This window comes from Uloborus diversus, unplaced genomic scaffold (assembly GCF_026930045.1).
Source record: "Uloborus diversus isolate 005 unplaced genomic scaffold, Udiv.v.3.1 scaffold_226, whole genome shotgun sequence".
Taxonomy (NCBI): Eukaryota; Metazoa; Arthropoda; class Arachnida; order Araneae; family Uloboridae; genus Uloborus; species Uloborus diversus.
The window spans coordinates 875-72,963 of record NW_026558380.1 but is presented as its reverse complement, the minus strand read 5'-3'; the positions used below and the strand labels follow the sequence as shown (position 1 = coordinate 72,963).

The 72,089-nt window shown below is 41.5% G+C and overlaps 2 non-coding genes across 2 annotated transcripts; both read left to right on the top strand.

The window, feature by feature from the left end:
* Positions 1-51,656: 51,656 nt before the first annotated feature.
* Positions 51,657-51,729, top strand: Trnag-ucc (transfer RNA glycine (anticodon UCC)). The gene has a single exon. It is a non-coding gene; the product is annotated as a tRNA-Gly (tRNA).
* Positions 51,730-53,308: 1,579 nt separating this feature from the next.
* On the top strand, positions 53,309-53,381 carry Trnag-ucc (transfer RNA glycine (anticodon UCC)). Its single transcript has one exon. It is a non-coding gene; the product is annotated as a tRNA-Gly (tRNA).
* Positions 53,382-72,089: the final 18,708 nt, after the last annotated feature.

Here is a 72,089-nt window from a genome sequence, read left to right as displayed (position 1 = left end):
GAATTTTCTTCCGTACATAAATAATCCATATTTGCAAAAGAAAGAAATTGAAAAAAAAAGAATCTTCAAATTAGAAGAGAAATATATACATGGAAGATTTTCGTTCCGGCCGGGACTCGAACCCAGTACCACGCGCTTGGAACCCAACGGTCTAGCCATTAGGCTATCGGAGCTCTGTCGATGGAAGTCTTAAATATAATAAAAACAAAAAATGCACCTTGGTAATTATTGATTCAAACACTTTGAAATTTACAGGTCGAATAATTAAACTGACTCAGAATTTTTCTCCCTACATAAATAATCAATATTCCCAAAAGAGAAAAATTAAAAAAAAAGAAGAAGAAATTTCAAATTAGAAACTAAAAGTATACATTGAAGATTTTCGTTCAGGCTGGGACTCGAACCCAGGGCCACTCGCTTGGAAGCCTAACACTCTAGCCATTAGTCTATGGGAACTCTGTCGGTGGGAGTTTTAAATATAATAAAAACAAAAAATGCACCTTGGTAATTGTTTATTTAAACACTTTGAAATCTTTGTGTCGAAAAATTAAACTGACTCAGAATTTTCTTCCCTACATAAATAATCAATAATTGCAAAGGAAAGAAATTGAAAAAAAAAAGAATTTTCAAATTAGAAAAGAAATATATACATTGAAGATATTCGCTCCGGCTGGGACTCGAACCCAGTACCACGCGCTTGGAACCCAACGGTCTAGCCATTAGGCTATCGGAGTTCTGTCGAGCGGAGTCTTACTGCCTGACTGATACTGCCTGACTGACAGACTGACTCACTGACTGACTGATACTGATTGACTGACTGATACTGATTGACTGACTGACTCACTGATTGACCGAGACTGACTGACTGACCGAGACTGACTGACTGACTGCCTGACTGACTGAGACTGGACTGGACTGACTGACTGACTGACTGAGACTAAATGACTGACTGCTTGACTGAATGGCTGAATGACTAACTGACTGACTGAGACTGACTGACTGACTGCCTAACTGACTGAGTGACTGACTGATTGGACTGACTGACCTTCTGACTGAGACTGAATGACTGACTGCCCAACTGACTGAGTGACTGAATGACTAACTGACTGATTGACTGCTTAAGTGACTGACAGACTGACTGCTTGACTGACAGACTGGACTGGACTGACCGACTGACAGACTGACTGGCTGACAGAGACTGACTGATTGACTGTCGGACTGACTGACTGACTTCGCAAAAGGGAAAAATAAAAAAAAATTATCAAATTAGAAAAAAATACATGTATTTAAGATTTTCGTTCCGGCCGGGACTCGAACCCAGTACCACGCGCTTGGAACCCAACGGTCTAGCCATTAGGCTATCGGAGCTCTGTCGATGAAAGTCTTAAATATAATAAAAACAAAAAATGCACCTTGGTAATTATTGATTCAAACACTTTGAAATTTACAGGTCGAATAATTAAACTGACTCAGAATTTTTCTCCCTACATAAATAATCAATATTCGCAAAAGAAATTGAAAAAAAAAATAAAATTCGATAAGAAATATATACATTGAAGATATTCGTTCCGGCTGGGACTCGAACCCAGGGCCACTCGCTTGGAAACCCACCACTCTAGCCATTAGTCTAGCAGAGCTCTGACGGTCGGAGTTTTAAATATAATAAAATCAAAAAATGCACCTTGGTAATTATTTGTCTAAACACTTTGAATTCTGCGTTTCTAAAAATTAAACTGACTCAGAATTTTCTTCCCTACATAAATAATCAATATTTGCAAAAGAAAAAAATTGAAAAAAAAAGAGAATTTTCAAATTGGAAAAGAAATATATACATTGAAGATATTCGTTCCGGCTGGGACTCGAACCCAGGCCATTCGCTTGGAAGACCAACGGTCTAGCCATTAGCTATCGGAGTTCTGTCGGTCGGAGCCTTACTGCCTGACTGAGACTGCCTGACTGACAGACTGACTGACTGACTGACTGATACTGATTGACTGACTGATACTGATTGACTGACTGACTCACTGATTGACCGAGACTGACTGACTGACCGAGACTGACTGACTGACTGCCTGACTGACTGAGACTGGACTGGACTGACTGACTGACTGACTGAGACTAAATGACTGACTGCTTGACTGAATGGCTGAATGACTAACTGACTGACTGAGACTGACTGACTGACTGCCTAACTGACTGAGTGACTGACTGATTGGACTGACTGACCTTCTGACTGAGACTGAATGACTGACTGCCCAACTGACTGAGTGACTGAATGACTAACTGACTGATTGACTGCTTAAGTGACTGACAGACTGACTGCTTGACTGACAGACTGGACTGGACTGACCGACTGACAGACTGACTGGCTGACAGAGACTGACTGATTGACTGTCGGACTGACTGACTGACTTCGCAAAAGGGAAAAATAAAAAAAAATTATCAAATTAGAAAAAAATACATGTATTTAAGATTTTCGTTCCGGCCGGGACTCGAACCCAGTACCACGCGCTTGGAACCCAACGGTCTAGCCATTAGGCTATCGGAGCTCTGTCGATGAAAGTCTTAAATATAATAAAAACAAAAAATGCACCTTGGTAATTATTGATTCAAACACTTTGAAATTTACAGGTCGAATAATTAAACTGACTCAGAATTTTTCTCCCTACATAAATATTCAATATTCGCAAAAGAGAAAAATTAAAAAAAAAAGAAGAAGAAATTTCAAATTAGAAACTAAAAGTATACATTGAAGATTTTCGTTCAGGCTGGGACTCGAACCCAGGGCCACTCGCTTGGAAGCCTAACACTCTAGCCATTAGTCTATGGGAGCTCTGTCGGTGGGAGTTTTAAATATAATAAAAACAAAAAATGCACCTTGGTAATTGTTTATTTAAACACTTTGAAATCTTCGTGTCGAAAAATTAAACTGACTCAGAATTTTCTTCCCTACATAAATAATCAATAATTGCAAAGGAAAGAAATTGAAAAAAAAAGAATTTTCAAATTAGAAAAGAAATATATACATTGAAGATATTCGCTCCGGCTGGGACTCGAACCCAGGCCACTCGCTTGGAAGACCAGCGGTCTAGCCATTAGGCTATCGGAGTTCTGTCGAGCGGAATCCTACTGCCTGACTGACAGACTGACTCACTGACTGACTGATACTGACTGACTGACTCACTGACTGACCGAGACTGACTGACTAACTGCCTGACTGACTGAGACTGGACTGACTGACTGACTGACTGACTGACTGACTAACTGACTGACTGAGACTGACTGACTGACTGCTTGACTCTCTGACTGGCTATTTCACTGACTGACTGAATGACTAAATGACTGACTGACACTGACTGACTGACTGCTTGACTACCTGACTGACTGCTTGACTGACTAACTGACTGGACAGGACTGACCGACTGACTGACTGACAGACTGACTGAATAAGGATGACTGACAGACTGACTGAATAAGGCTGACTGAATGACTGACTGCCTGACTGACTGAATAAGGCTGACCGACTGACTGACTGCCTGACTGACTGACTGACTGAATGACTGACTGACTGACTGACTGACCGAGACTGACTGACTGACTGACTGACTGACTGACTGAGACTGACTGACTGCTTTAGTGACTAACTGACTGCACAGGACTGACCGACTGACTGACTGACTGACTGCCTGACTGACTGACTGACTAAATGACTGACTGACTGAGACTAAATGACTGACTGCTTGACTGACTGGCTGAAGGACTAACTGACTGACTGAGTGACTGAGTGACTGGACTGACTGACTGAGACTGAATGACTGAGTGCTTGACTGATTGACTGTCAGACTGACTGACTGACTTCGCAAAAGGGAAAAATAAAAAAAAAGAATTATAAAATTAGAAAAAAATATTTGCATTTAAGATTTCCTTTCCGGCTGGGATTTGAACCCAGGGCGACACTCATGGAAGCCCAACGCTCTCGCCAATATACTATCGGATCTCTGTTGATCGGTGTCTTAATTATAATAAAAACAAAAAATGCACCTTAGTAATTATTGATCTAAAATCTTTGAAATCTAAAGTTCGAATGATTAAACTGACTCAGAATTTTCTTCCGTACATAAATAATCCATATTTGCAAAAGAAAGAAATTGAAAAAAAAAAAAGAATCTTCAAATTAGAAGAGAAATATATACATGGAAGATTTTCGTTCCGGCCGGGACTCGAACCCAGGGCCACTCGCTTGGAAGCCTAACACTCTAGCCATTAGTCTATGGGAGCTCTGTCGGTGGGAGTTTTAAATATAATAAAAACAAAAAATGCACCTTGGTAATTGTTTATTTAAACACTTTGAAATCTTCGTGTCGAAAAATTAAACTGACTCAGAATTTTCTTCCCTACATAAATAATCAATAATTGCAAAGGAAAGAAATTGAAAAAAAAAAGAATTTTCAAATTAGGAAAGAAATATATACATTGAAGATATTCGCTCCGGCTGGGACTCGAACCCAGGCCACTCGCTTGGAAGACCAGCGGTCTAGCCATTAGGCTATCGGAGTTCTGTCGAGCGGAGTCTTACTGCCTGACTGATACTGCCTGACTGATACTGCCTGACTGACAGACTGACTCACTGACTGACTGATACTGACTGACTGACTCACTGACTGACCGAGACTGACTGACTAACTGCCTGACTGACTGAGACTGGACTGACTGACTGACTGACTGACTGACTGGCTAACTGACTGACTGAGACTGACTGACTGACTGCTTGACTCTCTGACTGGCTATTTCACTGACTGACTGAATGACTAAATGACTGACTGACAGTGACTGACTGACTGCTTGACTACCTGACTGACTGCTTGACTGACTAACTGACTGGACAGGACTGACCGACTGACTGACTGACAGACTGACTGAATAAGGATGACTGACAGACTGACTGAATAAGGCTGACTGACTGACTGACTGACAGACTGAATAAGGCTGACCGACTGACTGACTGCCTGACTGACTGACTGACTGAATGACTGACTGACTGACTGACCGAGACTGACTGACTGACTGACTGAGACTGGACTGGACTGACTGACTGACTGACTGACTGAGACTGACTGACTGCTTTAGTGACTAACTGACTGCACAGGACTGACCGACTGACTGACTGACTGACTGCCTGACTGACTGACTGACTGAATGACTGACTGACTGAGACTAAATGACTGACTGCTTGACTGACTGGCTGAAGGACTAACTGACTGACTGAGTGACTGACTGACTAGACTGACTGACTGAGACTGAATGACTGAGTGCTTGACTGATTGACTGTCAGACTGACTGACTGACTTCGCAAAAGGGAAAAATAAAAAAAAAAAGAATTTTAAAATTAGAAAAAAATATTTGCATTTAAGATTTCCTTTCCGGCCGGGACTCGAACCCAGTACCACGCGCTAGGAACCCAACGGTCTAGCCATTAGGCTATCGGAGCTCTGTCGATGGAAGTCTTAAATATAATAAAAACAAAAAATGCACCTTGGTAATTATTGATTCAAACACTTTGAAATTTACAGGTCGAATAATTAAACTGACTCAGAATTTTTCTCCCTACATAAATAATCAATATTCGCAAAAGAGAAAAATTAAAAAAAAGAAGAAGAAATTTCAAATTAGAAACTAAAGTATACATTGAAGATTTTCGTTCAGGCTGGGACTCGAACCCAGGGCCACTCGCTTGGAAGCCTAACACTCTAGCCATTAGTCTATGGGAGCTCTGTCGGTGGGAGTTTTAAATATAATAAAAACAAAAAATGCACCTTGGTAATTGTTTATTTAAACACTTTGAAATCTTTGTGTCGAAAAATTAAACTGACTCAGAATTTTCTTCCCTACATAAATAATCAATAATTGCAAAGGAAAGAAATTGAAAAAAAAAAGAATTTTCAAATTAGAAAAGAAATATATACATTGAAGATATTCGCTCCAGCTGGGACTCGAACCCAGGCCACTCGCTTGGAAGACCAGCGGTCTAGCCATTAGGCTATCGGAGTTCTGTCGAGCGGAGTCTTACTGCCTGACTGATACTGCCTGACTGACAGACTGACTCACTGACTGACTGATACTGACTGACTGACTCACTGACTGACCGAGACTGACTGACTAACTGCCTGACTGACTGAGACTGGACTGACTGACTGACTGACTGACTGACTGACTAACTGACTGACTGAGACTGACTGACTGACTGCTTGACTCTCTGACTGGCTATTTCACTGACTGACTGAATGACTAAATGACTGACTGACACTGACTGACTGACTGCTTGACTACCTGACTGACTGCTTGACTGACTAACTGACTGGACAGGACTGACCGACTGACTGACTGACAGACTGACTGAATAAGGATGACTGACAGACTGACTGAATAAGGCTGACTGACTGACTGACTGACAGACTGAATAAGGCTGACCGACTGACTGACTGCCTGACTGACTGACTGACTGAATGACTGACTGACTGACTGACCGAGACTGACTGACTGACTGACTGAGACTGGACTGGACTGACTGACTGACTGACTGACTGACTGAGACTGACTGACTGCTTTAGTGACTAACTGACTGCACAGGACTGACCGACTGACTGACTGACTGACTGCCTGACTGACTGACTGACTGAATGACTGACTGACTGAGACTAAATGACTGACTGCTTGACTGACTGGCTGAAGGACTAACTGACTGACTGAGTGACTGACTGACTGGACTGACTGACTGAGACTGAATGACTGAGTGCTTGACTGATTGACTATCAGACTGACTGACTGACTTCGCAAAAGGGAAAAATAAAAAAAAGAATTATAAAATTAGAAAAAAATATTTGCATTTAAGATTTCCTTTCCGGCCGGGACTCGAACCCAGTACCACGCGCTAGGAACCCAACGGTCTAGCCATTAGGCTATCGGAGCTCTGTCGATGGAAGTCTTAAATATAATAAAAACAAAAAATGCACCTTGGTAATTATTGATTCAAACACTTTGAAATTTACAGGTCGAATAATTAAACTGACTCAGAATTTTTCTCCCTACATAAATAATCAATATTCGCAAAAGAGAAAAATTAAAAAAAAAAGAAGAAGAAATTTCAAATTAGAAACTAAAAGTATACATTGAAGATTTTCGTTCAGCCTGGGACTCGAACCCAGGGCCACTCGCTTGGAAGCCTAACACTCTAGCCATTAGTCTATGGGAGCTCTGTCGGTGGGAGTTTTAAATATAATAAAAACAAAAAATGCACCTTGGTAATTGTTTATTTAAACACTTTGAAATCTTCGTGTCGAAAAATTAAACTGACTCAGAATTTTCTTCCCTACATAAATAATCAATAATTGCAAAGGAAAGAAATTGAAAAAAAAAAGAATTTTCAAATTAGGAAAGAAATATATACATTGAAGATATTCGCTCCGGCTGGGACTTGAACCCAGGCCACTCGCTTGGAAGACCAGCGGTCTAGCCATTAGGCTATCGGAGTTCTGTCGAGCGGAGTCTTACTGCCTGACTGATACTGCCTGACTGACAGACTGACTCACTGACTGACTGATACTGACTGTCTGACTCACTGACTTACCGAGACTGACTGACTAACTGCCTGACTGACTGAGACTGGACTGACTGACTGACTGACTGACTGACTGACTGACTAACTGACTGACTGAGACTGACTGACTGACTGCTTGACTCTCTGACTGGCTATTTCACTGACTGACTGAATGACTAAATGACTGACTGACACTGACTGACTGACTGCTTGACTACCTGACTGACTGCTTGACTGACTAACTGACTGGACAGGACTGACCGACTGACTGACTGACAGACTGACTGAATAAGGATGACTGACAGACTGACTGAATAAGGCTGACTGACTGACTGACTGACAGACTGACTGAATAAGGCTGACCGACTGACTGACTGCCTGACTGACTGACTGACTGAATGACTGACTGACTGACTGACCGAGACTGACTGACTGACTGACTGAGACTGGACTGGACTGACTGACTGACTGACTGACTGAGACTGACTGACTGCTTTAGTGACTAACTGACTGCACAGGACTGACCGACTGACTGACTGACTGACTGCCTGACTGACTGACTGACTGAATGACTGACTGACTGAGACTAAATGACTGACTGCTTGACTGACTGGCTGAAGGACTAACTGACTGACTGAGTGACTGACTGACTGGACTGACTGACTGAGACTGAATGACTGAGTGCTTGACTGATTGACTGTCAGACTGACTGACTGACTTCGCAAAAGGGAAAAATAAAAAAAAAAGAATTATAAAATTAGAAAAAAATATTTGCATTTAAGATTTCCTTTCCGGCCGGGACTCGAACCCAGTACCACGCGCTAGGAACCCAACGGTCTAGCCATTAGGCTATCGGAGCTCTGTCGATGGAAGTCTTAAATATAATAAAAACAAAAAATGCACCTTGGTAATTATTGATTCAAACACTTTGAAATTTACAGGTCGAATAATTAAACTGACTCAGAATTTTTCTCCCTACATAAATAATCAATATTCGCAAAAGAGAAAAATTTAAAAAAAAAAGAGGAAGAAATTTCAAATTAGAAACGAAAAGTATACATTGAAGATTTTCGTTCAGGCAGGGACTCGAACCCAGGGCCACTCGCTTGGAAGCCTAACACTCGAGCCATTAGTCTATGGGAGCTCTGTCGGTGGGAGTTTTAAATATAATAAAAACAAAAAATGCACCTTGGTAATTGTTTATTTAAACACTTTGAAATCTTCGTGTCGAAAAATTAAACTGACTCAGAATTTTCTTCCCTACATAAATAATCAATAATTGCAAAGGAAAGAAATTGAAAAAAAAAAGAATTTTCAAATTAGAAAAGAAATATATACATTGAAGATATTCGCTCCGGCTGGGACTCGAACCCAGGCCACTCGCTTGGAAGACCAGCGGTCTAGCCATTAGGCTGTCGGAGTTCTGTCGAGCGGAGTCTTACTGCCTGACTGATACTGCCTGACTGACAGACTGACTCACTGACTGACTGATACTGACTGACTGACTCACTGACTGACCGAGACTGACTGACTAACTGCCTGACTGACTGAGACTGGACTGACTGACTGACTGACTGACTGACTGACTAACTGACTGACTGAGACTGACTGACTGACTGCTTGACTCTCTGACTGGCTATTTCACTGACTGACTGAATGACTAAATGACTGACTGACACTGACTGACTGACTGCTTGAATACCTGACTGACTGCTTGACTGACTAACTGACTGGACAGGACTGACCGACTGACTGACTGACAGACTGACTGAATAAGGATGACTTACAGACTGACTGACTGACTGACTGACTGACTGACTGAATAAGGCTGACTGACTGACTGACTGCCTGACTGACTGACTGACTGAATGACTGACTGACTGACTGACCGAGACTGACTGACTGACTGACTGAGACTGGACTGGACTGACTGACTGACTGAGACTGACTCATTGCTTTAGTGACTAACTGACTGCACAGGACTGACCGACTGACTGACTGACTGCCTGACTGACTGACTGACTGAGACTAAATGACTGTCTGCTTGACTGACTGGCTGAAGGACTAACTGACTGACTGAGTGACTGACTGACTGGACTGACTGACTGAGACTGAATGACTGAGTGCTTGACTGATTGACTGTCAGACTGACTGACTGACTTCGCAAAAGGGAAAAATAAAAAAAAAAAGAATTATAAAATTTGAAAAAAATATTTGCATTTAAGATTTCCTTTCCGGCTGGGATTTGAACCCAGGGCGACACTCATGGAAGCCCAACGCTCTCGCCAATATACTATCGGATCTCTGTTGATCGGTGTCTTAATTATAATAAAAACAAAAAATGCACCTTGGTAATTATTGATCTAAAATCTTTGAAATCTAAAGGTCGAATGATTAAACTGACTCAGAATTTTCTTCCGTACATAAATAATCGATATTTGCAAAAGAAAGAAAATGAAAAAAAAAAGAATTTTCAAATTAGAAAAGGTATATATACATTGAAGATTTTCGTTCCGGCCGGGACTCGAACCCAGTACCACGCGCTAGGAACCCAACGGTCTAGCCATTAGGCTATCGGAGCTCTGTCGATGGAAGTCTTAAATATAATAAAAACAAAAAATGCACCTTGGTAATTATTGATTCAAACACTTTGAAATTTACAGGTCGAATAATTAAACTAACTCAGAATTTTTCTCCCTACATAAATAATCAATATTCGCAAAAGAGAAAAATTAAAAAAAAAAAGAGGAAGAAATTTCAAATTAGAAACGAAAAGTATACATTGAAGATTTTCGTTCAGGCTGGGACTCGAACCCAGGGCCACTCGCTTGGAAGCCTAACACTCTAGCCATTAGTCTATGGGAGCTCTGTCGGTGGGAGTTTTAAATATAATAAAAACAAAAAATGCACCTTGGTAATTGTTTATTTAAACACTTTGAAATCTTCGTGTCGAAAAATTAAACTGACTCAGAATTTTCTTCCCTACATAAATAATCAATAATTGCAAAGGAAAGAAATTGAAAAAAAAAAAGAATTTTCAAATTAGGAAAGAAATATATACATTGAAGATATTCGCTCCGGCTGGGACTTGAACCCAGGCCACTCGCTTGGAAGACCAGCGGTCTAGCCATTAGGCTATCGGAGTTCTGTCGAGCGGAGTCTTACTGCCTGACTGATACTGCCTGACTGACAGACTGACTCACTGACTGACTGATACTGACTGTCTGACTCACTGACTTACCGAGACTGACTGACTAACTGCCTGACTGACTGAGACTGGACTGACTGACTGACTGACTGACTGACTGACTAACTGACTGACTGAGACTGACTGACTGACTGCTTGACTCTCTGACTGGCTATTTCACTGACTGACTGAATGACTAAATGACTGACTGACACTGACTGACTGACTGCTTGACTACCTGACTGACTGCTTGACTGACTAACTGACTGGACAGGACTGACCGACTGACTGACTGACAGACTGACTGAATAAGGATGACTGACAGACTGACTGAATAAGGCTGACTGACTGACTGACTGACAGACTGACTGAATAAGGCTGACCGACTGACTGACTGCCTGACTGACTGACTGACTGAATGACTGACTGACTGACTGACCGAGACTGACTGACTGACTGACTGAGACTGGACTGGACTGACTGACTGACTGACTGACTGAGACTGACTGACTGCTTTAGTGACTAACTGACTGCACAGGACTGACCGACTGACTGACTGACTGACTGCCTGACTGACTGACTGACTGAATGACTGACTGACTGAGACTAAATGACTGACTGCTTGACTGACTGGCTGAAGGACTAACTGACTGACTGAGTGACTGACTGACTGGACTGACTGACTGAGACTGAATGACTGAGTGCTTGACTGATTGACTGTCAGACTGACTGACTGACTTCGCAAAAGGGAAAAATAAAAAAAAAAGAATTATAAAATTAGAAAAGAATATTTGCATTTAAGATTTCCTTTCCGGCCGGGACTCGAACCCAGTACCACGCGCTAGGAACCCAACGGTCTAGCCATTAGGCTATCGGAGCTCTGTCGATGGAAGTCTTAAATATAATAAAAACAAAAAATGCACCTTGGTAATTATTGATTCAAACACTTTGAAATTTACAGGTCGAATAATTAAACTGACTCAGAATTTTTCTCCCTACATAAATAATCAATATTCGCAAAAGAGAAAAATTAAAAAAAAAAAGAGGAAGAAATTTCAAATTAGAAACGAAAAGTATACATTGAAGATTTTCGTTCAGGCTGGGACTCGAACCCAGGGCCACTCGCTTGGAAGCCTAACACTCGAGCCATTAGTCTATGGGAGCTCTGTCGGTGGGAGTTTTAAATATAATAAAAACAAAAAATGCACCTTGGTAATTGTTTATTTAAACACTTTGAAATCTTCGTGTAGAAAAATTAAACTGACTCAGAATTTTCTTCCCTACATAAATAATCAATAATTGCAAAGGAAAGAAATTGAAAAAAAAAAGAATTTTCAAATTAGAAAAGAAATATATACATTGAAGATATTCGCTCCGGCTGGGACTCGAACCCAGGCCACTCGCTTGGAAGACCAGCGGTCTAGCCATTAGGCTGTCGGAGTTCTGTCGAGCGGAGTCTTACTGCCTGACTGATACTGCCTGACTGACAGACTGACTCACTGACTGACTGATACTGACTGACTGACTCACTGACTGACCGAGACTGACTGACTAACTGCCTGACTGACTGAGACTGGACTGACTGACTGACTGACTGACTGACTGACTAACTGACTGACTGAGACTGACTGACTGACTGCTTGACTCTCTGACTGGCTATTTCACTGACTGACTGAATGACTAAATGACTGACTGACACTGACTGACTGACTGCTTGAATACCTGACTGACTGCTTGACTGACTAACTGACTGGACAGGACTGACCGACTGACTGACTGACAGACTGACTGAATAAGGATGACTTACAGACTGACTGACTGACTGACTGACTGACTGACTGAATAAGGCTGACTGACTGACTGACTGCCTGACTGACTGACTGACTGAATGACTGACTGACTGACTGACCGAGACTGACTGACTGACTGACTGAGACTGGACTGGACTGACTGACTGACTGAGACTGACTCATTGCTTTAGTGACTAACTGACTGCACAGGACTGACCGACTGACTGACTGACTGCCTGACTGACTGACTGACTGAGACTAAATGACTGTCTGCTTGACTGACTGGCTGAAGGACTAACTGACTGACTGAGTGACTGACTGACTGGACTGACTGACTGAGACTGAATGACTGAGTGCTTGACTGATTGACTGTCAGACTGACTGACTGACTTCGCAAAAGGGAAAAATAAAAAAAAAAGAATTATAAAATTTGAAAAAAATATTTGCATTCAAGATTTCCTTTCCGGCTGGGATTTGAACCCAGGGCGACACTCATGGAAGCCCAACGCTCTCGCCAATATACTATCGGATCTCTGTTGATCGGTGTCTTAATTATAATAAAAACAAAAAATGCACCTTGGTAATTATTGATCTAAAATCTTTGAAATCTAAAGGTCGAATGATTAAACTGACTCAGAATTTTCTTCCGTACATAAATAATCGATATTTGCAAAAGAAAGAAAATGAAAAAAAAAAGAATTTTCAAATTAGAAAAGGTATATATACATTGAAGATTTTCGTTCCGGCCGGGACTCGAACCCAGTACCACGCGCTAGGAACCCAACGGTCTAGCCATTAGGCTATCGGAGCTCTGTCGATGGAAGTCTTAAATATAATAAAAACAAAAAATGCACCTTGGTAATTATTGATTCAAACACTTTGAAATTTACAGGTCGAATAATTAAACTAACTCAGAATTTTCTCCCTACATAAATAATCAATATTCGCAAAAGAGAAAAATTAAAAAAAAAAAGAGGAAGAAATTTCAAATTAGAAACGAAAAGTATACATTGAAGATTTTCGTTCAGGCTGGGACTCGAACCCAGGGCCACTCGCTTGGAAGCCTAACACTCTAGCCATTAGTCTATGGGAGCTCTGTCGGTGGGAGTTTTAAATATAATAAAAACAAAAAATGCACCTTGGTAATTGTTTATTTAAACACTTTGAAATCTTCGTGTCGAAAAATTAAACTGACTCAGAATTTTCTTCCCTACATAAATAATCAATAATTGCAAAGGAAAGAAATTGAAAAAAAAAAGAATTTTCAAATTAGAAAAGAAATATATACATTGAAGATATTCGCTCCGGCTGGGACTCGAACCCAGGCCGCTCGCTTGGAAGACCAGCGGTTTAGCCATTATGCTATCGGAGTTCTGTCGAGCGGAGTCTTACTGCCTGACTGATACTGCCTGACTGACAGACTGACTCACTGACTGACTGATACTGCCTGACTGACAGACTGACTCACTGACTGACTGATACTGACTGACTGACTCACTGACTGACCGAGACTGACTGACTAACTGCCTGACTGACTGAGACTGGACTGACTGACTGACTGACTGACTAACTGACTGACTGAGACTGACTGACTAACTGACTGACTGAGACTGAATGACTGACTGCTTGACTCTCCGACTGGCTATTTCACTGACTGACTGAATGACTAAATGACTGACTGACACTGACTGACTGACTGCTTGACTACCTGACTGACTGCTTGACTGACTAACCGACTGGACAGGACTGAATAAGGCTGACTGACTGACTGACTGACAGACTGACTGAATAAGGCTGACCGACTGACTGACTGCCTGACTGACTGACTGACTGAATGACTGACTGACTGACTGACCGAGACTGACTGACTGACTGACTGAGACTGGACTGGACTGACTGACTGACTGACTGACTGAGACTGACTGACTGCTTTAGTGACTAACTGACTGCACAGGACTGACCGACTGACTGACTGACTGACTGCCTGACTGACTGACTGACTGAATGACTGACTGACTGAGACTAAATGACTGACTGCTTGACTGACTGGCTGAAGGACTAACTGACTGACTGAGTGACTGACTGACTGGACTGACTGACTGAGACTGAATGACTGAGTGCTTGACTGATTGACTGTCAGACTGACTGACTGACTTCGCAAAAGGGAAAAATAAAAAAAAAGAATTATAAAATTAGAAAAAAATATTTGCATTTAAGATTTCCTTTCCGGCTGGGATTTGAACCCAGGGCGACACTCATGGAAGCCCAACGCTCTCGCCAATATACTATCGGATCTCTGTTGATCGGTGTCTTAATTATAATAAAAACAAAAAATGCACCTTGGTAATTATTGATCTAAAATCTTTGAAATCTAAAGGTCGAATGATTAAACTGACTCAGAATTTTCTTCCGTACATAAATAATCGATATTTGCAAAAGAAATAAAATGAAAAAAAAAAAGAATTTTCAAATTAGAAAAGGTATATATACATTGAAGATTTTCGTTCCGGCCGGGACTCGAACCCAGTACCACGCGCTAGGAACCCAACGGTCTAGCCATTAGGCTATCGGAGCTCTGTCGATGGAAGTCTTAAATATAATAAAAACAAAAAATGCACCTTGGTAATTATTGATTCAAACACTTTGAAATTTACAGGTCGAATAATTAAACTGACTCAGAATTTTTCTCCCTACATAAATAATCAATATTCGCAAAAGAGAAAAATTAAAAAAAAAAGAAGAAGAAATTTCAAATTAGAAACTAAAAGTATACATTGAAGATTTTCGTTCAGGCTGGGACTCGAACCCAGGGCCACTCGCTTGGAAGCCTAACACTCTAGCCATTAGTCTATGGGAGCTCTGTCGGTGGGAGTTTTAAATATAATAAAAACAAAAAATGCACCTTGGTAATTGTTTATTTAAACACTTTGAAATCTTCGTGTCGAAAAATTAAACTGACTCAGAATTTTCTTCCCTACATAAATAATCAATAATTGCAAAGGGAAGAAATTGAAAAAAAAAGAATTTTCAAATTAGAAAAGAAATATATACATTGAAGATATTCGCTCCGGCTGGGACTCGAACCCAGGCCACTCGCTTGGAAGACCAGCGGTCTAGCCATTAGGCTATCGGAGTTCTGTCGGGCGGAGTCTTACTGCCTGACTGATACTGCCTGACTGACAGACTGACTCACTGACTGACTGATACTGACTGACTGACTCACTGACTGACCGAGACTGACTGACTAACTGCCTGACTGACTGAGACTGGACTGACTGACTGACTGACTGACTGACTGACTAACTGACTGACTGAGACTGACTGACTGACTGCTTGACTCTCTGACTGACTGCTTGACTGACTAACTGACTGGACAGGACTGACCGACTGACTGACTGACAGACTGACTGAATAAGGATGACTGACAGACTGACTGAATAAGGCTGACTGACTGACTGACTGACAGACTGACTGAATAAGGCTGACCGACTGACTGACTGCCTGACTGACTGACTGACTGACTGACTGAATGACTGACTGACTGACTGACCGAGACTGACTGACTGACTGACTGAGACTGGACTGGACTGACTGACTGACTGACTGAGACTGACTGACTGCTTTAGTGACTAACTGACTGCACAGGACTGACCGACTGACTGACTGACTGACTGCCTGACTGACTGACTGACTGAATGACTGACTGACTGAGACTAAATGACTGACTGCTTGACTGACTGGCTGAAGGACTAACTGACTGACTGAGTGACTGACTGACTGGACTGACTGACTGAGACTGAATGACTGAGTGCTTGACTGATTGACTGTCAGACTGACTGACTGACTTCGCAAAAGGGAAAAATAAAATAAAAAGAATTATAAAATTAGAAAAAAAATTTGCATTTAAGATTTCCTTTCCGGCCGGGACTCGAACCCAGTACCACGCGCTAGGAACCCAACGGTCTAGCCATTAGGCTATCGGAGCTCTGTCGATGGAAGTCTTAAATATAATAAAAACAAAAAATGCACCTTGGTAATTATTGATTCAAACACTTTGAAATTTACAGGTCGAATAATTAAACTGACTCAGAATTTTTCTCCCTACATAAATAATCAATATTCGCAAAAGAGAAAAATTAAAAAAAAAGAAGAAGAAATTTCAAATTGGAAACTAAAAGTATACATTGAAGATTTTCGTTCAGGCTGGGACTCGAACCCAGGGCCACTCGCTTGGAAGCCTAACACTCTAGCCATCAGTCTATGGGAGCTCTGTCGGTGGGAATTTTAAATATAATAAAAACAAAAAATGCACCTTGGTAATTGTTTATTTAAACACTTTGAAATCTTCGTGTCGAAAAATTAAACTGACTCAGAATTTTCTTCCCTACATAAATAATCAATAATTGCAAAGGAAAGAAATTGAAAAAAAAAGAATTTTCAAATTAGAAAAGAAATATATACATTGAAGATATTCGCTCCGGCTGGGACTCGAACCCAGGCCACTCGCTTGGAAGACCAGCGGTCTAGCCATTAGGCTATCGGAGTTCTGTCGAGCGGAGTCTTACTGCCTGACTGATACTGCCTGACTGACAGACTGACTCACTGACTGACTGATACTGACTGACTGACTCACTGACTGACCGAGACTGACTGACTAACTGCCTGACTGACTGAGACTGGACTGACTGACTGACTGACTGACTGACTGACTAACTGACTGACTGAGACTGACTGACTGACTGCTTGACTCTCTGACTAGCTATTTCACTGACTGACTGAATGACTAAATGACTGACTGACACTGACTGACTGACTGCTTGAGTACCTGACTGACTGCTTGACTGACTAACTGACTGGACAGGACTGACCGACTGACTGACTGGCAGTCTGACTGAATAAGGATGACTGACAGACTGACTGAATAAGGCTGACTGACTGACTGACTGACAGACTGACTGAATAAGGCTGACCGACTGACTGAGTGCCTGACTGACTGACTGACTGAATGACTGACTGACTGACTGACCGAGACTGACTGACTGACTGACTGAGACTGGACTGGACTGACTGACTGACTGACTGACTGAGACGGACTGACTGCTTTAGTGACTAACTGACTGCACAGGACTGACCGACTGACTGACTGACTGACTGCCTGACTGACTGACTGACTGAATGACAGACTGACTGAGACTAAATGACTGACTGCTTGACTGACTGGCTGAAGGACTAACTGACTGACTGAGTGACTGACTGACTGGACTGACTGACTGAGACTGAATGACTGAGTGCTTGACTGATTGACTGTCAGACTGACTGACTGACTTCGCAAAAGGGAAAAATAAAAAAAAAGAATTATAAAATTAGAAAAAATATTTGCATTTAAGATTTCCTTTCCGGCTGGGATTTGAACCCAGGGCGACACTCATGGAAGCCCAACGCTCTCGCCAATATACTATCGGATCTCTGTTGATCGGTGTCTTAATTATAATAAAAAGAAAAAATGCACCTTAGTAATTATTGATCTAAAATCTTTGAAATCTAAAGGTCGAATGATTAAACTGACTCAGAATTTTCTTCCGTACATAAATAATCCATATTTGCAAAAGAAAGAAATTGAAAAAAAAAAGAATCTTCAAATTAGAAGAGAAATATATACATGGAAGATTTTCGTTCCGGCCGGGACTCGAACCCAGTACCACGCGCTTGGAACCCAACGGTCTAGCCATTAGGCTATCGGAGCTCTGTCGATGGAAGTCTTAAATATAATAAAAACAAAAAATGTATTGATTCAAACACTTTGAAATTTACAGGTCGAATAATTAAACTGACTCAGAAGTTTTCTCCCTACATAAATAATCAATATTCGCAAAAGAGAAAAATTAAAAAAAAAAGAAGAAGAAATTTCAAATTAGAAACTAAAAGTATACATTGAAGATTTTCGTTCAGGCTGGGACTCGAACCCAGGGCCACTCGCTTGGAAGCCTAACACTCTAGCCATTAGTCTATGGGAGCTCTGTCGGTGGGAGTTTTAAATATAATAAAAACAAAAAATGCACCTTGGTAATTGTTTATTTAAACACTTTGAAATCTTAGTGTCGAAAAATTAAACTGACTCAGAATTTTCTTCCCTACATAAATAATCAATATTCGCAAAAGAGAAAAATTAAAAAAAAAAGAAGAAGAATTTTCAAATTAGAAAAGAAATATATACATTGAAGATATTCGCTCCGGCTGGGACTCGAACCCAGGCCACTCGCTTGGAAGACCAGCGGTCTAGCCATTAGGCTATCGGAGTTCTGTTGAGCGGAGTCTTACTGCCTGACTGATACTGCCCGACTGACAGACTGACTCACTGACTGACTGATACTGACTGACTGACTCACTGACTGACCGAGACTGACTGACTAACTGCCTGACTGACTGAGACTGGACTGACTGACTGACTGACTGACTGACTGACTAACTGACTGACTGAGACTGACTGACTGACTGCTTGACTCTCTGACTGGCTATTTCACTGACTGACTGAATGACTAAATGACTGACTGACACTGACTGACTGACTGCTTGACTACCTGACTGACTGCTTGACTGACAAACTGACTGGACAGGACTGACCGACTGACTGACTGACAGACTGACTGAATAAGGATGACTGACAGACTGACTGAATAAGGCTGACTGACTGACTGACTGACAGACTGACTGAATAAGGCTGACCGACTGACTGACTGCCTGACTGACTGACTGACTGAATGACTGACTGACTGACTGACCGAGACTGACTGACTGACTGACTGAGACTGGACTGGACTGACTGACTGACTGACTGACTGAGACTGACTGACTGCTTTAGTAACTAACTGACTGCACAGGACTGACCGACTGACTGACTGACTGACTGCCTGACTGACTGACTGACTGAGACTAAATGACTGACTGCTTGACTGACTGGCTGAAGGACTAACTGACTGACTGAGTGACTGACTGACTGGACTGACTGACTGAGACTGAATGACTGAGTGCTTGACTGATTGACTGTCAGACTGACTGACTGACTTCGCAAAAGGGAAAAATAAAAAAAAAGAATTATAAAATTAGAAAAAAATATTTGCATTTAAGATTTCCTTTCCGGCCGGGACTCGAACCCAGTACCACGCGCTAGGAACCCAACGGTCTAGCCATTAGGCTATCGGAGCTCTGTCGATGGAAGTCTTAAATATAATAAAAACAAAAAATGCACCTTGGTAATTATTGATTCAAACACTTTGAAATTTACAGGTCGAATAATTAAACTGACTCAGAATTTTTCTCCCTACATAAATAATCAATATTCGCAAAAGAGAAAAATTAAAAAAAAAAGAAGAAGAAATTTCAAATTAGAAACTAAAAGTATACATTGAAGATTTTCGTTCAGGCTGGGACTCGAACCCAGGGCCACTCGCTTGGAAGCCTAACACTCTAGCCATTAGTCTATGGGAGCTCTGTCGATGGGAGTTTTAAATATAATAAAAACAAAAATGCACCTTGGTAATTGTTTATTTAAACACTTTGAAATCTTCGTGTCGAAAAATTAAACTGACTCAGAATTTTCTTCCCTACATAAATAATCAATAATTGCAAAGGAAAGAAATTGAAAAAAAAAAGAATTTTCAAATTAGAAAAGAAATATATACATTGAAGATATTCGCTCCGGCTGGGACTCGAACCGAGGCCACTCGCTTGGAAGACCAGCGGTCTAGCCATTAGGCTATCGGAGTTCTGTCGAGCGGAGTCTTACTGCCTGACTGATACTGCCTGACTGACAGACTGACTCACTGACTGACTGATACTGACTGACTGACTCACTGACTGACCGAGACTGACTGACTAACTGCCTGACTGACTAACTGCCTGACTGACTGACTGACTGACTGACTGACTGACTAACTGACTGACTGAGACTGACTGACTGACTGCTTGACTCTCTGACTGGCTATTTCACTGACTGACTGAATGACTAAATGACTGACTGACACTGACTGACTGACTGCTTGACTACCTGACTGACTGCTTGACTGACTAACTGACTGGACAGGACTGACCGACTGACTGACTGACAGACTGACTGAATAAGGATGACTGACAGACTGACTGAATAAGGCTGACTGGCTGACTGACTGACAGACTGACTGAATAAGGCTGACCGACTGACTGACTGCCTGACTGACTGACTGACTGAATGACTAACTGACTGACTGACCGAGACTGACTGACTGACTGACTGAGACTGGACTGGACTGACTGACTGACTGACTGACTGAGACTGACTGACTGCTTTAGTGACTAACTGACTGCACAGGGACTGACCGACTGACTGACTGACTGACTGCCTGACTGACTGACTGACTGAATGACTGACTGACTGAGACTAAATGACTGACTGCTTGACTGACTGGCTGAAGGACTAACTGACTGACTGACTGAGACTGAATGACTGAGTGCTTGACTGATTGACTGTGAGACTGACTGACTGACTTCGCAAAAGGGAAAAATAAAAAAAAAAGAATAATAAAATTAGAAAAAAATATTTGCATTTAAGATTTCCTTTCCGGCTGGGATTTGAACCCAGGGCGACACTCATGGAAGCCCAACGCTCTCGCCAATATACTATCGGATCTCTGTTGATCGGTGTCTTAATTATAATAAAAACAAAAAATGCACCTTAGTAATTATTGATCTAAAATCTTTGAAATCTAAAGGTCGAATGATTAAACTGACTCAGAATTTTCTTCCGTACATAAATAATCCATATTTGCAAAAGAAAGAAATTGAAAAAAAAAGAATCTTCAAATTAGAAGAGAAATATATACATGGAAGATTTTCGTTCCGGCCGGGACTCGAACCCAGTACCACGCGCTTGGAACCCAACGGTCAAGCCATTAGGCTATCGGAGCTCTCTTGATGGAAGTCTTAAATATAATAAAAACAAAAAATGCACCTTGGTAATTATTGATTCAAACACTTTGAAATTTACAGGTCGAATAATTAAACTGACTCAGAATTTTTCTCCCTACATAAATAATCAATATTCGCAAAAGAGAAAAATTAAAAAAAAAAAAGAAGAAGAAATTTCAAATTAGAAACTAAAAGTATACATTGAAGATTTTCGTTCAGGCTGGGACTCGAACCCAGGGCCACTCGCTTGGAAGCCTAACACTCTAGCCATTAGTCTATGGGAGCTCTGTCGGTGGGAGTTTTAAATATAATAAAAACAAAAAATGCACCTTGGTAATTGTTTATTTAAACACTTTGAAATCTTCGTGTCGAAAAATTAAACTGACTCAGAATTTTCTTCCCTACATAAATAATCAATAATTGCAAAGGAAAGAAATTGAAAAAAAAAGAATTTTCAAATTAGAAAAGAAATATATACATTGAAGATATTCGCTCCGGCTGGGACTCGAACCCAGGCCACTCGCTTGGAAGACCAGCGGTCTAGCCATTAGGCTATCGGAGTTCTGTCGAGCGGAGTCTTACTGCCTGACTGATACTGCCTGACTGACAGACTGACTCACTGACTGACTGATACTGCCTGACTGACTCACTGACTGACCGAGACTGACTGACTAACTGCCTGACTGACTGAGACTGGACTGACTGACTGACTGACTGACTGACTGACTAACTGACTGACTGAGACTGACTGACTGACTGCTTGACTCTCTGACTGGCTATTTCACTGACTGACTGAATGACTAAATGACTGACTGACACTGACTGACTGACTGCTTGACTACCTGACTGACTGCTTGACTGACAAACTGACTGGACAGGACTGACCGACTGACTGACTGACAGACTGTCTGAATAAGGATGACTGACAGACTGACTGAATAAGGCTGACTGACTGACTGACTGACAGACTGACTGAATAAGGCTGACCGACTGACTGACGGCCTGACTGACTGACTGACTGAATGACTGACTGACTGACTGACCGAGACTGACTGACTGACTGACTGAGACTGGACTGGACTGACTGACTGACTGAGACTGACTGACTGCTTTAGTGACTAACTGACTGCACAGGACTGACCGACTGACTGACTGACTGACTGCCTGACTGACTGACTGACTGACTGACTGACTGACTGACTGACTGACTGAATGACTGACTGACTGAGACTAAATGACTGACTGCTTGACTGACTGGCTGAAGGACTAACTGACTGACTGAGTGACTGACTGACTGGACTGACTGACTGAGAGTGAATGACTGAGTGCTTGACTAATTGACTGTCAGACTGACTGACTGACTTCGCAAAAGGGAAAAATAAAAAAAAAAGAATTATAAAATTAGAAAAAAATATTTGCATTTAAGATTTCCTTTCCGGCTGGGATTCGAACCCAGGGCGACACTCATGGAAGCCCAACGCTCTCGCCAATATACTATCGGATCTCTGTTGATCGGTGTCTTAATTATAATAAAAAAAAAAAAATGCACCTTAGTAATTATTGATCTAAAATCTTTGAAATCTAAAGGTCGAATGATTAAACTGACTCAGAATTTTCTTCCGTACATAAATAATCCATATTTGCAAAAGAAAGAAATTGAAAGAAAAAGAATCTTCAAATTAGAAGAGAAATATATACATGGAAGATTTTCCTTCCGGCCGGGACTCGAACCCAGTACCACGGGCTTGGAACCCAACGGTCTAGCCATTAGGCTATCGGAGCTCTGTCGATGGAAGTCTTAAATATAATAAAAACAAAAAATGCACCTTGGTAATTATTGATTCAAACACTTTGAAATTTACAGGTCGAATAATTAAACTGACTCAGAATTTTTCTCCCTACATAAATAATCAATATTCGCAAAAGAGAAAAATTAAAAAAAAAGAAGAAGAAATTTCAAATTAGAAACTAAAAGTATACATTGAAGATTTTCGTTCAGGCTGGGACTCGAACCCAGGGCCACTCGCTTGGAAGCCTAACACTCTAGCCATTAGTCTATGGGAGCTCTGTCGGTGGGAGTTTTAAATATAATAAAAACAAAAAATGCACCTTGGTAATTGTTTATTTAAACACTTTGAAATCTTCGTGTCGAAAAATTAAACTGACTCAGAATTTTCTTCCCTACATAAATAATCAATAATTGCAAAGGAAAGAAATTGAAAAAAAAAAGAATTTTCAAATTAGAAAAGAAATATATACATTGAAGATATTCGCTCCGGCTGGGAATCGAACCCAGGCCACTCGCTTGGAAGACCAGCGGTTTAGTCATTAGGCTATCGGAGTTCTGTCGAGCGGAGTCTTACTGCCTGACTGATACTGCCTGACTGACAGACTGACTCACTGACTGACTGACTCACTGACTGACCGAGACTGACTGACTAACTGCCTGACTGACTGAGACTGGACTGACTGACTGACTGACTGACTGACTGACTAACTGACTGACTGAGACTGACTGACTGACTGCTTGACTCTCTGACTGGCTATTTCACTGACTGACTGAATGACTAAATGACTGACTGACACTGACTGACTGACTGCTTGACTACCTGACTGACTGCTTGACTGACTAACTGACTGGACAGGACTGACCGACTGACTGACTGACAGACTGACTGAATAAGGATGACTGACAGACTGACTGAATAAGGCTGACTGACTGACTGACTGACAGACTGACTGAATAAGGCTGACCGACTGACTGACTGCCTGACTGACTGACTGACTGAATGACTGACTGACTGACTGACCGAGACTGACTGACTGATTGACTGAGACTGGACTGGACTGACTGACTGACTGACTGACTGAGACTGACTGACTGCTTTAGTGACTAACTGACTGCACAGGACTGACCGACTGACTGACTGACTGACTGCCAGACTGACTGCCTGACTGAATGACTGACTGACTGAGACTAAATGACTGACTGCTTGACTGACTGGCTGAAGGACTGACTGACTGGACTGACTGACTGAGACTGAATGACTGAGTGCTTGACTGATTGACTGTCAGACTGACTGACTGACTTCGCAAAAGGGAAAAATAAAAAAAAAAGAATTATAAAATTAGAAAAAAATATTTGCATTTAAGATGTCCTTTCCGGCCGGGACTCGAACCCAGTACCACGCGCTAGGAACCCAACGGTCTAGCCATTAGGCTATCGGAGCTCTGTCGATGGAAGTCTTAAATATAATAAAAACAAAAAATGCACCTTGGTAATTATTGATTCAAACACTTTGAAATTTACAGGTCGAATAATTAAACTGACTCAGAATTTTTCTCCCTACATAAATAATCAATATTCGCAAAAGAGAAAAATTAAAAAAAAAAGAAGAAGAAATTTCAAATTAGAAACTAAAAGTATACATTGAAGATTTTCGTTCAGGCTGGGACTCGAACCCAGGGCCACTCGCTTGGAAGCCTAACACTCTAGCCATTAGTCTATGGGAGCTCTGTCGGTGGGAGTTTTAAATATAATAAAAACAAAAAATGCACCTTGGTAATTGTTTATTTAAACACTTTGAAATCTTCGTGTCGAAAAATTAAACTGACTCAGAATTTTCTTCCCTACATAAATAATCAATAATTGCAAAGGAAAGAAATTGAAAAAAAAAGAATTTTCAAATTAGAAAAGAAATATATACATTGAAGATATTCGCTCCGGCTGGGACTCGAACCCAGGCCACTCGCTTGGAAGACCAGCGGTCTAGCCATTAGGCTATCGGAGTTCTGTCGAGCGGAGTCTTACTGCCTGACTGATACTGCCTGACTGACAGACTGACTCACTGACTGACTGATACTGACTGACTGACTCACTGACTGACCGAGACTGACTGACTAACTGCCTGACTGACTGAGACTGGACTGACTGACTGACTGACTGACTAACTGACTGACTGAGACTGACTGACTGACTGCTTGACTCTCTGACTGGCTATTTCACTGACTGACTGAATGACTAAATGACTGACTGACACTGACTGACTGACTGCTTGACTACCTGACTGACTGCTTGACTGACTAACTGACTGGACAGGACTGACCGACTGACAGACTGACAGACTGACTGAATAAGGATGACTGACAGACTGACTGAATAAGGCTGACTGACTGACTGACTGACAGACTGACTGAATAAGGCTGACCGACTGACTGACTGCCTGACTGACTGACTGACTGAATGACTGACTGACTGACCGAGACTGACTGACTGACTGACTGAGACTGGACTGGACTGACTGACTGACTGACTGACTGAGACTGACTGACTGCTTTAGTGACTAACTGACTGCACAGGACTGACCGACTGACTGACTGACTGACTGCCTGACTGACTGACTGACTGAATGACTGACTGACTGAGACTAAATGACTGACTGCTTGACTGACTGGCTGAAGGACTAACTGACTGACTGAGTGACTGACTGACTGAGACTGAATGACTGAGTGCTTGACTGATTGACTGTCAGACTGACTGACTGACTTCGCAAAAGGGAAAAATAAAAAAAAAAGAATTATAAAATTAGAAAAAAATATTTGCATTTAAGATTTCCTTTCCGGCCGGGACTCGAACCCAGTACCACGCGCTAGGAACCCAACGGTCTAGCCATTAGGCTATCGGAGCTCTGCCGATGGAAGTCTTAAATATAATAAAAACAAAAAATGCACCTTGGTAATTATTGATTCAAACACTTTGAAATTTACAGGTCGAATAATTAAACTGACTCAGAATTTTTCTCCCTACATAAAAAATCAATATTCGCAAAAGAGAAAAATTAAAAAAAAAAAAGAAGAAATTTCAAATTAGAAACTAAAAGTATACATTGAAGATTTTCGTTCAGGCTGGGACTCGAACCCAGGGCCACTCGCTTGGAAGCCTAACACTCTAGCCATTAGTCTATGGGAGCTCTGTCGGTGGGAGTTTTAAATATAATAAAAACAAAAACTGCACCTTGGTAATTGTTTATTTAAACACTTTGAAATCTTCGTGTCGAAAAATTAAACTGACTCAGAATTTTCTTCCCTACATAAATAATCAATAATTGCAAAGGAAAGAAATTGAAAAAAAAAAGAATTTCCAAATTAGAAAAGAAATATATACATTGAAGATATTCGCTCCGGCTGGGACTCGAACCCAGGCCACTCGCTTGGAAGACCAGCGGTCTAGCCATTAGGCTATCGGAGTTCTGTCGAGCGGAGTCTTACTGCCTGACTGATACTGCCTGACTGACAGACTGACTCACTGACTGACTGATACTGACTGACTGACTCACTGACTGACCGAGACTGACTGAGACTGGACTGACTGAGACTGGACTGACTGACTGACTGACTGACTGACTAACTGACTGACTGAGACTGACTGACTGACTGCTTGACTCTCTGACTGGCTATTTCACTGACTGACTGAATGACTAAATGACTGACTGACACTGACTGACTGACTGCTTGACTACCTGACTGACTGCTTGACTGACTAACTGACTGGACAGGACTGACCGACTGACAGACTGACTGAATAAGGATGACTGACAGACTGACTGAATAAGGCTGACTGACTGACTGACAGACTGACTGAATAAGGCTGACCGACTGACTGACTGCCTGACTGACTGACTGACTGAATGACTGACTGACTGACTGACCGAGACTGACTGACTGACTGACTGAGACTGGACTGGACTGGACTGACTGACTGACTGACTGACTGAGACTGACTGACTGCTTTAGTGACTAACTGACTGCACAGGACTGACCGACTGACTGACTGACTAACTGGTTGGTTAATTGGTTAGTCGGTTGGTTGGTTGGCTGGCTGTTTCTGGCTTGATGGTTGAGCGGGTGGTAGGATTTGGTTTGTTGGCTGCCTGGCAGGGTTGGTTGGCTGGCTGTCTAGTTGGTTGGTTGGTTTGTTGGATAATTGGTTGGCCGATAGGTTGGCTGGCTATCTGTTTCTGGCTTGGTGGCTGAGCGGGTGGTAGGGTTTGGTTCGTTGGCTGCCTGGCAGGGTTGGTTGGCTGGCTGTCTAGTTGGTTGGTTGGTTGGTTAATTGGTTGGCCGATAGGTTGGCTGGCTGGCTGTTTCTGGCTTGGTGGGCGAGCGGGTGGTAGGGTTTGGTTTGTTGGCTGCCTGCCAGAGTGGATTATCTGGCTGTCTAGTTGGTTGGTTGGTTGGTTGGTTGATTGGTTGGTTAATTGGTCGGTCGATAGGTTCGCTGGCTGGCTGTTTCTGGCTTGGAGGGTGAGTGGGTGGTAGGGTTTGGTTTGCTGGCTGCCTGGCAGGGTTGGTTGGCTGGCTGTCTAGTTAGTTCGTGGGTTGGTTTGTTAATTGTTTGGTCGATAGGTTGGCTGGCTGGCTGTTTCTGGCTTGGTGGGTGAGCGGGTGGTAGGGTTTGGTTTGTTGGCTGCCTGGCAGGGTTGGTTGGCTGGCTGTCTTGTTCGTTGGTTGGTTGGTTAATTGGTTGGTCGATAGGTTGGCTGGCTGGCTGTTTCTGGCTTGGTGGGTGAGCGGGTGGTAGGGTTTGGTTTGTTGGCTGCCTGGCAGGGTTGGTTGGCTGGCTGTCTAGTTCGTTGGTTGGTTGGTTAATTGGTTGGTTGATAGGTTGGCTGGCTGGCTGTTTCTGGCTTGGTGGGTGAGCGGATGGTAGGGTTTGGTTTGTTGGCTGCCTGGCAGTGTTGGTTGGCAGGCTGTCTAGTTGGTTGGTTGGTTGGTTAATTGGTTGGTTGGTTAATTGGTCGGTCGATAGGTTCGCTGGCTGGCTGTTTCGGGCTTGTTGGGTGAGCGGGTGTTAGGGTTTGGTTTGCTGGCTGCCTGGCAGGGTTGGTTGGCTGGCTAACTAGTTAGTTGGTTGGTTGGTTGGTTGGTTAATTGGTTGGTCGATAGGTTGGCTGGCTGGCTGTTTCTAGCTTGGTGGGTGAGCGGGTGGTAGGGTTTGGTTTGCTGGCTGCCTGGCAGGGTTGGTTGGCTGGCTGTCTAGTTGGTTGGTTGGTTGGTTGGTTAAATGGTTGGTCGATAGATTGGCTGGCTGGCTGTTTCCGGCTTGGTGGGTGAGCGGGTGGTTAGGTTTGGTTTGTTGGCTGCCTGACAGGGTTGGTTGGCTGGTTGTCTAGTTAGTTGGTCGGTTTGTTGGTTAATTGGTTGGTCGATTGGTTGGTTGGCTGGCTGTTTCTGGCTTGGTGGTTGAGCGGGTGGTAGGGTTTGGTTTGTTGGCTGCCTGGCAGGGTTGGTTGGCTGGCTGTCTAGTTGGTTGGTTGGTTTGTTGGATAATTGGTTGGCCGATAGGTTGGCTGGCTATCTGTTTCTGGCTTGGTGGGTGAGCGGGTGGTAGGGTTTGGTTCGTTGGCTGCCTGGCAGGGTTGGTTGGCTGGCTGTCTAGTTGGTTGGTTGGTTCGTTAATTGGTTGGCCGATAGGTTGGCTGGCTGGCTGTTTCTGGCTTGGTGGGCGAGTGGGTGGTAGGGTTTGGTTTGTTGGCTGCCTGCCAGAGTTTATTATCTGGCTGTCTAGTTGGTTGGTTTGTTGGTTGGTTGATTGGTTGGTTAATTGGTCGGTCGATAGGTTCGCTGGCTGGCTGTTTCTGGCTTGGAGGGTGTGTGGGTGGTAGGGTTTGGTTTGCTGGCTGCCTGGCAGGGTTGGTTGGCTGGCTGTCTAGTTAATTCGTGGGTTGGTTTGTTAATTGTTTGGTCGATAGGTTGGCTGGCTGGCTGTTTCTGGCTTGGTGGGTGAGCGGGTGGTAGGGTTTGGTTTGTTGGCTGCCTGGCAGGGTTGGTTGGCTGGCTGTCTTGTTCGTTGGTTGGTTGGTTAATTGGTTGGTTGATAGGTTGGCTGGCTGGCTGTTTCTGGCTTGGTGGGTGAGCGGATGGTAGGGTTTGTTTTGTTGGCTGCCTGGCAGGGTTGGTTTGCTGGCTGTCTAGTTCGTTGGTTGGTTGGTTAATTGGTTGGTCGATAGGTTGGCTGGCTGGCTGTTTCTGGCTTGGTGGGTGAGCGGGTGGTAGGGTTTGGTTTGTTGGCTGCCTGGCAGGGTTGGTTGGCTGGCTGTCTAATTCGTTGGTTGGTTGGTTAATTGGTTGGTTGATAGGTTGGCTGGCTGGCTGTTTCTGGCTTGGTGGGTGAGCGGATGGTAGGGTTTGGTTTGTTGGCTGCCTGGCAGTGTTGGTTGGCAGGCTGTCTAGTTGGTTGGTTGGTTGGTTAATTGGTTGGTTGGTTAATTGGTCGGTCGATAGGTTCGCTGGCTGGCTGTTTCTGGCTTGTTGGGTGAGCGGGTGTTAGGGTTTGGTTTGCTGGCTGCCTGGCAGGGTTGGTTGGCTGGCTAACTAGTTAGTTGGTTGGTTGGTTGGTTAATTGGTTGGTCGATAGGTTGGCTGGCTGGCTGTTTCTAGCTTGGTGGGTGAGCGGGTGGTAGGGTTTGGTTTGCAGGCTGCCTGGCAGGCTTGGTTGGCTGGCTGTCTAGTTAGTTGGTTGGTTGGTTGGTTAAATGGTTGGTCGATAGATTGGCTGGCTGGCTGTTTCCGGCTTGGTGGGTGAGCGGGTGGTTAGGTTTGGTTTGTTGGCTGCCTGACAGGGTTGGTTGGCTGGTTGTCTAGTTAGTTGGTCGGTTTGTTGGTTAATTGGTTGGTCGATTGGTTGGTTGGCTGGCTGTTTCTGGCTTGGTGGTTGAGCGGGTGGTAGGGTTTGGTTTGTTGGCTGCCTGGCAGGGTTGGTTGGCTGGCTGTCTAGTTGGTTGGTTGGTTTGTTGGATAATTGGTTGGCCGATAGGTTGGCTGGCTATCTGTTTCTGGCTTGGTGGGTGAGCGGGTGGTAGGGTTTGGTTCGTTGGCTGCCTGGCAGGGTTGGTTGGCTGGCTGTCTAGTTAGTTGGTTGGTTAAATGGTTGGCCGAGAGGTTGGCTGGCTGGCTGTTTCTGGCTTGGTGGGCTAGCGGGTGGTAGGGTTTGGTTTGTTGGCTGCCTGCCAGAGTGGGTTATCTGGCTGTCTAGTTGTTTGGTTGGTTGGTTGGTTGATTGGTTGGCTGGCTGGCTGGCTGGCTGTTTCTGGCTTGGTGGGTGAGCGGGTGTTAGGGTTTGGTTTGCTGGCTGCCTGGCAGGGTTGGTTGGCTGGCTGTCTATTTCGTTTTTTAGTTGGTTGGTTAATTGGTTGGTCGATAGGTTGGCTGGCTGGCTGTTTCTGGCTTCGTGGGTGAGCGGGTAGTAGGGTTTGGTTTGCTGGCTGCCTGGCAGGGTTGGTTGGCTGGCTGTCTATTTCGTTTTTTGGTTGGTTGGTTAATTGGTTGGTCGATAGGTTGGCTGGCTGTCTGTTTCTGGCTTCGTGGGTGAGTGGGTGGTAGGGTTTGGTTTGCTGGCTGCCTGGCAGTGTTGGTTGGCTGGCTGTCTAGTTAGTTGGTTGGTTGGTTTGTTAATTGTTTGGTCGATAGGTTGGCTGGCTGGCTGTTTCTGGCTTGGTGGGTGAGCGGGTGGTAGGGTTTGGTTTGTTGGCTGCCTGGCAGGGTAGGTTGGCTGGCTGTCTAGTTAGTTGGTTGGTTGGTTGGTTAATTGGTTGGTCGATAGGCTGGCTGACTGGCTGTTTCTGGTTTGGTGGGTGAGCGGGTGGTAGGGTTTGGTTTGTTGGCTGCCTGGCAGGGTTGGTTGACTGGCTGTCTATTTCGTTTTTTCGTTGGTTGGTTAATTGGTTGGTCGATAGGTTGGCTGGCTGGCTGTTTCTGGCTTCGTGGGTGAGCGGGTGGTAGGGTTTGGTTTGCTGGCTGCCTGGCAGGGTTGGTTGGCTGGCTGTCTAGTTAGTTGGTTGGTTGGTTTGTTAGTTGTTTGGTCGATAGGTTGGCTGGCTGGCTGTTTCTGGCTTGGTGGGTGAGCGGGTGGTAGGGTTTGGTTTGTTGGCTGCCTGGCAGGGTAGGTTGGCTGGCTGTCTAGTTCGTTGGTTGGTTGGTTAATTGGTTGGTTGATAGGTTGACTGGCTGGCTGTTTCTGGCTTGGTGGGTGAGCGGATGGTAGGGTTTGGTTTGTTGGATGCCTGGCAGGGTTGGTTGGCTGGCTGTCTAGTTAGTTGGTTGGTTGGTTGGTTAATTGGTTGGTCGATAGCCTGGCTGGCTGGCTGTTTCTGGTTTGGTGGGTGAGCGGGTGGTAGGGTTTGGTTTGTTGGCTGCCTGGCAGGGTTGGTTGGCTGGCAGTCTAGTTAGTTGGTTGGTTGGTTTGTTAATTGGTTGGTCGATAGGTTGGCTGGCTGGCTGTTTCTGGCTTGGTGGGTGAGCGGGTGGTAGGGATTGGTTTGCTGGCTGCCTGGCAGGTTTGGTTGGCTGGCTAACTAGTTAGTTGGTTGGTTGGTTGGTTAATTGGTTGGCCGATAGGTTGGCTGGCTATCTGTTTCTGGCTTGGTGGGTGAGCGGGTGGTAGGGTTTGGTTCAATGGCTGCCTGGCAGGGTTGGTTGGCTGGCTGGCTGTTTCTGGCTTGGTGGACGAGCGGGTGGTAGGGTTTGGTTTGTTGGCTGCCTGGCAGGGTTGGTTGGCTGGCTGTCTAGTTAGTTGGTTGGTTAATTGGTTGGTCGATAGGTTGGCTGGCTGGATGTTTCTGGCTTGGTGGGTGAGCGGGTGGTAAGGTTTGGTTTGTTGGCTGCCTGGTAGGGTTGGTTGGCTGGCTGTCTAGTTAGTTGGTTGGTTGCTTTGTTAATTTGTTGGTCGATAGGTTGGCTGGATGGCTGTTTCTGGCTTGGTGGGTGAGCGGGTGGTTAGGTTTGGATTGTTGGCTGCCTGGCAGGGTTGGTTGGCTGGCTGTCTAGTTGGTTGGTTGGTTAGTTGGTTGGTTGGTTGGTTGGTTGGTTAATTGGTGTTGTAGATAGGTTGGCTGGCTGGCTGTTTCTGGCTTGGTGGGTGAGCGGGTGTTAGGGTTTGGTTTGCTGGCTGCCTGGCAGGGTTGGTTGGCTGGCTAACTAGTTAGTTGGTTGGTTGGTTAATTGTTTGGTCGATAGGTTGGCTGGTTGGCTGTTTCTGACTTCGTGGGTGAGCGGGTGGTAGGGTTTGGTTTGCTGGCTGCCTGGCAGGATTGGTTGACCAGCTGTCTAGTTAGTTGGTTGGTTGGTTTGTTAATTTTTTGGTCGATAGGTGGGCTGGCTGGCTGTTTCTGTCTTGGTGGGTGAGCGGGTGGTAGGGTTTGGTTAGTTGGCTGCCTGGCAGGGTTGGTTTGCTGGCTGTCTAGTTCGTTGGTTGGTTGGTTAATTGGTTGGTCGATAGTTTGGCTGGCTGGCTGTTTCTGGCTTGGTGGGTGAGCGGGTGTTAGGGTTTGGTTTGCTGGCTGCCTGGCAGGGTTGGTTGGCGGGCTAACTAGTTAGTTGGTTGGTTGGTTGGTTAATTGGTTGGTCGATAGGTTGGCTGGCTGGCCGTTTCTGGCTTGGTGGGTGAGCGGGTGGTTAGGTTTGGTTTGTTGGCTGCCTGGCAGGGTTGGTTGGCTGGCTGTCTAGTTGGTTGGTTGGTTGGTTGGTTAATTGGTTGGTCGATAGGTTGGCTGGCTGGCTGTTTCTGGCTTGGTGGGTGAGCGGGTGTTAGGGTTTGGTTTGCGTGCTGCCTGGCAGGGTTGGTTGGCTGGCTAACTAGTTAGTTGGTTGGTTGGTTGGTTAATTGGTTGGTCGATAGGTTGGATAGCTGGCTGTTTCTGGCTTCTTGGGTGAGCTCTTGGTAGGGTTTGGTTTGCTGGCTGCCTGGCAGGGTTGGTTGGCTGGCTGTCTATTTAGTTGGTTGGTTGGTTTGTTAATTGTTTGGTCGATAGGTTGGCTGGCTGGCTGTTTCTGTCTTGGTGGGTGAGCGTGTGGTAGGGTTTGGTTTGTTGGCTGCCTGGCAGGGTTGGTTGGCTGGCTGTCTAGTTCGTTGGTTGGTTGGTTAATTGGTTGGTCGATAGGTTGGCTGGCTGGCTGTTTCTGGCTTGGTGGGTGAGCGGATGGTAGGGTTTGGTTTGTTCGATGCCTGGCAGGGTTGGTTGGCTGGCTGTCTAGTTAGTTGGTTGGTTGGTTAATTGGTTGGTCGATATACTGGCTGGCTGGCTGTTTCTGGTTTGGTGGGTGAGCGGGTAATAGGGTTTGGTTTGTTGGCTGCCTGGCAGGGTTGGTTGGCTGGCAGTCTAGTTAGTTGGTTGGTTGGTTTGTTAATTGGTTGGTCGATAGGTTGGCTGGCTGGCTGTTTTTGGCTTGTGGGGTGAGCGGGTGTTAGGGTTTGGTTTGCTTGCTGCCTGGCAGGTTGGTTGGCTGGCTGTCTAGTCGGTTGGTTGGTTTGTTGGTTAATTGGTTGGACGATAGGTTGGCTGGCTGGCTGTTTCTGGCTTGGTGGGTGAGCGGATGGTAGGGTTTGGTTTGTTGGATGCCTGGCAGTGTTGGTTGGCTGGTTGTCTAGTCAGTTGGTCGGTTTGTTGGTTAATTGGTTAGTCGGTTGGTTGGTTGGCTGGCTGTTTCTGGCTTGATGGTTGAACGGCTGGTAGGATTTGGTTTGTTGGCTGCCTGGCAGGGTTGGTTGGCTGGCTGTCTAGTTGGTTGGTTGGTTTGTTGGATAATTGGTTGGCCGATAGGTTGGCTGGCTATCTGTTTCTGGCTTGGTGGCTGAGCGGGTGGTAGGGTTTGGTTCGTTGGCTGCCTGGCAGTGTTGGTTGGCTGGCTGTCTAGTTGGTTGGTTGGTTGGTTAATTGGTTGGCCGATAGGTTGGCTGGCTGGCTGTCTCTGGCTTGGTGGGCGAGCGGGTGGTAGGGTTTGGTTTGTTGGCTGCCTGCCAGAGTGGATTATCTGGCTGTCTAGTTGGTTGGTTGGTTGGTTGGTTGATTGGTTGGTTAATTGGTCGGTCGATAGGTTCGCTGGCTGGCTGTTTCTGGCTTGGAGGGTGAGTGGGTGGTAGAGTTTGGTTTGCTGGCTGCCTGGCAGGGTTGGTTGGCTGGCTGTCTAGTTCGTGGGTTGGTTTGTTAATTGTTTGGTCGATAGGTTGGCTGGCTGGCTGTTTCTGGCTTGGTGGGTGAGCGGGTGGTAGGGTTTGGTTTGTTGGCTGCCTGGCAGGGTTGGTTGGCTGGCTGTCTTGTTCGTTGGTTGGTTGGTTAATTGGTTAGTCGATAGGTTGGCTGGCTGGCTGTTTCTGGCTTGGTGGGTGAGCGGTTGGTAGGGTTTGGTTTGTTGGCTGCCTGGCAGGGTTGGTTGGCTGGCTGTCTAGTTCGTTGGTTGGTTGGTTAATTGGTTGGTTGATAGGTTGGCTGGCTGGCTGTTTCTGGCTTGGTGGGTGAGCGGATGGTAGGGTTTGGTTTGTTGGCTGCCTGGCAGTGTTGGTTGGCAGGCTGTCTAGTTGGTTGGTTGGTTGGTTGGTTAATTGGTTGGTTGGTTAATTGGTCGGTCGATAGGTTCGCTGGCTGGCTGTTTCTGGCTTGTTGGGTGAGCGGGTGTTAGGGTTTGGTTTGCTGGCTGCCTGGCAGGGTTGGTTGGCTGGCTAACTAGTTAGTTGGTTGGTTGGTTGGTTGGTTGGTTAATTGGTTGGTCGATAGGTTGGCTGGCTGGCTGTTTCTAGCTTGGTGGGTGAGCGGGTGGTAGGGTTTGGTTTGCTGGCTGCCTGGCAGGGTTGGTTGGCTGGCTGTCTAGTTGGTTGGTTGGTTGGTTGGTTAAATGGTTGGTCGATAGATTGGCTGGCTGGCTGTTTCCGGCTTGGTGGGTGAGCGGGTGGTTAGGTTTGGTTTGTTGGCTGCCTGACAGGGTTGGTTGGCTGGTTGTCTAGTTAGTTGGTCGGTTTGTTGGTTAATTGGTTGGTCGATTGGTTGGTTGGCTGGCTGTTTCTGGCTTGGTGGTTGAGCGGGTGGTAGGGTTTGGTTTGTTGGCTGCCTGGCAGGGTTGGTTGGCTGGCTGTCTAGTTGGTTGGTTGGTTTGTTGGATAATTGGTTGGCCGATAGGTTGGCTGGCTATCTGTTTCTGGCTTGGTGGGTGAGCGGGTGGTAGGGTTTGGTTCGTTGGCTGAATGGCAGGGTTGGTTGGCTGGCTGTCTAGTTAGTTGGTTGGTTAAATGGTTTGCCGAGAGGTTGGCTGGCTGGCTGTTTCTGGCTTGGTGGGCTAGCGGGTGGTAGGGTTTGGTTTGTTGGCTGCCTGCCAGAGTGGGTTATCTGGCTGTCTAGTTGTTTGGTTGGTTGGTTGGTTGGTTGGTTAGTTGGTTGGTTGGTTGATTGGTTGGCTGGCTGGCTGTTTCTGGCTTGGTGGGTGAGCGGGTGTTAGGGTTTGGTTTGCTGGCTGCCTGGCAGGGTTGGTTGGCTGGCTATCTATTTCGTTTTTTGGTTGGTTGGTTAATTGGTTGGTCGATAGGTTGGCTGGCTGGCTGTTTCTGGCTTCGTGGGTGAGCGGGTGGTAGGATTTGGTTTGCTGGCTGCCTGGCAGGGTTGGTTGGCTGGCTGTCTATTTCGTTTTTTGGTTGGTTGGTTAATTGGTTGGTCGATAGGTTGGCTGGCTGGCTGTTTCTGGCTTCGTGGGTGAGTGGGTGGTAGGGTTTGGTTTGCTGGCTGCCTGGCAGGGTTGGTTGGCTGGCTGTCTAGTTAGTTGGTTGGTTGGTTTGTTAATTGGTTGGTCGATAGGTAAGCTGGCTGGATGTTTCTGGCTTGGTGGGTGAGCGGGTGGTAGGGTTTGGTTTGTTGGCTGCCTGGCAGGGTTGGTTGGCTGGCTGTCTATTTCGTTGGTTGGTTGGTTGGTTAATTGGTTGGTCGATAGGTTGGCTGGCTGGCTGTTTCTGGCTTGGTGGGTGAGCGGGTGGTAGGGTTTGGTTTGCTGGCTGCCTGGCAGGGTTGGTTGGCTGGCTGTCTAGTTAGTTGGTCGGTTTGTTGGTTAATTGGTTGGTCGATTGGTTGGTTGGCTGGCTGTTTCTGGCTTGGTGGTTGAGCGGGTGGTAGGGTTTGGTTTGTTGGCTGCCTGGCAGGGTTGGTTGGCTGGCTGTCTAGTTGGTTGGTTGGATTGTTGGATAATTGGTTGGCCGATAGGTTGGCTGGCTATCTGTTTCTGGCTGGGTGGGTGAGCGGGTGGTAGGGTTTGGTTCGTTGACTGCCTGTCAGGGTTGGTTGGCTGGTTGTCTAGTTGGTTGGCTGGTTGGTTAATTGGTTGGCCGATAGGTTGGCTGGCTTGCTGTTTCTGGCTTAGTGGGCGAGCGGGTGGTAGGGTTTGGTTTGTTGGCTGCCTGCCAGAGTGGGTTATCTGGCTGTCTAGTTGGTTGGTTGGTTGGTTGGTTGGTTGGTTGGTTGGTTGGTTGGTTGGTTGATTGATTGGTTGGTTAATTGGTCGGTCGATAGGTTGGCTGGCTATCTGTTTCTGGCTTGGTGGGTGAGCGGGTGGTAGGGTTTGGTTCGTTGGCTGCCTGGCAGGGTTGGTTGGCTGGCTGTCTAGTTAGTTGGTTGGTTGGTTTGTTAATTGTTTGGTCGATAGGTTGGCTGGCTGGCTGTTTCTGGCTTGGTGGGTGAGCGGGTGTTAGGGTTTGGTTTGCTGGCTGCCTGGCAGGGTTGGTTGGCTGGCTGTCTATTTCGTTTTTTGGTTGGTTGGTTAATTGGTTGGCCGATAGGTTGGCTGGCTGGCTGTTTCTGGCTTGGTGGGCGAGCGGGTGGTAGGGTTTGGTTTGTTGGCTGCCTGGCAGGGTTGGTTGGCTGGCTGTCTAGTTAGTTGGTTGGTTGGTTGGTTAATTGGTCGGTCGATAGGTTGGCTGGCTATCTGTTTCTGGCTTGGTGGGTGAGCGGGTGGTTGGGTTTTGTTCGTTGGCTGCCTGGCAGGGTTGGTTGGCTGGCTGTCTAGTTAGTTGGTTGGTTGGTTAATTGGTTGGCCGATAGGTTGGCTGGCTGGCTGTTTCTGGCTTGGTGGGCGAGCGGGTGGTAGGGTTTGGTTTGTTGGCTGCCTGCCAGAGTGGGTTATCTGGCTGTCTAGTTGATTGGTTGGTTGGTTGGTTGGTTGGTTGGTTGGTTGGTTGGTTGGTTGGTTGGTTAATTGGTTGGTCGATAGGTTGGCTGGCTGGATGTTTCTGGCTTGGTGGGCTAGCGGGTGGTAGGGTTTGGTTTGCTGGCTGCCCGGCAGGGTTGGTTGGCTGGCTGTCTAGTTAGTTGGTTGGTTGGTTTGTTAATTGTTTGGTCGATAGGTTGGCTGGCTGGCTGTTTCTGGCTTGGTGGGTGAGCGGGTGTTAGGGTTTGGTTTGCTGGCTGCCTGGCAGGGTTGGTTGGCTGGCTGTCTATTTCGTTTTTTGGTTGGTTGGTTAATTGGTTGGTCGATAGGTTGGCTGGCTGGCTGTTTCTGGCTTCGTGGGTGAGTGGGTGGTAGGGTTTGGTTTGCTGGCTGCCTGGCAGTGTTGGTTGGCTGGCTGTCTAGTTAGTTGGTTGGTTGGTTTGTTAATTGTTTGGTCGATAGGTTGGCTGGCTGGCTGTTTCTGGCTTGGTGGGTGAGCGGGTGGTAGGGTTTGGTTTGTTGGCTGCCTGGCAGGGTAGGTTGGCTGGCTGTCTAGTTCGTTGGTTGGTTGGTTAATTGGTTGGTTGATAGGTTGGCTGGCTGGCTGTTTCTGGCTTAGTGGGTGAGCGGATGGTAGGGTTTGGTTTGTTGGATGCCTGGCAGGGTTGGTTGGCTGGCTGTCTAGTTAGTTGGTTGGTTGGTTGGTTAATTGGTTGGTCGATAGGCTGGCTGACTGGCTGTTTCTGGTTTGGTGGGTGAGCGGGTGGTAGGGTTTGGTTTGTTGGCTGCCTGGCAGGGTTGGTTGGCTGGCTGTCTAGTTAGTTGGTTGGTTGGTTGGTTAATTGGTTGGTCGATAGGCTGGCTGGCTGGCTGTTTCTGGCTTGGTGGGTGAGCGGGTGGTTAGGTTTGGTTTGTTGGCTGCCTGACAGGGTTGGTTGGCTGGTTGTCTAGTTAGTTGGTCGGTTTGTTGGTTAATTGGTTGGTCGATTGGTTGGTTGCCTGGCTGTTTCTGGCTTGGTGGTTGAGCGGGTGGTAGGGTTTGGTTTGTTGGCTGCCTGGCAGGGTTGGTTGGCTGGCTGTCTAGTTCGTTGGTTGGTTGGTTTATTAGTTGGTTGATAGGTTGGCTAGCTGGCTGTTTCTGGCTTGGTGGGTGAGCGGATGGTAGGGTTTGGTTTGTTGGCTGCCTGGCAAGGTTGGTTGGCTTTCTGTCTAGTTAGTTGGTTGGTTGGTTTGTTAATTGGTTGGTCGATAATTTGGCTGGCTGGCTGTTTCTGGCTTGGTGGGTGAGCGGGTGGAAGGGTTTGGTTTGTTGGCTGCCTGGCAGGGTTGGTTGGCTGGCTGTCTTGTTAGTTGGTTGGTTGGTTGGTCGATAGGTTGGATGGCTGGCTGTTTCTGGCTTGGTGGGTGAGCGGGTGGTAGGGTTTGGTTTGTTGGCTGCCTGGCAGGGTTGGTTGGCTGGCTGTCTAGTTGGTTGGTTGGTTGGTTAATTGGTTGGCCGATAGGTTGGCTGGCTGGCTGTCTCTGGCTTGGTGGGCGAGCGGGTGGTAGGGTTTGGTTTGTTGGCTGCCTGCCAGAGTGGATTATCTGGCTGTCTAGTTGGTTGGTTGGTTGGTTGGTTGATTGGTTGGTTAATTGGTCGGTCGATAGGTTCGCTGGCTGGCTGTTTCTGGCTTGGAGGGTGAGTGGGTGGTAGGGTTTGGTTTGCTGGCTGCCTGGCAGGGTTGGTTGGCTGGCTGTCTAGTTAGTTCGTGGGTTGGTTTGTTAATTGTTTGGTCGATAGGTTGGCTGGCTGGCTGTTTCTGGCTTGGTGGGTGAGCGGGTGGTAGGGTTTGGTTTGTTGGCTGCCTGGCAGGGTTGGTTGGCTGGCTGTCTTGTTCGTTGGTTGGTTGGTTAATTGGTTAGTCGATAGGTTGGCTGGCTGGCTGTTTCTGGCTTGGTGGGTGAGCGGGTGGTAGGGTTTGGTTTGTTGGCTGCCTGGCAGGGTTGGTTGGCTGGCTGTCTAGTTCGTTGGTTGGTTGGTTAATTGGTTGGTTGATAGGTTGGCTGGCTGGCTGTTTCTGGCTTGGTGGGTGAGCGGATGGTAGGGTTTGGTTTGTTGGCTGCCTGGCAGTGTTGGTTGGCAGGCTGTCTAGTTGGTTGGTTGGTTGGTTAATTGGTTGGTTGGTTAATTGGTCGGTCGATAGGTTCGCTGGCTGGCTGTTTCTGGCTTGTTGGGTGAGCGGGTGTTAGGGTTTGGTTTGCTGGCTGCCTGGCAGGGTTGGTTGGCTGGCTAACTAGTTAGTTGGTTGGTTGGTCGGTTGGTTAATTGGTTGGTCGATAGGTTGGCTGGCTGGCTGTTTCTAGCTTGGTGGGTGAGCGGGTGGTAGGGTTTGGTTTGCTGGCTGCCTGGCAGGGTTGGTTGGCTGGCTGTCTAGTTGGTTGGTTGGTTGGTTGGTTAAATGGTTGGTCGATAGATTGGCTGGCTGGCTGTTTCCGGCTTGGTGGGTGAGCGGGTGGTTAGGTTTGGTTTGTTGGCTGCCTGACAGGGTTGGTTGGCTGGTTGTCTAGTTAGTTGGTCGGTTTGTTGGTTAATTGGTTGGTCGATTGGTTGGTTGGCTGGCTGTTTCTGGCTTGGTGGTTGAGCGGGTGGTAGGGTTTGGTTTGTTGGCTGCCTGGCAGGGTTGGTTGGCTGGCTGTCTAGTTGGTTGGTTGGTTTGTTGGATAATTGGTTGGCCGATAGGTTGGCTGGCTATCTGTTTCTGGCTTGGTGGGTGAGCGGGTGGTAGGGTTTGGTTCGTTGGCTGAATGGCAGGGTTGGTTGGCTGGCTGTCTAGTTAGTTGGTTGGTTAAATGGTTTGCCGAGAGGTTGGCTGGCTGGCTGTTTCTGGCTTGGTGAGCTAGCGGGTGGTAGGGTTTGGTTTGTTGGCTGCCTGCCAGAGTGGGTTATCTGGCTGTCCAGTTGTTTGGTTGGTTGGTTGGTTGGTTGGTTGGTTGGTTGGTTGGTTGGTTGGTTGGTTGGTTAGTTGGTTGGTTGGTTGATTGGTTGGCTGGCTGGCTGTTTCTGGCTTGGTGGGTGAGCGGGTGTTAGGGTTTGGTTTGCTGGCTGCCTGGCAGGGTTGGTTGGCTGGCTATCTATTTCGTTTTTTGGTTGGTTGGTTAATTGGTTGTTCGATAGGTTGGCTGGCTGGCTGTTTCTGGCTTGGTGGGTGAGCGGGTGGTAGGGTTTGGTTTGTTGGCTGCCTGGCAGGGTTGGTTGGCTGGCTGTCTAGTTCGTTGGTTGGTTGGTTAATTGGTTGGTTGATAGGTTGGCTGGCTGGCTGTTTCTGGCTTGGTGGGTGAGCGGATGGTAGGGTTTGGTTTGTTGTCTGCCTGGCAGGGTTGGTTGGCTGGCTGTCTAGTTCGTTGGTTGGTTGGTTAATTGGTTGGTCGATAGGTTGGCTGGCTGGCCGTTTCTGGCTTGGTGGGTGAGCGGGTGGTAGGGTTTGGTTTGTTGGCTGCCTGGCAGGGTTGGTTGGCTGGCTGTCTAGTTCGTTGGTTGGTTGGTTAATTGGTTGGTTGATAGGTTTGCTGGCTGGCTGTTTCTGGCTTGGTGGGTGAGCGGATGGTAGGGTTTGGTTTGTTGGCTGCCTGGCAGTGTTGGTTGGCTGGCTGTCTAGTTGGTTGGTTGGTTGGTTAATTGGTTGGCCGATAGGTTGGCTGGCTGGCTGTTTCTGGCTTGGTGGGCGAGCGGGTGGTAGGGTTTGGTTTGTTGGCTGCCTGCCAGAGTGGGTTATCTGGCTGTCTAGTTGGTTGGTTGGTTGATTGGTTGGTTAATTGGTCGGTCGATAGGTTTGCTGGCTGGCTGTTTCTGGCTTGGAGGGTGAGTGGGTGGTAGGGTTTGGTTTGTTGGCTGCCTGGCAGGGTTGGTTGGCTGGCTGTCTAGTTGGTTGGTTGGTTGGTTGGTTAATTGGTCGGTCGATAGGTTGGCTAGCTGTTTGTTTCTGGCTTGGCGGGTGAGCGGGTGGTAGGGTTTGGTTTGTTGGCTTTTTTTTTCTCTTTAAATTCCTTCCTAAATTAAATTCTATGTAAGTTTAATTATTCGACCCGTAGACTTCGTAGTGCTTAAATCAGATATAACCGAGGTGCATTTTTTGTTTTTACTATGCTTAACACTCCGACCGAGACAGCTCCTATAGCCCAATGGCTAGAGCGCTCGGCTTCCGTGCCAGTGGGCCTGGGTTCGATTCCCTTTCGGAACGGAAATCGTCGATGTGGTTTTTCGTTTTTCGAATTTTTCTTTCTCTTTAAATTCCTTCCTTTTGCGAACATGGATTATTTGCGTAGGGAAGAAAATACTATGTCAGTTTAATTATTCGACCCGTAGACTTCGAAGTATTTAAATCAGTTATAACCGAGGTGCATTTTTTGTTTTTATTATGCTTAAGACTCCGACCAAAAGAACACCGATAACCCCATGGCTAGAGCGCTCGTCTTCCGATCTAGTGGGCCTAGGTTCGAGTCCCTGTCGGAACGAAAATCGTCGATGTGTTTTTGATTTCTCGAATTCGAATTTTTTTTTTCTTTTTAAATTCCTTCCTTTTGCGAACATGGATTATTTGCGTAGGGAAGAAAATTCTTTGTCAGTTCAATTATTCGACCCGTAGAATTCGAAGTATTTAAATCAGTTATAACCGAGGTGCATTTTTTGTTTTTATTATGCTTAAGACTCCGTCCGACAGAGTTCCGATAGCCCAATGGCTAGAGTGCTCGGCTTCCGATCTAGTGGGCCTGGGCTCGAGTCCCTGTCGGAACGAAAATCGTCAAAGTGTTTTTGATTTCTCGAAACTGAAAATTCTTTTTTTTTCTTTTGAAATTGCTTCCTTTTGCGAACATGGATTATTTGCGTAGGGAATAAAATTCTATGTCAGTTTAATTATTCGACCCGTAGACTTCGAAGTATTTAAATCAGTTATAACCGAGGTGCATTTTTTGTTTTTATTATGCTTAAGACGCCGACCGATCGAACCCGGATAGCCCAATGGCTAGAGCGCTCGGCTTCCGATCTAGTGGGCTTGGGTTCGAGTCCCTGTCGGAACGAAAATCGCCGATGTGTTTTTGATTTTTCGAATTTTTTTTTTCTTTTTAAATTCCTTCCTTTTGCGAACATGGATTATTTGCACAAGGAAGAAAATTCTATGTCAGTTTAATTATTCGACCCGTAGACTTCGAAGTATTTAAATCAGTTATAACCGAGGTGCATTTTTTGTTTTTATTATGCTTAAGACTCCGACCGACACAGCTCTTATAGCCCAATGGCTAGAGCGCTCGGCTCCCGATCTAGTGGGCTTGGATTCGAGTCCCTGTCGGAACAAAAATCGTCGATACGTTTTTGATTTTACGAATTTTGTTTTTTCTTTTTAAATTTCTTCCTTTTGCGAACATGGTATATTTGCGTAGGGAAGAAAATTCTATGTCAGTTTAATTATTCGACCCGTAGACTTCGAAGTATTTAAATCAGTTATAACGGAGGTGCATTTTTTGTTTTTATTATGCTTAAGACTCCGACTCACACAGCTCCTATAGCCCAATGGATAGATCGCTCGGCTTCCGAGACAGTGGGCCTGGGGTCGAGTCCCTGTCGGAACGAAAATCGTCGCTGTGTTTTTGATTTTTCGAATTCGAATTTTTTTTTCTCTTTAAATTCCTTCCTTTTGCGAACATGGATTATTTGCGTAGGGAAGAAAATTCTATGTCAGCTTAATTATTCGACCCGTAGACTTCGAAGTATTTAAATCAGTTATAACCGAGGTGCATTTTTTGTTTTTATAATGCTTAAGACTCCGATCTGCACAGCTCCTATAGCCCAATGGCTAGAGCGCTGGACTTCCGAGCCAGTGGGCCTGGCTTCGAGTCCCTGTCGGAACGAAAATCGTAGATGTGTTTTTGATTTTTCGAATTTTTTTTCTCTTTAAATTCCTTCCTTTAGCGAACATGGATTATTTGCGTAGGGAAGAAAATTCTATGTCAGTTTAATTATTCGACCCGTAGACTTCAAAGCATTTAAATCAGTTATAACCGAGGTGAATTTTTTGTTTTTATTATGCTTAAGACTCCGACCGACACAGCTCCAATAGCCCAATGGCTAGAGCGCTCGACTTCCGATCTAGTGGGCTTGGGCTCGAGTCCCAGTCGGAACGAAAATCGTCGATGTGTTTTTGATTTCTCGAAACTGAAAATTCTTTTTTTTTCTTTTTAAATTCCTTCCTTTTTCGAACATGGATTATTTGCGTAGAAAAGAAAATTCTATGTCACTTTAATTATTCGACCCGTAGACTTCGAAGTATTTAAATCAGTTATAACCGAGGTGCATTTTTTGTTTTTGTTATGCTTAAGACTCCGACCGACAGAGCTCCGATAGCCAAATGGCAGGATCGCTCGGCTTCCGATCTAGTGGGCCTGAGTTCGAGTCCCAGTCGGAACGAAAAACGTCGAAGTGTTTTTGATTTCTCGAAACTGAAAATTCTTTTTTTTTCTTTTTGAATTCCTTCCTTTTGCGAACATGGATTATTTGCGTAGGGAAGAAAATTCTATGTCAGTTTAATTATTCGACCCGTAGACTTCGAAGTATTTAAATCAGTTATAACCGATGTGCATTTTTTGTTTTTATTATGCTTAAGATTCCGACCGACAGAACACCGATAGCCCAATGGCTAGAGCACTTGGTCCCAGGTCTAGTGGGCTTGGGTTCGAGTCTCTGTCGGAACGAAAATCGTCGATCTGTTTTTGAATTCTCGAAAGTGAAAATTCTTTTTTTTTTCTTTTTAAATTCCTTCCTTTTGCGAACATGGTATATTTGCGTGGGGAAGAAAATTCTATGTCAGATTAATTATTCGACCCGTAGACTTCGAAGTATTTAAATCAACTATAACGGAGGTGCATTTTTTGTTTTTATTATGCTTAAGACTCCGACCGACACAGTTACGATAGCCCAATGGCAAGAGCGCTCGGCTTCCGAGCCAGTGGGCTTCGGTTCGAGTCTCTGTCGGAACGAAAATCGTCGATGTGTTTTTGATTTCTTGAAACTGAAAATTCTTTTTTTTCTTTTTAAATTCCTTCCTTTTGCGAACATGGATTATTTGCATATGGAAGAAAATTCTATGTCAGTTTAATTATTCGACCCGTAGACTTCATAGTGCTTAAATCAGATATAACCGAGGTGCATTTTTTGCTTTTATTATGCTTAAGACTCCGATAGTCAGAGCTCCGATAGCCCAATGGCTAGATCGTTCGGCTTCCGATCTAGTGGGCCTCGGTTCGAGTCCCAGTCGGAACGAAAATCGTCGATGTGTTTTTGATTTTTCGAATTTTTTTTTCTTTTTAAATTCCTTTCTTTTGCGAACATGGATTATTTGCGTAGGGAAGAAAATTCTATGTCAGTTTAATTATTCGACCCGTAGACTTCGAAGTATTTAAATCAGTTATAACCGAGGTGCATTTTTTGTTTTTATTATGCTTAAGACTCCGACCGAAAGAACACCGATAACCCAATGGCTAGAGCGCTCGTCTTCCGATCTAGTGGGCTTGGGTTCGAGTCCCTGTCGGAACGAAAATCGTCGATGTGTTTTTGATTTCTCGAATTCGATTTTTTTTACTTTTTAAATTCCTTCCTTTTGCGAACATAGATTATTTGCGAAGGGAAGAAAATTCTATCTCAGTCTTCTTGGCTTTTTTTTTCTCTTTAAATTCCTTCCTAAATTAAATTCTATGTAAGTTTAATTATTCGACCCGTAGACTTCGTAGTGCTTAAATCAGTTATAACCGAGGTGCATTTTTTGTTTTTATTATGCTTAAGACTCCGACCGACAGGGCTCCGATAACCAAATGGCTAGAGCGCGCGGCTTGCGATCTAGTGGGCCTGGGTTCGAGTCTCTGTCGGAACGAAAATCGTCGATGTGTTTTTGATTTCTTGAAACTGAAAATTCTTTTTTTTCTTTTTAAATTCCTTCCTTTTGCGAACATGGATTATTTGCGTAGGGAAGAAAATTCTATGTCAGTTTAATTATTCGACCCGTAGACTTCGAAGTATTTAAATCAGTTATAACCGATGTGCATTTTTTGTTTTTATTATGCTTACGACTCCGACCGGCAGAGCTCATATAGCCCAGTGGCTAGAGCCCTCGGCTTCCGAACCAGTGTGCCTGGGTTCGAGTCCCAGTCGGAACGAAAAACGTCGATGTGTTTTTGATTTCTCGAAACTGAAAATTCTTTTTTTTTCTTTTTAAATTCCTTCCTTTTGCGAACATGGATTATTTGCGTAGGGAAGAAAATTCTATGTCAGTTTAATTATTCGACCCGTAGACTTCGAAGTATTTAAATCAGTTATAACCGAGGTGCATTTTTTGTTTTTATTATGCTTAAGACTCCGACCGACACAGCTCCTATAGCCCAATGGCTAGAGCGCTCGGCTCCCGATCTGGTGGGCTTAAGTTCGAGTCCCTGTCAGACCGAAGATCGTCGATGTGTTTTTGATTTCTCGAATTCGAATTTTTTTTTTCTCTTTAAATTCCTTCTTTTGCGAACATGGATTATTTGCGTAGGGAAGAAAATTCTATCTCAGTTTAATGTTTCAACTCGTAGACATTGAAGTATTTAAATCAGTTATAACCGAGGTGCATTTTTTGTTTTTATTATGCTTAAGACTCCGATCGACACAATTCCGAAAGCCCAATGGCTAGAGCGCTCGTCTTCCGAACCAGTGGGCCTGGGTTTGAGTCCCTGTCGGAACGAAAATCGTCGATGTGTTATTGATTTTTCGATTTTTTTTTCTTTTTAAATTCCTTACTTTTGCGAAAATGGATTATTTGCGTAGGGAACAAAATTCTATGTCAGTTTAATTATTCGACCCGTAGACTTCGAAGTGCTTAAATCAGATATAACCGAGGTGCATTTTTTTTATTAAGCTTAAGATTCCGGCTGACAGAGTTCCGATAGCCCAATGGCTAGAGCTCTCGGCTTCCGAGCCAGTGGGCTTGGGTTCGAGTCCCTGTCGGAACGAAAATCGTCGATGTGGTTTTGAATTCTCGAAACTGAAAATTCTTTTTTTTTCTTTTTAAATTCCTTCCTTTTGCGAACATGGATTATTTGCGTAGGGAAGAAAATTCTATGTCAGTTTAATTATTCGACCCGTAGACTTCGAAGTATTTAAATCAGTTATAACCGAGGTGCATTTTTTGTTTTTATTATGCTTAAGACTCCGACCGACACAGCTCCTATAGCCCAATGGCTAGAGCGCTCGGCTCCCGATCTGGTGGGCTTAAGTTCGAGTCCCTGTCAGACCGAAGATCGTCGATGTGTTTTTGATTTCTCGAATTCGAATTTTTTTTTTCTCTTTAAATTCCTTCTTTTGCGAACATGGATTATTTGCGTAGGGAAGAAAATTCTATCTCAGTTTAATGTTTCAACTCGTAGACATTGAAGTATTTAAATCAGTTATAACCGAGGTGCATTTTTTGTTTTTATTATGCTTAAGACTCCGACCGACACAATTCCGAAAGCCCAATGGCTAGAGCGCTCGTCTTCCGAACCAGTGGGCCTGGGTTTGAGTCCCTGTCGGAACGAAAATCGTCGATGTGTTATTGATTTTTCGATTTTTTTTTCTTTTTAAATTCCTTACTTTTGCGAAAATGGATTATTTGCGTAGGGAACAAAATTCTATGTCAGTTTAATTATTCGACCCGTAGACTTCGAAGTGCTTAAATCAGATATAACCGAGGTGCATTTTTTTTATTAAGCTTAAGATTCCGACCGACAGAGTTCCGATAGCCCAATGGCTAGAGCTCTCGGCTTCCGAGCCAGTGGGCTTGGGTTCGAGTCCCTGTCGGAACGAAAATCGTCGATGTGGTTTTGAATTCTCGAAACTGAAAATTCTTTTTTTTTCTTTTTAAATTCCTTCCTTTTGCGAACATGGTATATTTGCGTGGGGAAGAAAATTCTATGTCAGTTTAATTATTCGACCCGTAGACTTCGAAGTATTTAAATCAGTTATAACCGAGGTGCATTTTTCGTTTTATTATGCTTAAGACTCCGACCGACACAGCTCCTATACCTGAATGGCTAAATCGCTCGGCTTCAGAGCCAGTGGGCCTGGGTTCGAGTCCCTGTCGGAACGAAAATCTTCGATGTGTTTTTAATTTTTCGATTTTTTTTTTCTCTTTAAATTCCTTCCTTTTGCGAACATGGATTATTTGCGTAGGGAAGAAAATTCTATGTCAGTTTAATTATTCGACCCGTAGACTTCGAAGTGCTTAAATCAGATATAACCGAGGTGCATTTTTTGTTTTTATTATGCTTAAGATTCCGTCCGACAGAGTTCCGATAGCCCAATGGCTAGAGCGCTCGGCTTCCGAGCCAGTGGGCTTGGTTTCGAGTCCCTGTCGGAACGAAACGCGTCGGTGTGTTTTTGATTTCTCGAAACTGAAAATTCTTTTTTTTCTTTTTAAATTCTTTCCTTTTGCGAACATGGATTATTTGCGTAGGGAAGAAAATTCCATGTCAGTTTAATTATTCGACCCGTAGACTTCGAAGTATTTAAATCAGTTTTAACCGAGGTGCATTTTTTGTTTTTATTATGCTTAAGACTCCGACCGACAGAGCTCTGATAGCCCAATGGCTAGGTCGCTCGGCTTCCGATCTAGTGGGCCTGGGTTCGAGTCCCAGTCGGAACGAAAAACGTCGATGTGTTTTTGATTTCTCGAAACTGAAAATTCTTTTTTTTTCTTTTTAAATTCCTTCCTTTTGCGAACATGGATTATTTGCGTAGGGAAGAAAATTCTATGTCAGTTTAATTATTCGACCCGTAGACTTCGAAGTATATAAATCAGTTATAACCGAGGTGCATTTTTTGTTTTTATTATGCTTAAGATTCCGACCGACAGAACACCGATAGCCCAATGGCTAGAGCGCTCGGCCCCCGATCTAGTGGGCTTGGGTTCGAGTTCTTTGTCAGACCGAAAATCGTCGATGTGTTTTTGATTTCTCGAATTCGAATTTTTTTTTCTTTTTAAATTCCTTCCTTTTTCGAACATGGATTATCTGTGTAGGGAAGAAAATTCTATCTCAGTTTAATGTTTCGACTCGTAGATTTCGAAGTATTTAAATCAGTTATAACCGAGGTGCATTTTTTGTTTTTATTATGCTTAAGACTCCAGCCGACACAGTTCCGAAAGCCCAATGGCTAGAGCGCTCGGCTTCCGAACCAGTGGGCCTGGGTTCGAATCCCTGTCGGAACGAACATCGTCGATGTGTTTTTGATTTTACGAATTTTTTTTTTCTTTTTAAATTCCTTCCTTTTGCGAACATGGATTATTTGCGTAGTGAAGAAAATTCTATGTCAGTTTAATTATTCGACCCGTAGACTTCGAAGTATTTAAATCAGATATAACCGAGGTGCATTTTTTGTTTTTATTATGCTTAAGACTCCGACCGACACAGCTCCTATTGCCCAATGGCTAGATCGCTCGGCTTCAGAGCCAGTGGGCCTGGGTTCGAGTCCCTGTCGGAAAGAAAATCGTCAATGTGTTTTTAATTTTTCGAACTTTTTTTTCTCTTTAAATACCTTCCTTTTGCGAACATGGATTATTTGCGTAGGGAAGAAAATTCTATGTCAGTTTAATTATTCGACCCGTATACTTCGAAGTATTTAAATCAGTTATAACCGATGTGCATTTTTTGTTTTTATTATGCTTAAGACTCCGACTGACACAGCTCCGATTGCCCAATGGCTAGAGCGTTCGACTTCCGATCTAGTGGGCCTGGGTTCGAGTCCCAGTCGGAACGGAAAACATCGATGTGTTTTTTATTTTTCGAATTCGAAATTTTTTTTCTCTTTAAATTCCTTCCTTTTGCGAACATGGATTATTTGCGTAGGGAAGAAAATTCTATGTCAGTTTAATTATTCGACCCGTAGACTTCGAAGTATTTAAATCCGTTATAACCGAGGTGCATTTTTTGTTTTTTTTATGCTTAAGACCCCGACCGACACGGCTCCTATAGCCCGATGGCTAGAGCGCTCGGCTTCCGAACCAGTGGGCCTGGGTTCGATTCCCTGGCGGAAAGAAAATTGTCAATGTGTTTTTAATTTTTCGAATATTTTTTCTCTTTAAATTCCTTCCTTTTGCGAACATGGATTATTTGCGTAGGGAAGAAAATTCTATGTCAGTTTAATTATTCGACCCGTAGACTTCGAAGTATTTAAATCAGTTTTAACCGAGGTGCATTTTTTGTTTTTATTATGCTTAAGACTCCGACCGACACAGCTCCGCTAACCCAATGGCTAGAGCGCTCGGCATCCGAGCCAGTGGGCCTGGGTTCGAGTCCCTGCCGGAACGAAAATCGTCGAAGTGTTTTTAATTTTTCGATTTTTTTTTCTCTTTAAATTCCTTCCTTTTGCGAACATGGATTATTTGCGTAGGGAAGAAAATTCTATGTCAGTTTAATTATTCGACCCGTAGACTTCGAAGTATTTAAATCAGTTATAACCGAGGTGCATTTTTTGTTTTTATTATGCTTAAGACTCCGACCGACACAGCTCCTATAGCCCAATGGCTAGAGCGCTCCGCTTCCGATCCAGTAGGCCTGGGTTCGAATCCCTGTCGGAAAGAAAATCGTCGATGTGTTTTTGATTTTACGAACTTTTTTTTTCTCTTTAAATTCCTTCCTTTTGCGAACATGGATTATTTGCGTAGGGAAGAAAATTCTATGTCAGTTTAATTATTCGACCCGTAGACTTCGAAGTATTTAAATCAGTTATAACCGATGTGCATTTTTTGTTTTTATTATGCTTAAGACTCCGACCGACACAGCTCCGATAGCCCAATGGCTAGAGCGCTCGACTTCCGAACCAGAGGGCCTGGGTTCGAATCCCTGTCGGAACGAAAATCGTCGATGTGTTTTTGATTTTACGATTTTTTTTTTCTTTTTAAATTCCTTCCTTTTGCGAACATGGATTATTTGCGTAGGGAAGAAAATTCTATGTCAGTTTAATTATTCGACACGTAGACTTCGAAGTATTTAAATCAGTTATAACCGAGGTGCATTTTTTGTTTTTATTATGCTTAAGACTCCGACCGACACAGCTCCTATAGCCCAATGGCTAGATCGCTCGGCTTCAGAGCAAGTGGGCCTGGGTTCGAGTCCCTGTCGGAAAGAAAATCGTCGAAGTGTTTTTAATTTTTCGAACTTTTTTTTTCTCTTTAAATTCCTTCCTTTTGCGAACATGGATTATTTGCGTAGGGAAGAAAATTCTATGTCAGTTTAATTATTCGACCCGCAGACTTCGAAGTATTTAAATCAGTTATAACCGAGGTGCATTTTTTGTTTTTATTATGCTTAAGACTCCGACCGACACAGCTCCTATAGCCCAATGGCTAGAGCGCTCGGCTTCCGAACCAGTAGGCCTGGGTTCGAATCCCTGTCGGGAAGAAAATCGTCGATGTGTTTTTGATTTTACGATTTTTTTTTCTTTTTAAATTCCTTCCTTTGGGAACATGGATTATTTGCGTAGGGAACAAAATTCTATGTCAGTTTAATTATTCAACCCGTAGACTTCGAAGTGCTTAAATCAGATATAACCGAGGTGCATTTTTTGTTTTTATTATGCTTAAGATTCCTTCCGACAGAGTTCCGATAGCCCAATGGCTAGAGCGCTCGGCTTCCGAGCCAGTGGGCTTGGGTTCGAGTCCCTGTCGGAACGAAACGCGTCGGTGTGTTTTTGATTTCTCGAAACTGAAAATTCTTTTTTTTCCTTTTAAATTCCTTCCTTTTGCGAACATGGATTATTTGCATAGGGAAGAAAATTCTATGTCAGTTTAATTATTCGACCCGTAGACTTCGAAGTATTTAAATCAGTTATAACCGAGGTGCATTTTTTGTTTTTATTATGCTTAAGACTCCGACCGACACAGCTCCTATTGCCCAATGGCTAGATCGCTCGGCTTCAGAGCCAGTGGGCCTCGGTTCGAGTCCCTGTCGGAAAGAAAATCGTCGATGTGTTTTTAATTTTTCGAACTTTTTTTTTCTCTTTAAATACCTTCCTTTTGCGAACATGGATTATTTGCGTAGGGAAGAAAATCTATGTCAGTTTAATTATTCGACCCGTAGACTTCGAAGTATTTAAATCAGTTATAACCGATGTGCATTTTTTGTTTTTATTATGCTTAAGATTCCGACCGACACAGCTCCGATAGCCCAATGGCTAGAGCGCTCGACTTCCGATCTAGTGGGCCTGGGTTCGAGTCCCAGTCGGAACGGAAACGTCGATGTGTTTTTTATTTTTCGAATTTTTTTTTTCTCTTTAAATTCCTTCCTTTTGCGAACATGGATTATTTGCGTAGGGAAGAAAATTCTATGTCAGTTTAATTACTCGACCCGTAGACTTCGAAGTATTTAAATCCGTTATAACCGAGGTGCATTTTTTGTTTTTATTATGCTTAAGACTCCGACCGACACAGCTCCTATAGCCCTATGGCTAGAGCGCTCGGCATCCGAGCCAGTGGGCCTGGGTTCGAGTCCCTGCCGGAACGAAAATCGTCGATGTGTTTTTAATTTTTTCGAATTTTTTTTCTCTTTAAATTCCTTCCTTTTGCGAACATGGATTATTTGCGTAGGGAAGAAAATTCTATGTCAGTTTAATTATTCGACCCGTAGACTTCGAAGTATTTAAATCAGTTATAACCGAGTTGCATTTTTTGTTTTTATTATGCTTAAGACGCCGACCGACACAGCTCCTATAGCCCAATGGATAGAGCGCTCGGCTTCCGAACCAGTAGGCCTGGGTTCGAATCCCTGTCGGAAAGAAAATCGTCGATGTGTTTTTGATTTTACGAACTTTTTTTTTCTCTTTAAATTCCTTCCTTTTGCGAACATGGATTATTTGCGTAGGGAAGAAAATTCTATGTCAGTTTAATTATTCGACCCGTAGACTTCGAAGTATTTAAATCAGTTATAACCGATGTGCATTTTTTGTTTTTATTATGCTTAAGACTCCGACCGACACAGCTCCGATAGCCTAATGGCTAGAGCGCTCGACTTCCGACCCAGAGGGCCTGGGTTCGAATCCCTGTCGGAACGAAAATCGTCGATGTGTTTTTGATTTTACGATTTTTTTTTTCTTTTTAAATTCCTTCCTTTTGCGAACATGGATTATTTGCGTAGGGAAGAAAATTCTATGTCAGTTTAATTATTCGACACGTAGACTTCGAAGTATTTAAATCAGTTATAACCGAGGTGCATTTTTTGTTTTTATTATGCTTAAGACTCCGACCGACACAGCTCCTATAGCCCAATGGCTAGATCGCTCGGCTTCAGAGCAAGTGGGCCTGGGTTCGAGTCCCTGACGGAAAGAAAATCGTCGATGTATTTTTAATTTTTCGAACTTTTTTTTTCTCTTTAAATTCCTTCCTTCTGCGAACATGGATAATTTGCGTAGGGAAGAAAATTCTATGTCAGTTTAATTATTCGACCCGTAGACTTCGAAGTATTTAAATCAGTTATAACCGAGGTGCATTTTTTGTTTTTATTATGCTTAAGACTCCGACCGACACAGCTCCGCTAGCCCAATGGCTAGAGCGCTCGGCGTCCGAGCCAGTGGGCCTGGGTTCGAGTCCCAGTCGGAACGAAAAACGTCGATGTGTTTTTGATTTCTCGAAACTGAAAATTCTTTTTTTTTTCTTTTTAAATTTCTTCCTTTTGCGAACATGGATTATTTGCGTAGGGAAGAAAATTCTATGTCAGTTTAATTATTCGACCCGTAGACTTCGAAGTATTTTAATCAGTTATAACCGAGGCGCATTTTTTGTTTTTATTATGCTTAAGACTCCGAACGACAGAGCTCCGATAGCCCAATGGATAGAGCGCTCGACTTCCGATCTAGTGGGCATGGGTTCGAGTCCCAATCGGAACGGAAAACGTCGATGTGTTTTTTATTTTTCGATTTTTTTTTTCTTTTTAAATTCCTTCCTTTTGCGAACATGGATTATTTCCGTAGGGAAGAAAATTCTATGTCAGTATACTTTTATTTTCTAATTTAAATATTATTATTTTTTTTACAAATTCTTTCTTTTGCGAAGATTCATTATTTATGTAGGGAAAACAATTCTGAGTCAGTTTATTTATTCGACCTGCAGATTTCAAAGTTTTAATTCAATCATAACCAAGGAGCATTTTTTGTTTTTGTTATACTTAAGACTCCGACGAGCACAGCTGCGGTAGCCTAATGGCTAGAGCGTCGGGCTTCCAAGCGAGTGCCCCTAGGTTCGAGTCTCGGTCGAAATGGAAACTTTAAATAGATATTTTTATTTTCTAATTTGAGAATACTTTTTTTTTTTTCAGGTTCTTTCTTTTGCAAATATTGATTATTTATGTAAGAAAGAAAATTCTGAATCAGTTTAATTATTCAAACTGCAGATTTCAAAGTTTTAAATCAATAATAACCAAGATGCATTTTATGTTTTTATTATACTTAAGACTCTGACCTGCAGGGCTCCGATAGCATAATGGGTAGAGCGTTGGGCTTTCAAGCAAGTTGCCCTAGGTTCGAGTCCCAGTCGGAACGGCAATCTTCGCTGCATATTTCTATTTTCTAATTTGAAAATACTTTTATTTTTATTTTTTCAAATTCCTTTCTTTTGCGAATAATGATTATTTATGCAGGGAAGTAAATTGTGAGTCAGTTTAACTATTTGAACTGTAGATTTCAAAGTTTTAAATCAATATTAATCAAGTTGCATTTTGTGTTTTTATTATACTTAAGACTTCAATCGCCAGAGCGCCGATGGCCTAATGGCTAGAGCGTTGGGCTTTCAAGCAAGTAGCCCTAGGTTCGAGTCCCAGTCGGAACGGCAATCTTCGATGCATATTTCTATTTTCTAATTTGAAAATTCCTTTTTTTTTTAATTCTTTCTTTTGCGAATGTTGATTATTTATGTAGGGAAGAAAATTCTGAGTTTAATTATTCGACCTGTAGATTTCAAAATTTTAAATCTATAATAACCAAGGTGCATTTTTTGTTTTTATGTTTCAGAGGAACACAGCTCCGATACCTTAATGGCTAGAGCGTTGGGCTTCCAAGCGTGTGGCCCTGCGTTTGAGTCCCAGCCGGAACGAAGACCTTAAATGTATATTTTAAATGCATTCTAATTTGAAAATTCTTTTTTTTTTAACACGGCATGAGAGTTAGAGGTCCTTGTTTCGAATTTCAAATTCGGGTTAATGTAAGTGTCCTTTCGATATTTTCTTTATAAAAAAATGAAAATCCCTTTTTCTTCGACATTAATACTTTACGTACGGAAGAAAGTTCTCGTCTGATTTAATTATGCGGCCTTTTGATTGTATTGCAATAAAATCAGTTATATGAATTTGATAATGTTTTTTTTTTATTTTCATGCTTAAGTCCCTGGTTTTCGAAGTCGGAATAGCTCAGTGGTTATCGCGTTTGGCATGAGAGCTGGAGCTCAACTTTAGCAGGCTTGACAACCTGTTAAAGTTGACCACTAAAGTAGTGCACCGCAAGTGGTCAACTTACACAGGTTTCACTATATATATGATATCTGTAAACTTCTAATAACAACAGAAACAAAATTTTGAATTTCATATTACACCTTTATTTGATTATACACATAGCGAATCATGGATGCAACTCGACATTTTTTTACATTTAGGGTCGATTGTTGACTTCTTTTCTTTTTTGGTCTTTTTTTTGACTCTCGGCTTGGGTTCATATTGCAAAAGTACCTAGAAATATAAAATCAAAGCATTAAGTTTTTTGACTAAAATAGTACTTTATAAGATGATATATACAGTATAATACAGCATTTCTCAACCGTTTTTAACACACGGATCATCAAAAACCTTAGCAAGAATAACTTTTACGCAGTCAAGAAAAAATGGCAACATCTCTCTTCAATGATTTTACTTATCTTAATTAAAACTGAGCTCACATCAGATGTTAAACTTCAAATTTAAAAATGATTTCGAATTGCTTAAAAATGCTTTAGAGTTGCACCGAATATTTAAGTGATATTTGGTATACTGCATATTTGGCAGACAAACCGAATAGTATTTATTGCGACCGAACACTACAATATTCTGCAACCGAATAGTAATTACATTTAAATATTAGATAATTAGTAAACAAACTTATTCTTTTAAAACATTGAAAGAAAGTTACAATACGGTACTACAATACAAAATTAATTCAAATTGTTTTTTATTAATGTTATCGCACTCAGTGATCTTAAATTAAGGGTTAACATTGTATTTAGGGATTGCAACACCGGACCAAAAATTCAACATTGGTATTCGGTAATTTTAAAACGTGATACCAGAATACCGGTTTTAATACCGGTATTTGCAATTTCTCAAAAAATGCATGAAAACTTTTTTTTTTGCCATTATTTCATAACTCTGTAGAAAAATTGTGTTATTTATGAAAACGCTTTGTGAACAAATTGTAAAAGGAAGGAACAAATGACATAATAAAAATCAATAATGGTAGAAAACGTGATGCATCTATTGAATTGTCTCGAAGCATAGATTTTGCATAGATTGTCTCATTTAGGGTTCAACTATCCAAAAACTCAGAATACTCATTCTGTATTCACGCAGGTCGGTTAACAATACGCGATACGCCTCCGCTAATAGTCTAGAAGTCCTTCATTTTCAAATAACTCGGTCTCTTGCGTGTTTTTTTTTGAAAAAAAAAAACTTTTGTGTGTGCACGTTTGTGTATGTTTTTCTTTCTCTTTTTGTGTATGTGTGTTTTTATTATATATATATATATATATATATTTTTTTTTAGATTTATAGATAGTTGTAATTTTTTTCCCGAGCAACGATACTTTTCCAATATTTCCATTACCACTTGAGCAGGAGAGGTTTGTGTTTGATTTTTATTAATAGCCATTTGTTTAGAAATTTAGGATAAACTTGACCTAATTTAATATTGTTAGTTTTTCTTACTCGTTTTCACGTTCTTTTCAAAATTCTTTACAATTACAATTATGCTCATATCTGAAAATATGTTTCAAATGATTATGCTTAACCTCTATGCAAATTTTCAAGACACTATGTAATTTCTAAATATTTTTTGCCAAGAAGAAAGCGAGACATGACAACAAGCCAATACTTTTGGCAGCAAATTGCCATTTGTTTACTAACAAGAAAAGTTTTTTTTTTCCTCCAAAGCTCAGTGCAGTTGAGACAAATATTTCAAAAATATATCATAAAGTATTACTGCAATTGATGGTGGAACTTCATTATTCGTAGAACACATACATTCGAAATTGTTTTGTTCTTAAAAGAGAAAGTGAGTAATCGGGGAAATAGAAAATGAAAAACAATGTGCACAAAACGCTACTTTTGTTTAATGATATTCTAACAGTTAGTTCGTGATTTTAAAGTAAAATTTTTACATTAATAGATTGATTTTGGTTATGTATCATGCTAACAGAAATGTACTACATTTAAAATATAAGTAGATAGGGTCTAGTGGGGGAAAGTGGTCAATAGGATAAAGTGGTCAACCATCAAATAAATGGTTATAGCTTGAAAATAAATGTTCGAACGAAAGTGAAAATTCTTTTTTTGAGTAGGGAAGTTAGAAACTACATTTTGAATACAAAATTTTACAGCTGGCAATATTTTATTTGATAAAAAAAATTGTGTGAAAATGAAAAATTTCAAAACCCAAATACCTCTATTAACTTCTTTGGGAAATTTTGTTTGTTAGAATTATGAACAGATTGACTGCACGGGAAGCTTCTTGCATGTCTCAAGAACTCTTACTCATTAGCTGAATGTATCATAGATAATTTTTTATTGCAATTTAAGTAAGATGGGGTAAAGTGGTCAAGTAGACGTATTCACATAAATGCACTGATAAATACGTATATGGATATCTGCAAGTTTTTTGAATCTATACAGATATACAGTCAACTATACACGTATACTGTCGATTTTACTTGTATATATACGAACACTTATATACTCAGGTAGACACGTATATATACGTACCTACTGGTGTAGACACTTATATACAAGAATGTGATATACAAGTATACGCAAGAGTTTGAACTCTTAGGAAACTTATTAAAATGTATTAGAGGAGAGGATAAGAAGCAAGAGAGAAGAAATATGAGGAGCATCCTTATATATTATTTCTGTAGCCTGTTTTTGGTTTCTACGCCAGATTATCCTCAATTCTTGATCGATTTCTTTGATTTACACTTTATTTTAAAGCTAATGGTGCTGGCTACTGACGAAAAATAGACCCACGGTCTAAAAATTGTTTTTTTCAGCCGAAAAACCAGTTTTAAAGAACCAGAATGAGGTTTTCGGTTAAACTTATAACTTTAACTTGCATTATGACCGACAGAGATGAATAGCTTGATTGGCAGAGCGTTCTCCTCGTAACCAGGAGAATGAGCGTTCGGGCCCACGTCCGGACAATCTGCATCAAAAAATTAGAGAAATATCGCACATTGCATGAACACTTAATGAAGTGAATAACAAACGTGAGGGAATAGAATAAATGAGAAGGAAATGCTACTTGCTGTTATGAAAACTTAAAGCGACTTTGTGCTAAATTGCTTCTGAATTGTACGTTTTTTTTTTTTTTTAATTTAATCTTTGGCTGTGGTAAGAAAATTAAAGCATAATGTAAGCGAAAATATAAGTAACAGGTTTAAGATTTCAGACTGTAATAGAATTGTTTTTTGTTCAGAAAAAAATAATAAATCGTATATTGAAATATATATTCTTCTAATGAGTTTTTGACTCTTTGTACAAATAAAAAAATACTACCTCACTTTGAAGGGTAAAAAATATATTTTTTCTGCTTTTTGCAAAAAAAAAAAAAAAAAAAAAAAATAGCTTATCACATTTTTACTACATTCGAAAAGCTACGCTTAAAATAGAGCATAGTTCAATTAATTTTGTATTTTAACCGTGCTGTTAAATGATGAACATGTGCTGCCATCTAAGTCATAACGGTTCAAGCTGCCTGCGGTAACGAATTGTAAAAATTTTCAAAAATAAAAACATTTCTCTTCAATATCTTATATATTGTTCCCTTCTCATTTTAAAATTTATCAGGCTGGCTAATGATGAAAAATAGACTTACGGTCGAAAAATCAAGTTTTCAAAAACGCCCATTGCTGTTTGAAAACCTTGATGCAGCCTGTAGTTCTTATGCATTTTTTTTTCTTATTGCAAAGCACTAATGCAGTTTTCCAATTTTTTACGTCGCTTTCGGCAAAAAAAAAAAAAAAACCTGTATGTGTGTGTTCGTATTTTAACAAAGCTTAAAAGCACTGGAATTAGTTGTTTGGTTAAATTGATAAGTTTTTTTCAGTAGAGCGTTCGGCTATAAACTATATGAACTTCGGGCAAGCTTGGGCTCTTCGACATAATATCAAATTTATATTAGTATTACGCATTACATGTACTCATAACATACACACGTAAAAAAAATAAATGAAGTGGGAATGCTACTTGGTGTTTCGACTCCGTTATGCAAGCTACAGTTATCATTAAGATAAGTTGACTGTTAATCGAAGGGTGTTCTTCCTTTTTTTTAAAGCTCTGACTACATTCAGATCACTCAGCATAATATAAGCATAAAAAAAAGTATTAGATTTACCTAAAGGAAGTCTTTTTTGTACAGAAAAACATTTTCATTGTATGGTGAAATGTAGATGTTTCTAATAGCAGTGTTCAACCTTTTCTACAAATGAAAAAATACTACGCCAAATTAAAGCTACGAGTTTTACCCAGTAAACCTTTAATTTTTTATTCGCGCAAATACGATATAAAGCATTAAAATTATTATCAACTTCATTAGCAAGAAATCATTTTCTACTCCTCTGCTTTCTGCTGAAAAAAACAAACATTTTGTCTACGTTCGAAAAATTACACTTAACGAGCTGATGTGTGCATCACATGACTTCCTTTTACTTCAATTTAATGTCATTTCCCCATTATTGGCAAATTCAATGTGATTCAATTGTTTACTCTCTAAATATCACCAACATTAGCCAAATTGAGACCAAATTTAAAATTTAAAAAAATTGCCGAATTTGTCGCCAAGTTGGTGATAAAATTTGGCGATCAAAAGACTGGTGATATATCGCCAAGTGTGCGACAAATTATAACACCACTTGAGTTTACATCGAAATTAACAATGATTTCCCCCAAAAAAGGGGCAAAACACCCCCTTAGGAACATCCGAATGCAACCAAAAGGGAAGGTGCACAACTACACCCCACTAGGAGTCTACGTATTAAATTTCAATTTTCTAGGACGTACCGTTTTTGAGTTATGCGAGATGCATACACACACACACACACACGCACGTACGCCCATGCATACGTACATACGGACGTCACGAGAAAATTCGTTGTAATTAACTCGGGGGTCGTCAAAATGGATATTTTGGGTGTCTGTACGTTCCTTGGCATATATCCACGTGTGATCGGATCGAAAAAAAAACTCAACATTAATTCGGGGGTGAGAAAAATGGAAATTGAGGCCGATTTTTGAGTGAAAAATTTTTCGCAAATACAATACTTCCTTTTTTGTAAAAGGAAGTAAAAATCGTTTTGACTATCCGTTTGATTTAAGTAATTTTGTTTTCTTAAAAAATGAATAGGATTATCTTTCTTCGAAGGGACACTGCTGGTTTTACTTATAGCATAAATTTGCTTATTTTTTGAAAAATTATTCTAGGTACTCTTTACTCAATTTCATTTTTATAAATATATTTATCTATTGCACATAAAATACTTGTAAAAACAAAACAAAAAAAATAATAATAAACTATTTAATTTCAAGAAATTATTTTACAACAATTCAAAGTGACAATATATTTTAAAACTATCATTTAAAGTCATTATCAAATATTTAATTTACATGCATCACAAAAAATTCCAATAATATCTTAGAATATTATAACAAAAAAAATCGTCGCCAAGTTGGCGAAAAAACTTGGCGACCAAAAGCTTGGCGATACGTCACCAAGTGTTTACCAAATTATAACACCACTTAAGTTTGCATTGATATTAACAATGATTTCCCCCCAAAAAGGTGCAAAAGACCCCCTTAGGAACATCCGAAAGCAACCAAAAGGGGAGGTGCACAACTAGACCCCACTACGAGTCTATGTACCAAATTTCAACTTTCTAGGACATACCATTTTTGAGTTATGCGAGATACATACGCACATACGCACATACGCACATACGCACATACACACATACGCACATACATACAGACGTCACGAGAAAAGTCGTTGTAATTACCTCGGTGATGGTCAAAATGGATATTTCGCGTGTCTATACATTCTTAGGCACTTTTCCGCATGTGGTCGAATCGAAAAAAAAACTCAACATTCATTTGGGGGTGAGCAAAATGGAAATTAAGGGCGATTTTTGAGTGAAAATTTTTTCGCGAATACTTCCTTTTTTGTAAAAGGAAGTAAAAAACGGACTCAGTTCAACTGGTTTTCGTTTTGAATTTTAAGTGTTCGATTTAAAAAGAAACATGTAAGGGCATTGAAGCCGTAACGGTTAAAGCAACCTTCCGTGTGAAACAGTTCAATATTGAAAGATAAAAACACTTATTTTCAATCTAATTTATTACTTCTCTAGAATGTTTGTTTCAATCGCTACGTGAGATCTTCGTCATTCTTTAATCAAATTCCATGCTTTACGAAAAATTTTAAATCGTATCATGCTGGGTAAAGACAAAACATAGAAGCATGATCTTATTATTATTATTTTTTTTTGGCAAAAAGCTTTTTTGCTGTTTTTTACTACGCATTCCTTTAATGAATAACTTTCGAAAAGGAAGGCGCCATTGCTAGGTTGCTAGGTTTGTTGTGGTGTCGGGCTGTTAATCAGAATGGCGCCAATTCGAATCCGTGCCAATAAATATCTCTTTAATGTTTCTTTTTTTCCCGTCAGATGCTCACATGGACAGGACTGTATTTGCCACAACCTGTTTTTTCACATGCACAATAACTGATTTTTCACGAGTCCCTACTCAGCCACACTTTTAATGATATTTAAGTTTGCATTGAAAATATGTACGACCAACAGTTGAGCGATGATCAAATTATCACAACGTTGTATTTAACGAGGTTTTGTTACTGATGTCTTTAAATTACATGCCTTCTCTTCTGCGCTTACTTTTTTTCGGTTCTTCTTCATAATGTTCTTCCTTTGAAATTTTTAAACAAAGAAATGCCTTATAAAGCGATTCGAAGCACACTGCGGAGTTCCGCACGGGTCGACTAGTATGGTCATAAAACAAATGCTGACGCGCTACATGCACACCAAGTCAGAAACTGATGGATACAAAACAGGTCAAAAATTTATTACTCAAAGACAATTTTACACAACATTTTAGGTCTTAAAGGTTTAAAGCGATTGATGAAATTTGTGACCTGCAGCTGTAATATATGCGTCGCAATCACAAAGCAATAAATCACAAAGCAAGCTGTTGCAATAGACTTTTGAAAAACTTTCATCAATCGCTGGGCCTATGTTGAGATGTGTGTATTAGAGCTACTACTGGCTGCAACTTTTAACAACTGCTCTATATATATTTCTTAAAAACTAAAATGTTGGGTAAAATAATGTTTGTGCAACAATTTGTGACCTGTTTTACATCCATATACTGGTGCATACACGTAAATGTACGCATATACGCTTATACATACGTATATACTCATGCTTCCATATATATATATATATATATATATATATATATATATATATATATATATATATATATATATACGTGAGTAGACACGTACAAACATGCACTGGATGTATCCAGGAATTAACTTGTACGTACTCATTTGTGTATGTATGTACACTGTACACTTATATATGCGTGTATACGTATGCTATACAGGTACATACTCAGGTATGCATTTATATATTTGAAATACAAGTGCATACACGCATATCGTGTTCGTTTATATACTCGTATATACACGTGACTCGTATACACTCCTGTAGGTAATCACGTATAAAACCTTATATACTCGTGTATACACATGCTTACTTGAGTAGGCATGTGCATGCATATATCTGATTTACACATGTATCTACTCCTACATGAATGTGTTTGGTCATGTTTACACGACACGTATATACTCGTGCATATATTCTAACTCTAAAAGTAAAACCCAAATATACTAATCGCAACTAATATAAATCAGAAATAGTTTTTTTATTAATCATTTAAAAAGATACTTTGCAAATGAAATATGATAAAAAAAAGAAATTTATCTTGTTCTGTCTGATGTATAATACTGCTTCCTAAACAAAATACTTTTCTGATTCTAACATTTAATTTGCGAAAGAAATTTTTAAATGATTAATAAAAGCTATTTTCGACTTATAACAATTGCAAAATCCCTTCAAGTCGGTCGTCACAGCATTCACCATTCTTTTTTTATTGTTGAACGAGATTTTCTCGCTAACAACAAATGGTATTAAAAGCTCATTTTTCCACGCTTTTCTAAAATAACACCGTTGAAAATACAAACTATTCTTATAGGAAAAATATGTTCTTTCTCATGGTACCAACGAAAAGAAGATGCAAGGTGACAAACTTGAGCAACAGGGCATTAAAAACATGCCACTTTGCATGTGATTTTTTAATAGCCCCTCTGGATGCCATTATCTTTTAGAAAATCAATATTCACGATCTGCAACTATAACCCATTCAAAACATGCTTATTGACAATAGAATGATAAAGTTCGAGCATTTGAATCATTTTTGTTTAGAATTATGACATTTTAAAATCCGGGAAAAAGTATCTCTGCTGCTTTTTGTCAAGGTTTTGCATACGTGCTACACATAAGTTAGTTAACTAAAATTCACAAAAATACTAGAACGTATTGAAAACGAAAAGGACTTTAAACTCCTAAAATTTTAGGCTTCCAGTGGTATAAAATTTGTCGCCAAGGTGGCGACAAAACATGGCGACCAAAAGACTGATGATATATCGCCAAATGTCCAACAAATCATAACACCACTTGAGTTTACATCGAAATTAACAATGATTTCCTCACCAAAAGGGGCAAAAGACCCCCTTAAGAACAACCGAATGCAACCAAAAGGAAATGTGCTCAACTAGCCCCGCTAGGAATCTACGTACCAAATTTCAACTTTCTCGGACATACCGTTTTTGAGTTATGCAAGATACATACGCACATACACACATACGCACAGACATACGTACGTCATAAGAAAATTCGTTGTTATTAACTCGGGGGTCGTCAAAATGGATGTTTCGGGTGTCTGTACGTTCCTAGGCATATATCCACGTGTGGTCGGGTCGAAAAATAACTTAACATTCATTCGGGGGTGAGAAAAATGGAAATTAGGGCCGGTTTTTGAGTGAAATTTTTTTCGCGAATATAATACTTTCTTTTTTACTTCCTTTTACAAAAAAGGAACACAAAGAACAGAAATTATTGAACCAATAAATCAGATTAAAAAAAACTCCCTTTGAATTGACTCCAAAGTAGAGTTCGCTGAAGTAGGATCCAAAATACGTCAGAGGAGTTTCCTCACACTTCTCCCCCATCAGTGGATAGTATAAATGGCTCTCCACTGCACAGGTCTATTCCTGTAATAAGATATTATAAGATATGAGTAAAAATATAGAATAAGAGATGCACAATATACTGAATATTCCAGGAGAATTTGGCATGCCAGAAACATTGGGTTAAAATATCAACCGAATGTATGGTAGATTGAGTTAGTAAAATTTGCTTTTGTAACATGCTGAGTGAATATTCATGTGATAATTTGTTCGAACTGTAATTACCGAAAATGTAACACTTGAATAGTAACAGGTTGGGGTAAAAACCTCCTGGAATTACCATCCATTAGGGAAAAACGGAAAATTTTGATATTTCTGGTGCAGAATAATTTATTCAGGAATTTGCAATATTTACATTCCAATTACTTTCTGTTTACTCATTAAGCATTGATGTGCAGCTTTATCCCACATGAAAAAACTAAATATGATAACGTATAGTAAGATACTTTTACTATAATTTAATTTCCCTATATGCACCAAAGTATTATTTACTGCTTTTCTCTCTAAATCTGTTGAGTATATTCAAAATAGAAATCAATACCATTAGAGAGCAGGAAATGTTTGTTAAAATTTTAAAATGTTTTTATTTGATGGACATGATATAGGCAATTCTCAATAACACCGACCCAAGGGACCGACCGGCTAAATCGCTCGAGTTATGGCAAGTATCCAACACAGTCTCAAGAGTTTGGGACCTGATAAAAGCTTCGAGATAATGGAATATCCGAGTTATCGAAATTCAACTGTATGTGTGCATAGTAAATAAATGAGTGCAGCTCTAAAATGAAAGAAAAGCATCTTCCAGTTTAAAGACTCACAATAAACAAATAAGTTTGTTTCTATGAAAAAAAAATGAATAAAATTCAATAATCATACTTTATTGAAACATAAATCTTTAATGATGCTTAAAATAATCTGGATGGTTTTGAACAAAGATACCTGTAATTTTTTCAATGGATTGAATTTTTTCCCCCTATTTGATATTAAAAAGAAAGAATAGTATTGTCTGCACATATATTTTTAAATAATAAATACAATTTTAGTGTTCTAAAAAAGTATAACTTGTGAACTACACTTTAATTCGTAAAAAAATATATTATTTCTATCATTTACAGAAAGAAAAAGGAAAGCCAGGTTTTTTTGCCTCCTCAAAATTTCTGGAAATTTGCATTTTCACAACTCGATACACTTCAAAAACAAAGAATTACTGTTTCAATCATTCATATTTTCAAGGAAAAAAAAAACATTGCAACATTTACTAAAATTTGTCACACAGAAAAAAAAAAGTATAAAAACTAATGGAGCGACCTAGCTGCAAGGTATCTCCAATTCCAATTTCTTCGCAAATGCAGTTTCTTTCTTAATTAGTACTAGCTGCATTACCCGGCTTTGCACGGTCCAATTTGAAAAAAAAAATGTTTTGTCAAGTGACGTCTGTAAAACAAACAGGCGTCAATTCGAGAAAAAAAAATACTACGAAATTTCCCGTCAAAATAATCATTTTCAAAGAAAGAAAACGGTTCAAACAAAACAAATCAAAAGTTCCCGAAAAAAAAAAGAAACGCAACCCCCTCCATGAATATAAATAAAATCCTAAAAAAAAAGAAAGATAAATCACCAAATAATGATCAAAAGAGGAAATTTTTACCTCAAAACAAAAACAATTTTATTCAGTCACAGCCGAGGAAAAAAAGTGTCAACCTTCTGAACGCTAATTTAAAAAAAATTGAAATCGTGCAAAGGATAATTTTCCGATTTAAAATTTCTGTTCCATTAGGCTTAGCAGTTTAATTTTCTCCCAGTGGTTTTACAGGATTTTTTTTCTGAAACTCGAAGGAAATGAGTGAACTCTATGGGTGTTTTTCGCGGGCTTTCGAATGGGACCTGAATCGAAGAAATCGGATATTTTTTTCGGATAGAAAGAGTCTTTTAATGCCGTTTTAGTGTGATAAAATTGAAATTCGAACGTTTCGGTTCTTTTTTGGCGTTTTGAAAACCCCTACGTTTCTTCCCGGGTGCCCGAGTACCTCCCTGATAAATTTGGTCCAGATCCGACGTAAACTGTGAATATGTATAGATAACATACACACACACACATATATATATATTCTGTTTTATTTATATAGATTTTATTGCAATACATAGTTATACCAACACGGTGAGACGGACAAAAGATTCAAAATAGCCCCCTGAATGGTTTAAACAAAGCAAGAAAAGTTATTGTAACTATTTTTGTTGTCTATGTATATCTCGAAGAAAGGAGAGAGGCAGAGGACACGAGCTAGTTTCTTAAAGTTATTGATACCGTAAACTCCCGGTCAGCCGTGAAATTGGGTGGAAAAGTGCCGTGGATAAACCGCAAAAGGGCTAAAATGAAGAACAAATAAGATAAAAACTGTTCTTCCTCAAAAACTTAGCTGTATAGTGATGCAGAATACTTTCTACAAACAGTGAAAATATAAAGAGTACAGTAAAAATTTTCTGCATTTTTATCCAACAGAACTTAACATCGATATAAAGCAAGTGTACATATACGATGAAGAAATCACAAAAAAAATATGTAAAGCAAGAACTACAGAGTTTAAATTTACAATTTTTCGACAAAAAAACAACAATTGTTGTTTTTTTTATGCAACGCAAAGAAGTGTTCCTGATTGTATATTGACTCGTGGATAATCAGGAGTTTACTGTATGAAGTGCTGAATATTTGCTTGGAAAGCAGGACTAGAGGTCAAATTAATTTGAAAATAAGGTAGAATTTAAGAGCTTTGGTCAGAAATGTGACAAGCCACAAGGAGTGACTTTTCGTACACAACTTTTGTTTCCCAAACCTAAAAATTGAAGTGAACATGACAATGGATTATCTCATCTGTAGAAAAACATCTCTGGTTTTAATAATGCAGAATATAGAATGAATATTCACATGTGGAAAATTCGTTTTCGTCCGTGGTCGCAACAATAAATTGGCACTGGGATCGCTTACTTTTCCGGAAAAGTTACCGTAGATATTTCGGGGAACCGTAATCCTTCATTTTATAGTAACAATTACCTAAAAATCTTCCTGAATTTTTAGCAGTGATGCGCGTTTGAATTCCGAGAGTTTAAGAATGGGTTGAGAAAGTTCAACTTGACAGTTCAAATTGATTAAGGATTCTTTGAAAAGTTTAACTTTACAATTCGGTTTTTTGAAGAATAGGTTTACACGTTTAACTTGACAACTCAAATTTATTAAAAATCTGTGGAAAAGCCCAACTTGACAACAAGCTTTAAAAAACAATTGAATAAGAACATTTGATTCAACAATTTTCTGTTGAATCACAAGATTTTTTTTTTTTTGGATAAACTATTAGCATACTTGGAATATATATTTTTAAAATTTCCATTGTGTTAAGAGGTGAAAATTTTCGAAAATATATCTGACAAAAAAAGCTTTCTTTTGGGGGTTCCATTTAAAACCAGGTGGTTCAAAAACCACAAAACACAATTTTATTGCTATTTGTGCAATTTAAATATTGTTTTTAAGTTTTTAACTTGTAGCACGAAGGTAAACATTACATTTATTGCTGAGAAATTTTGAAAAATATTAAAGAAATTTACTACCTTCATGTCCAATAGAGCATACAACGATAACCCAAGCAACACCTGCAGACCACGCGACTCGGTGCAACCCTGCATAAAGTATTTTCTCCGCAAGCGTAGGTTGAGTATCTCTGTTCCCATCATAAACTCCATAAGTGAGCTCGGACTAAATACGACAGCTAGACACCAGCCAACAACTTGATATCTCTAGTTAAATATAAAATCGCTTTACAGTAGACTTCATAAAATGGTTTAAAAGAAACACACGAAAAGTTAATTTGAATATTGACACCTTGAGTTCAAATTATGTTTTATGCAATCACGAGTGGTGCTCGTTGGCTTTATTGTTTCTACAAACGACTCCTGTATCCTAGAATCGACTTCATTGTACCCGACCATCTCGACTAAACGCAATCTTCTTCAGACAAAACAGCACCCAGCACGCAACAAATTTCCGCGAGCACGTCCTTTGTGGGGGATACTGTACCTGTCCTCTGGAACTATGGCCTCGAGTATGTTCCTCCGCCTGTGCTGTAGGATGTGTGTAAGTGTGTACCGGCACGAGTGTATGTGTAGGCCTGCATGAATGTAGTAGGTTATTTAAGGGCGTGTGTGTGTGTGTGTGTAGGCTTGTGTATGTGTGTATGCCCTTGGCCGTGTGTGTGTAAGTGGTTGGTTGTTTGGGTAGGTTTTTCGGCGCAAGAGCCTTAATAGGCTATATGACGCCGAACGATTGTTAAAGTGTGGGAAGAGCCAAAAAGTGAACTTTGTTTAGGAGCAAAAGGACATAAAACTTGTAGATTTTTGAAAAGTTAGTCAAAATAAACACATAAACGAAGTTTTAAATTTTGACTGACAAAACGAAAGAAATATCTGAGAAACAATTTTGCGAATATAAAACTAAAAGTAAACAAAAAAACATAACAATGACAAGGCAAAAAAACAAGGATAAAGGACGAGCACTAAATAAAAGACAAAAAGCTAATCTCCTGAAGGAAAGGGAACAATATCGGACGGGGGGGGGGGGTGTCACCTAACAGTTCTTTCAAAGGTGGATCTGTGCATAGGATGTAAGTACAAAAGCACGGGGTGTGTAGACTAGTATGTGCAAGCGAGCGCGCGAAGGCTATGAACGTCACCGCTCAGGAGGAGCAGATTCTGGTGGACAGTGCTGCTGGTGGAGATCCAAGACTCATCTGTAGGGGCTGCTAGACTGAGGTGCTCGCAGACGTTTGCGTCCAAAAATCAAAGGAGCATCAACTTTGGTCAGATGAGACGATGAGAGTAAAAAGCAATTCGTTAATTGCTTACAAAATAAGATTAGTATAAGCATAAACGTAAATTCCGATTCTTCAAAATTTCCGAGAGAGAAAGACAGAGGCGACTTCTTAAATTTTAAAACATGGTAATGAATATCACTACAGGTCTACTAAACATATATGATCCACTGATAATTCGGTCAGAGTAGTACAGTAAAGTGTCGAGAGCTCTGCACTCAACAAATTTCAGAAAACTTTAGCTACTTCTTGGTGGCAAGAAAAATCCCGTATGTAAAACCTGTTGTGATGGCATTTCTGATTAGCTGGTACTTTTACAGACCAGGTGACTTTACGGTCCGTACTGGGACTCCACTGTATCATGTTTTATTACGAATTGGTTACGACACAATACAAAAGGGAAAAAATCACATTTTGATATTTAACAAATCAGTTAAGAACTGAACTAGGTTTCCAATCGCGCAATCTCGATCCCGAATCCCGCATGATATTTAGCGAAATTAATCCCGTGGAACTTTTAATCCGGCAAAGATTTTTGCATGAAAACGTTTTCCAACTTTTGCCGTCCGTAAAACGATAATTTTTATAAGTATGATCGGAAGTTTTAATAACCTTCCCGTATATCTACAAGAAGAGAAAAAAAAACTTTGTCTCATATCATGAAAAATGAGTTTACCACTCAAAAAAACAATAAAATGGAGTTTTTTTTTTTTTTTTGAGAATGAATTGGTACTCTCATTTGAGTTTCAGTGTTCATCCGTTCAACAATTTGTGAAAAAGCGTAAAAAAATAAACCTTTTCGAAAACCATTACTACATATTGAATCCCTGAAAATTGGGCTTTAGAAGAAGTTGAGAAGCCGTATTACAGAATGCGAAATCCGATGGAGTAGCCTGAACGCAATATTTGAACGCTTCAGACAACTTAAGGTATGCGCTCAAAACTTTTATCTTACACAATATCTAGCGCATAATATTTTTTCCGAAGGAGAAAGCAATGAAAAACCCGACATCATTTTTTACTGTATAGCAGCACCTACCAGGGCTACTAGCACTATCTTTTGCCCCAAGACAGAGGAGAGGTTCACCAACCATTTGTACTGGTTGTCTCCAAATTTTTAATTTTGCCTTATGACATCCCTTTGTTTCTCACTGCCTCATTTAGAGTATAAGAATAATTAATTGTAAAAAAGAACACAAAAAAAAAAATGCAATTCCGTTGCAATGAAAAGCATGTTGTTCAGAACCCGGTTATTTTTTAGTCATTCAGAGTAACTTGGAGCTATGCCGTTTAACTTTGCACCTCTTCACATTTATAGCAAGCATACTAGACTTAGAAAAACAAAGTTCCAGTGCCTTCTTTTTGTGACAAGATTATGAAATATAAGTTTTCTACTCTCTATTTTACAAAAAATTGTTGCCAATATTTCACGAAGCTAATTGCATGTATCATTCTGAAATTATTGTTATTTTTAGAGTTGTTGAAATTACTCTTTCTGCAGTGTAACAAAAACTGACTTAAATCTTGCGGTGCTGTGAAGTACAAAGGAAAAGTTTTTAAACATTTATAAGTTTTATTTTGCTACGTTTGCGCCCGCCTTGCTAATGGTCAGATGAGTCTGACTGCGATGAGGCGGTCCCGGGTTCGAATCCCGGATCGGGTATGGATGTATTTTCTATCTCCTGTCCTTGTCCTCTCTCTGCATGAATGCGTTGTTATGCTGTAAATGGTTGCCTACCCTATAATCGGGTTCTTATGGCATTTTAAATTTCAAGCTTTTTAATATTTAAAGCTAAAGCGAGAGCGCGGAACCTATAAGGGTTCTTTGAAAAAACTTACCCTTGAATTGCATATTGCAGCGCTTGGTATAAACATCCATTGAAGTTACTATTAACCCAACGAGGCCTAAAATACTATAAACAGTTCTGAACAACACAATACACTGCATTAAAAGCAATCGGTAGTAGAAAATTATACTATAGTGCTTTGACAATTTAATTAGTTTTGATAAAATGCTGCATTCTTCAAAATCGATTACACTGCTTCAGAGTGATTTAATTCATAAGGGAAGGAAAGTTAACGAATTAAAAGTAGCACAGGCTTACATTTTTTTTTTCTTAAAGAAAAAGTGTTTCAATTTTAATAGGTGCCCTATAGTAAATGGGGTGCGCTGATCACGATTCTGAGCTTGCTTTTTTTTTTCCAGCACGTCAGGTTTTCAAGAAAAGTGTGTTCAAAAATCATCATAGAAACTACCAAAATACTGAAAGAATATTTGTTAAAACTATGTTTAATAGAAAATTTCTACAAAGTTAAGTTGTCACAAAAAAAAAAAACAATGCAGTTTTATCAACGTTAGGAACTCTTTTTTTTTTTAAATAAAATCGCTTTTTTTTTCCTTTTTCTTCATTGGTTTTGTCGAGAGAACTTTCATCTGATGATTGCTGTTGGATGATTGGAAAAGTTGGAAGAATGGGAATTCTCGGTCTATGAGGTACAAGTCGTGTGGCAGATGGTAAATTAGGGTACTGAATTGTATTTTTCGAATTGAAACCCTTGACATCACAGGAGCAAAAGTAGTAGTCTCCATAATTTTTTGTTTCTCTATACGAGTATACCATAGAAATTCCTAAAAGTAAAGAGCTACGCATACCTTTTGTCAATTTTCTCAGTAGCTAAGCACTTTGTGTGGACCCCAACGTTTGTCCTGATCACCAAGCGTTACACCGAAGAAAGCGTTATAAGCTTTCTTGACAAATATTGTTACGTTTCGTTGAGTTTTGTTATCGTAAAATCACCACACACGTAAGAAGATGTATCAGGTCAGTTTTCATATTTTCTTGATGACATTATAACGCATTAAACACTCAGAAAAAGGAACACAACTCGATGCTACAAACAACTGACGCTAACTATTTCGTAAACAACTACTGATGCGTCAGTTGACTTTGATAGATGCGAAAATGAAAAAGTGTTGTCACTGAAATGAAATGAACATAACATTATACTAAAATATTTTTAATTTGGGTATCAAGGCTTTATCGGTGGTCACTGGAGATTGAATATACCAAAAATCAACTCTGGGGGACTTCATGGGGCTGAGATACAGAGGAGTGCAGAACCCAACTTGTTCTGT